Source organism: Ascaphus truei, chromosome 4, assembly GCF_040206685.1.
Source record: "Ascaphus truei isolate aAscTru1 chromosome 4, aAscTru1.hap1, whole genome shotgun sequence".
Classification (NCBI taxonomy): Eukaryota; Metazoa; Chordata; class Amphibia; order Anura; family Ascaphidae; genus Ascaphus; species Ascaphus truei.
In genome coordinates this window covers 384,929,934-385,002,022 of record NC_134486.1, presented here as the reverse complement: position 1 = coordinate 385,002,022, position 72,089 = coordinate 384,929,934, and the positions used below count along the sequence as shown (strand labels likewise).

At 43.5% G+C, this 72,089-nt stretch overlaps 1 protein-coding gene across 2 annotated transcripts; it reads right to left on the bottom strand.

Annotated features, from left to right (window-relative positions):
- Positions 1-20,062: 20,062 nt before the first annotated feature.
- On the bottom strand, positions 20,063-64,584 carry SPATS1 (spermatogenesis associated serine rich 1). 2 transcript variants are annotated; one of them, XM_075594853.1, is made up of 7 exons: positions 64,436-64,584; positions 57,597-57,747; positions 48,464-48,588; positions 46,559-46,717; positions 28,288-28,405; positions 25,870-25,932; positions 20,063-21,056 (listed from the first exon to the last, which is right to left on the bottom strand). In XM_075594853.1, exons 1-7 carry the CDS (start codon positions 64,485-64,487, stop codon positions 20,915-20,917), a joined length of 810 nt encoding a protein of 269 aa, XP_075450968.1. In that variant the 5' UTR covers positions 64,488-64,584; the 3' UTR covers positions 20,063-20,914. The 2 variants fall into 2 exon arrangements, with proteins under 2 accessions (XP_075450968.1, XP_075450969.1); XM_075594854.1 differs by lacking the exon at positions 46,559-46,717.
- Between the last annotated feature and the right edge of the window lie 7,505 nt (positions 64,585-72,089).

Sequence of the window (72,089 nt, the reverse complement as noted above, 5' to 3'; positions counted from 1 at the left end):
TTGCACTTTTTTAAGGGGTTATGATCCCTTGAGGGGTTAATTATATGGGTAGCTACAGTGTAACAGCCTCACACCTCATGGTGTGGAGTTGCTGGGCAGAAACCTAGCCACACCCACCTCCTATAAGGTGTCAAGTGATGCCATTAAATAATGTTATAAAGTAGAATGCCATACCCCTCCCCTAGTAGTCATAGTGATTAGTGATGTCACTGTGGGGTATATATAGTGGGGATGGAATATTCTAGTTCAGATCCCAGGAGGAGACAAAGATGCTGGATCGCAATGTAAATAATGTAAGTCTTGTGTGTCTGTAATTATGTGTGTTAGTATAAGGACCAACATTGTTATTTTCCAGTTTAGGGAAAGTGTTATTCATAATTACTAGGGCTCCTCTAAATGGCCCTGAGGCATGTTCCACCCACAATAGTGGATGGTCAGGTACTCTATAAGAGGCTCCTCAGTGAGGGCCTCAGACTATCACCCCAAAGTAGCTCTGCTAGGGTGATAGTGTTTGCATTCTCAAGCAAGTGGGCACCTTACCAGTGGATCCTACTGAAGAAAGGATCAATCATCAAACAGGCATTGAACTGCCACATACAGTTCAGTGACAACAAAGGGAAAGAATGTGCCTCTTCAGGGAACGCTGCCTGAGCACCCCTTGGAAGACGTTTATACAGTATATGTTCCTGCAAATAAATACTAAGAGACACTCCCGGTGCCCCCTATCATTTCTTATCTCATTGCCATACCAGCCCTGCACAAATGCTAGCACCTTCAGAACAAGATAAAAAGGCACTGAGCACCACCTGAACAGATATTTTAGGCCGCAGTCCCAGTCTGCACTGTAGCACGCGAGCCCAGCGGGGTGGCTGTGCATGCACGCGGGGAAACCACGATGTGAGGTTTTAGGTGAGATGCAGAGATTGCGACGGGTGGTTCACCCTCCCTGAATCACCGGGGGGCATGGCCACCCCTCTGTTGCAAGTTACAAATACAATTTTGTTGTATTTGGAAACACTCGTCGTAGAGCGTGGCTGCCAAATGCGCGCCAAGGTACCTAGTGGGTCCAGCCCCATTGAGGGGTGGTACTTGTTCATGCAGCACACGCCAAGGCATGCCCTGTAGAACATACTGGGGACATAGCCTTACACCTTGGTGTGGCACTCTTCTATTGGCCGGGGGAAGAGTTGTTACATAGATTTACACATTATCTCCATTTCAGTCTACTGTTAAATCAGGGAGTCTAACATACAGTAGGAAATCAGCTTTATTAACTAAACATTCATAAAACAAAAACATAAAGGCAAAAACTAAAAGATATGACGTGACTGACAAAATGAACAATGATTTGTGTAGTTTAAAAAAAAAAAATGGGAGCACCCATGTGGAAATACTACGTCACTTAAGGGCCCTAGAGGGTTTATTGTATGAGTAATACAAAAGATAATGCAAATAAATGCACAATAGCACAATAGTCGCGCACTGCCCAGGGACACATGTGTGAAAAAATGAAGAAAGATTTATTTATCTGTCAGACAGGACAAAACAAGGGGGTAAGTACCCTTGTCCATCTTCTATCCCCAATACGCAAAAAGCCATTTTTTTACACACGTTCGAAAACTTAGTTATCAGAGACTTACGACTTTTGGCGGAGGGATTCTCATTCCATTATCCACATGGGGACAATCTCAGTGTGAGCGAGAGACAAGCGATCAAAACATTACAAAACAATTCACATATAGTCATAAAAAATGCAGATAAGGGGGGAGCAGTGGTGGTCCAGAGTAGGGCTAGCTACCTCAAGGAGGCCTATCGCCAACTTGGGGATGCTACTACCTACTCTGGACTACCAAGTGACCCCACAGACACCTTTTACGCTGCCTTCCTAGACTTGTTTGAGATTGGTAAATCTACCCATGTTTTGAATCCAAAAGAGATTAAATTCTTGATTAATCCATGTCCTGTGATTCCTATTTATTACCATCTCCCAAAGATCCATAAGACATTGGTCGACCCCCCGGGGAGGCCAATTGTGGCGTCTATTGGATCTTTGGGAGATGGTTTATCTAAGTATGTGGACAGATACTTACAGTCCTATGTGAAGGATCTCCCATCATTTATTCTAGATTCTGGAGATCTCATCACCCAATTGAAACATATTAAATGGGGTCCACAATGTGTATGGGTATTCAATTATTTTGGGTATTTGTATTCAATTATTAAGCATGATCATGGCTTGACGGCTGTCAGCTATTTCATACAAGGTCCAGGTAGTAATATATTTCACACCACTTTTATCTGAGATGCAATTAAGTTTCTTCTTACTCACAATTATTTTTTGTTTGATCACAAATTTTATTTACAAACACAAGGCACAGTTATGGGCACCAGTTTTGCACCTTCTTATGCTAATTTATTTATGGGGTGGTGGGAATCTATGTTTATTTTTGGTGGCCCAAATCCTTATAGAAAACACATCACATTTTATAAACGCTTCATAGATGATTTGATTTTGATTTGGGATGGGGGCTTAGAAACACCACATGTTTTTTGATTACATTAATCAAAATATATATAATCTTAAATTCACTTTCAATATTCACCATCACAATATTTACTATCTGGACCTTGTATTGTATATTGATTTAAATAGGGACATCCAAACAGATATTTTTAGAAAAGTGAATTCTAGAAACACCTTACTGAAAGCTGACAGCTGTCACCCATGGTCAGTAATTAAGGGTATTCCAAAGGGTCAATTCCTCAGACTAAGGAGAAATTGTTCCACTTGGGACGATTTCGTCCGACGGTTTGAGGAATTGACCCAGCACTTTTTACAAAGGGGGTATAAATTAGAATTGTTGAATGTAGCCTTTAATGAAGTTTTCTTGTTGGATAGACAAACTTTATTCCAAACAAGAAAGGATACTCAAAATAAAAAACAAAAATGGAGAAAAAGATCCAAAACATCCCCAGTGTATGAAGGACACAATCAGGACCAAAAAACAGAAGACATGGAAACTAAGCCAATGTTTATTACACAATTTAACAAACATAGTCATCAAATTAAAAAAATTGAAGGAAACATTGGAATATACTACGCATGAATCATAGTCTGGAGGGGTTTGTTGAAAGGGGTCCTCGCTTTGTATATAGAAGGGCTAATACCCTAGCAACAGCAGTTTCCCCTAGTATCATTACAACCCGCTCGGTGACGAATCGAACATTTAATACAAGGGGTTCGTTTTGATGTGGAGGTTGTAAAATCTGTTCTGTGATGTTACCAGCAACTTGTTTTTCTGGCACTAATTCGACCAAAACATTCCCCATTAAATCCTACATCAACTGTAATAAACACTATGTCGTGTACTTACTGACTTGTGGTTGTGGGTTGAACTATGTTGGTCGAACTACTAGGGCCCTAAAGACGAGAATAATGGAACACTTAAGATTAATCAAAAAACGTGACTGTTCACACCCCGTATCTAAACATTTTACGGAATGTTTGCAGGGGAGTGTGGACAATTTGAAAGTAAGAGGTATTGAAAAAATAGTACTGAAGGAAAGAGGTGGGGACAAGCTCAATTTGTTAGACCGCAAGGAAGCATACTGGATCTTCATGTTAAGGACCCGTTATCCCTGCGGTCTAAATATTGAGTGGAATCTGAGTCCTTTTTTAAAATAGTATATAATGGAACTTATTTCCTTTGATTCCATTGGAATATTGTTTTTTTGACTACATCCTTTCCATCCAGTTACAAAATCTTATTTCCGTCTCTATGTATATTATTCCGTTTCCATCACCTTCCCTGCCCCCCTCCCCCCCTTCCCCCCTTCCCTTTTCTCTCTCCCTCCCTCCCCCCTCTTCCCCCCCCTTTCCTGATCGCGGTGGATGGGGACCGGAGTGTACTCTCAGTGCGCGCCGAGTCTCAGCTAGCCGGGAGGAAAGGGAGGCGTGTCTCCTCCACTGGTCGGTGGCCGGGGGAGTGATTTGTGGTGACGTCACCAAGGGGCGTGTTTAGGGAGGAGTATGCAGAGATCCGTTGACAGAGGTAACGGAGGTGTATTATAATTATGAAATGACGTAATTTAAAGGTGTTTTTGGTGCGAAATTGTAATTATTACTGCAGTGTATAAAAAGGTCCCCTAGTGTGTTGTTCCATACTCCTTGATAAAGCACCTTTGTGTGAAACGCAAGGAGGGTACTTACCCCTTTGTTTTGTCATGTCTGACAGATAAATAAATCTTTTTTCATTTTTTCACACCTGTGTCCCTGGGCAGTGCGCTGCTATTGTGCATTTATTTGCATTATCTTTTGGATTGCTCGTAACTCTACAAGCGGCTGGACACGCCACTAGGAACACCATAAGCTCTAGGAGTGGGTAAGATTCTCTGATAATCATCACTTTGGATCATCCTCTTTACTACGGATTGGGGTGAGTTCTGGATTTACTATATAAGCTATTTCCAATGAGGCGCAGTGGAGGGTGTATACACATGTCTTTTCTGTGACCTTCAGGATAATCATGCTATAGTTTGGAGATATTACTCACCCATTAGTTTACCCACTCCATGGTTGAGCTGTATGTCATAGTTCTATTGACAAGCCGTGAATGAAGACTGACCAGGCTACTGCTAGCCTGGTCGCGCTATGACGTCACCCGACACGTGTTTCGTTCCAGGGTGGAACTTCTTCGGGGGAACGAAACACGTGTCGGGTGACATCATAGCGCGACCAGGCTAGCAGTAGCCTGGTCAGTCTTCATTCACGGCTTGTCAGCTTTGCTCCAAGATCAGCTAATAAAGATGTGGGCCGTGCAGGAAGCTATCACAGCTTGCATGGGGGGCATTCTGGGATTTCAGTGCGGTGTGGGAGACTTTGCATGCTTGTGATACAGCTCCCAGCCACAGAACTCGGCAGTAAAAGTATCATACCCTTATTGTGGGTTACAGCCCTGCAAGGTAACATTTTGATACAAGAGTGTATCTATCTTGGCAGTATTTACCAGCACTAATGAAGTCACTTGAACCTGTCAATTAGTGTATACTTTGTATCTCCCCATCTGAGGAGAACACGTTCTGGCAGCTTATTTTGACTCAGTAGTGACTTATGCAGTGATTCTACATTTCCCTACCCACTGCCAGACCAAGACCCCTTCTATTTGTTGGGGATTTACCCATGGGCGTCCGCAGAAATTTTTTCAGGGGGGGGGGGCATAATTTATAACCGCAGCGCAATGGCGGTCCCGGCTGCGGCACAGATTGGTCCCGACTTGGGAGTGAGACGGCTTTCATTGGTAGGTAGTGTTACCAATGAGAGCCGCATCACTCCCGAGTGCTACCAATGACAGTGCTCTGCGCTTCCTCCTGCGTAGCAGCATAGGCTAGCCTACCACTAGCTGCCTGCCGCGGCGCCAGGGGCACCCACCCACCTCCGTCCCGGTCCACCCACCTCCGTCCCGGTCCACCCAGAGTCTGTTTTTGGCGTTTATAGTGCCGTTAACGTACTGTACGGCGCCATAAATGCCAAAAACAGCCCAGGACTGCGAGTGATCCAGGCAGAGCCGCCAACAGAAATCTTGGGGCCGAGGACAAATGAAAGGAGCAGCCCCCCCCGAACCCATAGCGCCCCCCCCCGAACCCATAGCGCACCTACCACGAAAAAATATCTTTTAGAGTGCAACTTTTACTTAACTGTTTTCTTATTGTGATACAGAATAAAACATTACAATGCAACCTGTTTATTTTTATATTTTCAACAAAAGACGTGTCTGCCTGCCTGGGTGGGTGAGTGGGTGAATGACAGTAGAATGACAGTGGGTCAGTGGGTGAGTGGGTGAATGACAGTGGGTGGGTGAATGATAGTGGGTGGGTGAATGACGGTGGGTCGGTGGGTGAATGACAGTGGGTGGGTGAATGACAGTGGGTGAATGACAGTGGGTGAATGACAGTGGGTGGGTGAATGTTGAATGTGGGTGGGTGAATGATGGTGGGTGGGTGAATGACGATGGGAGAGAGTGACTGGGTGACAGTGACTGGGTGGGTGGGTGACAGTGACAGGGTGGGTGGGAGACAGTGACTGGGTGGGTGGGAGACAGTTACTGGGTGGGTGGGAGACAGTTACTGGGTGACTGAGTGAGTGACAGTGACTGGTGCCCGGCCACGCAGGGGGCCCGGCCTGACCCACGGGGCCTGGGAAGCAGTACCCTTTGTCCCCCCTGTGCCCCCCCTGTTTGCGGCCATGGATCCAGGGGGGGGCAACGCCCCCCCCTTGCCTCTCCTGTGGACACCCATGGATTTACCCCACCTTATACCTTGGAGCAATACACTGTAATATACTTACCTGTTATGCAATAGGTCTTACAGTTTTTCTCTGCCTGTAGTGAGAATTTACTCACTGTTGTTTGATAGTACATGCGCTATTTTAGGTTTTAAATAGCTGATTTTTTCTGTTTTCTATGTGTTTATTAAACTTTATTATTTTTGATTTAGTGAGTGCATCATTAGGGATCTCTGCTTTCCTTAATTCATGTAGCCCTCTATCCCAGATAGCACCACTGTTAGCTTCTCCTCCCATAATTACTAGCTGAGCAGGGTTCACCCCTTCTCCTCCCCCCATCCCTGTATTTTATAAGCAGTGTGGCACACTCTTGCTGTATAAACCATTGTAATCAAAAAAATAAAACTTAACATGTTGCAAGTGATACTATGTGGTTGCCAGCCTTTGTCTATAGGTGTTTTTCTTAATTGCATGATGAATAATTCTACAGATAAAATACTGTACTGTAGATTAGACAACATAAAATAGACTTAATACATAAATAAATATCCTTGTAGAGTATTTTAGAAATTCTTGGCTCTCAAAATCCAGAGATACTATAAACATCTCATGATTCATATCTAGTACAATTGTACAGTTTAAAATCGATAAGATTGATAAAAATAATACTTGGTAAAATCCTAAATGAAAATATTTATAATATAAACAAGAAACCATTGTTAAGAAAAATATTCAAATGAATAATAAAATTGGATAACATATTTAAATAAATATTAAAATATTGGTATAAAATAAAATGAATTAAAATAAACAGAATAAAATCTACAGGATACAGATTTTGGGGGCTGTGTCTGGATTAATGCTTCAATTTCCGCATATTTTGTCCCTGTTGTCAGCTTTCCTCCCCTGCTTATTGGAAAACTGCTACTGTAGATCCAGTTCTTTATTCAGACCTCCTGGATGCAGGGTTTGAAGTTTAAAAATCCAATACGTCTCTTGTCTTCTTATATTTCCTAATCTACCCCCCCCCCCCCTCCCTTCATGTACCTTCTTTCATCTGGTCTATACCCATAATTTTTAGATCTGCTGGGTCTTTATTATGTTTGTTTGCAAAGTGATGTGAAACTCCGTGTCCTAGGAAACCTTTGAGTATATTCCTCCTGTGTTCCAGGAATCTTTCTTTCATTGTTCTCATTGTGCGGCCAATATACAGCAGGCCGCACTTACACCTGAGCATATATACCACATCATTTGTGTTACAATTTATATGCCCTTTGACTGCAAATATCTGATTAATTACTTTGGAGCTGAACATCTTTATTTTATCGATAACATGTAGACATGTCAAACACCTTCCATGACCACATCTATCGTTCCCAGTGACAATACTTGGAAGCCATGTGTCTGTGGTGTTTACATTATGTTTTGTTACTTCCTTTTTCCCTTTGCTCAGGGCACTTGGTGCCAGGATGCTTTTTATGTTCCTTGCTTTTTAAAAAAACAATATTTGGCTTTTCTGATACATTTTCCTTCAGAACTACATCATTTTTAAGAATATGTCAGGGTTTCCTAATGATCATCCCTATTTCTGGAGCTGCCCAGTTGTGTTTTGTAATGAACAGACACTTGTCAGCTGACACTTCATTCTTTTTCTTGTTGGGGTTAGTGCTTGAATGTTGATAGTCTTTCTGTCTTACGTACTTTTTCTGCTGCATCATCAATAATTTTTTGGTTATAACCGTTCTCCCTAAATTTCTTTGTTAAAACCATATCTTGTTCATTAAAATCTGCTTCTCTAGTGCAATTTCTCCTTAATCTTAAAAACAGGCTGTATGGAATATTGTTCTTCCATGTTTGCAGGTGATTACTGTGATAATTGAGGTTGCTGTTAGAATCCACTTTTTTTTTTAAATGTTGTTGTTCAAATCTTATTTTCCTCATGGAATAAAACAATGTCAAGGAAGTCTATAGTATTAGTATCAACCGTATGTGTGAATTTAAGATTTAAATTGTTTGTATTTAAAAAAGTGATAAATTCCTTAAGTGAGCTCTCGCTCCCATTCCAAATGAATATTAGATCGTCAATGAACCTCCTGTATACAACTATATTGTCTGTAAATGGGTTGTTATTTCAAATACAGTTCTTCTCCCAGAACCCCATGTACAGATTCGCAAAACTTGGAGCAAATGTTGTGCCCATGGCCGTTCCACATGTTTGTTGGTAAAATTTTCCTTCAAATAAAAAAATTAATTGTTTATTAGTATAAAATCAAAGTTTTCCAAAATAAAATGCTTCTGTGGCTCATTAAGCTGAGGATCTGTGTTGAGGAATGAAGCCGTTGCATTAATGCCTTTAGTATGTTCAATACTTGTATATAGTGCAGCAATGTCACAGGTCACCAAATACAATCTTCATTACACTTTTTTTGCATTAAAAATTTCTAAAAGATGTTTTGTGCCTGTGAGATAAGACCGCAAATTGCTCACATATGGTTGTAAAAAAAAGTCGACGTACTCTGACATGTTTGATGTGTTGGAATCAATACCTGAAATTATCGGCCTACCTGGTAGGTTTTCCAGTCATTTATGTATTTTTGGCAGGTGGTAAAAAATTGGTGTTATCGGCTAGGGGTTATCCAAAAATGTGCACACACACTTTAAGATGGTCGCGCCTTATGTGGTCGGGCTGCCGCGGAACTCCGGCATCCCGGTCGCCTTCCCCAACCGCCCGCAGGCTCCTGCATCTCACCCCACGCTCACCCCCCCCCCTCCGCCTCTGCTGCCAGTCACAGCTGCAGCAGGAGTTAGGGGACAACCGGGGGACTAGGGGGGTCCCAGGCTAGACCTAGAACAAGTCCCTGTATCTCCCTGTGCCTGTGCCTTCGGCTCCAAAATTAAAATGGAGCTCTATGGGACAGGAACTGGAGCCAACACAATTATATGTACAGCTCTGTGTACAATGTCAGCCCAGCATAACAAACCATTATTATTTACTAAATAATTCAATGCTTATGCTACATTATTAGGAATTAAATGGCAAGAATGTCCTTAAAATGTTTTATATACATTGATGGAATTAACCTTGAACAATGTGCTGTTGACTCCTTAAACTGGAAATCTTTTTCTATGGTTAATGAACCCTTAACAGTGTTTATGCCATGAACAAGAACAACTTCAGACACTGTACAATCCTCAAATCTATCAGGGAGCACTGAGTAATATTATTTTGCTTTAAGCACAGATACATTGAACATTTAACACTTTTTGAGCATTCAATTATTTACAGTTTTGACATTATAATGTTTGTGCTCATTATACCTAAGATGCAAAGAGACAGATCTGTTGCAGTGAAGTAAAAGCATTGCCTGATGCCTAAAGAGGTGCATTAACTTGTCATTGTAAAAGATTGTTCAGCTCCTGCAACATATGCATTGATAAGAAATGCCTCTATTGGTTCAAGCCAACTTCAAAACTTTGGGATAGGTTTACTGTACTTAACGGCTGTAAATCTACTGTAATTTAAAGCCGCCCCCCTTCCCCCCCATGCACCGCTCAGCTACGGCGTCAAATGACTCGTGGCGTAATTTGCCGCTGGGTTGCCATGGCGACGCGTCTCTGGAAAGTTATGGTAAGTAAAGTTACAGAGGCCTCGCACGATTCTTGGCATTTCATTTAAATGTCTTCGAAGAAGCACGGGGCCTCTGTAACCGCCACGCCACCCACAGAAGGAGGGGTGTGTGCGCCCCCCAGTTTGTGAACCCTGCTCTATACTGTAACCAAAAGCTGCATCACAGAGCAAATACATTAAGGGGCTCTGAATTGGAGAGAGAGAGGATGCATACTGTGCAATAGTCTCATCATCACACAAGCAAGCCAAATGTTAAAAAAAAGAGGAAAAAATATGCTTCAAAGATGAATGATGAAGCACTAATTACATAACCATGAGCAGTAAGAGTCCACTGCACACACACATAATAAAATGGATATTAAATAAATATTTGACAGCATTTTATTTAGCAAAAACAAGATACAGCACAACATTTCGGAGGGACAAACCCGTTATCATGTATAGTTCTAATGCTTTTTAGTTGTAGTATAGTTAGTTTTAGTTATAGTTCTAGGCTTACTATATATTTTGATTTAATTTTACTCTATTTTTATCATTTTTTTTGTACTTTTCTGTGTGTCCTTATTTACATTATATATATATAGACTCTATATACAGTTGTGTGAAAAAGAAAGTACACCCTCTTTGAATTCTATGGTTTTACCTATCAGGACATAATAACAATCATCTGTTCCTTAGCAGGTCTAAAAATTAGGTAAATACAACCTCAGATGAACAACAACACATGACATATTACACCGTGTCATGATTTATTTAACAAAAATAAAGCCAAAATGGAGAAGCTATGTGTGAAAAACTAAGTATACCTTATGATTCAATAGCTTATAGAACCAACTTTAGCAGCAATAACTTGAAGTAATCGTTTTCTGTGTGACTTTATCAGTCTCTCACATCGTTGTGGAGGAATTTTGGCCCACTCTTCTTTACAACGTTGCTTCAGTTCATTGAGGTTTGTGGGCATTTGTTTATGCACAGCTCTCTTAAGGTTCAGCCACAGCATTTCAATCGGGTGGAGGTCTAGACTTTGACTGGGCCATTGCAACACCTTGATTCTTTTCTTTTTCAGCCATTCTGTTGTAGATTTGCTGGTGTGCTTGGGATCATTGTCCTGTTGCATGACCCAATTTCGGCCAAGCTTTAGCTGTCGGACAGATGGCCTCACATTTGACTCTAGAATACTTTGGTAGACAGAGGAGTTCATGGTCGACTCAATGATTGCAAGGTTCCCAGGTCCTGTGGCTGCAAAACAAGCCCAAATCATCACCCCTCCACGACGTGCTTGACAGTAGGTATGAGGTGTTTGTGCTGATATGCTGTGTTTGGTTTTCGCCAAACGTAGCACTGTGCATTATGGCCAAACATCTCCACTTTGGTCTTGTCTGTCCAAAGGACATTGTTCCAGAAGTCTTGTGGTTTGTTAAGATGCATCTTTGCAAACCTAAGCCGTGCTGCCATGTTATTTTTAGAGAGAAGAGGCTTGCTCCTGACAACCCTTCTAAACAAACCATACTTGTTGAACTTATATATTTAACATGCTAACTGAGGCCTGTAGAGTCTGAGATGTAACTCTTGGGTATTTTGCAATTTCTCTGAGCATTGCACGGTCTGACCTTGGGGTGAATTTGCTTAGACGTCCACTCATGGGAAGATTAGCAACGGTCTTGAATGTTTTCCACTTTTAAATAATCTTCCTCACTGTAGAATGATGGACTTTAAATTGTTTGGAAATGGCCTTATAACCCTTCCCAGAATGATGGGTAGCAACAATAGCTTCTCTAAGATCATTGCTGATGTCTTTCCTCCTTGGCATTGTGTTAACACACACCTGAATGCTCCAGACCAGCAAACTGCTACAACTTTGGCTTTTATAGAGGTTGTCACACTTGCTGATGATCAATTAATCAAGGGCATTTGATTAGCAGCACCTATCTGCTACTTAGCATCTTAATTCCTATGGAAGCAGTAAGGGTGTACTTAGTTTTTCACACATAGCTTCTCCATTTTGGCTTAATAAATCATGACACAGTGTAATATGTCATGTGTTGTTGTTGATCTGAGGTTGTATTTACCTAATTTTAAGACCTGCTAAGGAACAGATGTTTGTTATTATGTCCTGATATGTAAAACCATAGAATTCAAAGAAGGTGTACTTTCTTTTTCACACCACTGTGTGTGTATATATGTATATATATATATATGTATATATGTATATATATATATATATATATATATATATATATATATATATATATATATATATATATATATATATATATATATATATATATATATATATATATATATAATAGAAGAAAAAAGCACTCAATCCTAGTACATTACTGTGCAAAAAAGTATTTCATTCCAAATAAAAGGCTCATAAAATGAACTCACAAACATAAAGGATAAAAAAGCATATTATGAGTTAATACTCATGCTCCAAAGGATCTGGAAGTGCCGCTGCTCTGCTACACTGCTCCGTGACTCCACCGCATCCGGTATAGCCCTCGTGTATCTCTGGCAGCAGGAACCCACGACGTCAGGCTCACCACAGTTTCCTTTCCCCGGGAACACACCTCCAGATGATCTAAGTTCCCACCGGGGACACTGTGTGCGGCAGAACGGACAGATGACGCCACACAGTGAACGGAGATGTCAAGCAGGAAGATGTCGAGCAGAACTTTGAAACGACGCTGAAAGGCTTTGAGAAAGCGTGAACCCGCGCGAAATGTGCCTCAGGTGATCACACGGCGTGATGTCACCATGCAGAGCGGCCGCGACTGACACACGCTCCAGAGTTCAGGCAACTTCGGCTGCTTGAATAACATCTTTGCTGTTTTGCCGCCGGAGTCCTCTGCTCTCCCCACCTCTTCAAGTTATACAATGTATCAGCGGAAACATCTGATACTAAGCTAAGTTCTCTGTTCTTAGCTTGCGGTGCATACATTATGTTGCGCTGCCCTAAGAGGGGGTTTACATATACAGATTTGTCTCCACGTTGGTATATGTCATACTAAGTGGCTGCCATATGTGGAGACGTTTGTATCAAGGTGCCTACGAGCCATGTGGTGTATATATGCAGTGTTACATTATTGATTTTATGTATTTCTCTATACATTAGTGCTCCACCATGTGGTTGTTACAAATTGAGATGCTGCCTATCCAACATATATGCAGTGTATCAGCACTGGTGGATTTCATCTTTGTACTTTGATTGCACACCACATGTACACACATCCTTAACGAGACTGACAATCAGTGGTTAAGTCACATGTAGGACACCTACTTAGTATTGATGTATTTCTGTACATTCTCTTTTTATACAAAAATGTATGTTAATGTTGAGTTCACATATAGGTTCTGCTAACGAGTCTATAACTGGATACGGTCTGTGAACCGTGCCTCAGGGCGTTACTAATGCACATTTCGTGCTAGCCCTTAATGACAGGACTATTTATTGCCATGCTAGGTGTTCTTACTCCACTGAACTATGTCAATCGTGGATTTATTAGTCTGCATTGGTTGTGTGATGATCACGCCGTTTTCTTATAGATCCGCATCAATATATTGATCTGCATCGTTATATCAGGGTTGGCATATTTATTAATTGAGTCAACCTGATTTGGCACTTCATGTGAGTGTCTGGGTATTCACGTCCTTCAGATTTAGTTTCAGCAGTCTCTTTAATAGAGACTGGTGATTTTTAGATATAAGTGCATCCCCATTGTGAGATTAGCACTTAATTCTGTTGGACCTGTATAAGATATATCCTGGCATCCATATCGATGTAATTTGATGCTGAGATCCCTTCAGCTACCTTCCATTTTTATATTATTTGGAAGTTTTTTGTTTGGTATGTCATCAGGGGGTGGCCTTGGATTTTTTGTACCATATCCCTCTATCCAAGTACTATTTTATTATTGATTAAAAGGATTTTAAACCTATCATTACTCACTGATCTACCCGAGTGCATTCAAGGGGGAATCTTTCTGTATGTTTGTCTCGACTATCCCTTGTCCCCTTTTGCACCGCTGTATGATCTGTATACCTTATCTACCTATTTATTTAATTTACTTACCTCACTCATCTCATTACCTTTTGCTAATGCGGGAGCCCTCCCCCCCCCCGCCCTTTCCCATTCCCCGTCTCTTCCCTTTCCCTGGTTTTTCGGGGCTACACTCTCCCTGAGGTGGAATCCAATGGTCCCCACTTGGACCTAACTTTAGCAGCACCATTCTGCAGGTGAACATCTGGGAAACAAACACATTGCAGGTTAGGATATGCATCAGACCATCCACCAGATGACATAAAACAACAGCACACGGTTACTCCCAACGTGGAGAACCAACTAATAATAGTGTCTCGGGTCAGGCTTCCGTACTTCCCGCCCATTATGATCTGTTACGGTGATGTAGTATGGCTGTACCGACCCAGCTTCCGGCCGCTACACCACACTGTGCATGTATATACATCTCCCCACACTCCAGGCCCGGACTACATCACTTATCTTGTCCTCATTGTGATAGCCTGCCTTCCCGAACCTCGTTCGCAAGTACTCCATCACTGCCTCCCTGAGCCAGCTATCTCTGTGCTTCTCTATTTCGCTCATTATCGGCTGAGGCACGTAAGGGAAATCATAGCCGTGCGATTGCCTATACCTAGCCACTATGGCCCTGTCTGCTCGGCTCAACTTTGTAAGTTTCCGGTTACCTGCCCTGCTTGGCAGTACCCAAAACTCAGGCTCATATCATCATATAAATAATTCTTTTCGGACTGGAATCAGTTGTATGACGGTTGTGGCACCTCCCCCAGAGCTCACGTCACCTCCCCCTCTTTAATTGTGGATCTTCTCATCTTGCTGCAGGTAAGGAATCTATTATGGTTCTTCCCCCTCATACAGCGTTATAGGGAACATAATGCCGTGTAGTGTAGGACTTACACTTATTATGGTTTACCTTGACGATTTGGTGTGCAGGCTTATGATGCTTTGGCCAAAATATCTAACTAAAAACCCCTATTTTATTATTATTAGTATTAGCATTATTATTAGTACTGAAGCATTATTTCTTGTAATTATTACCATGTATGTTTTGTCATTTGGATGTAGCACTGGGCACCCCCTGTTGTTTGCTATATATATATATATTTTGGGGAACTGTATCAATCTGTGGATTTTATCTTCGATTTGTCCTACTATTGAAAAAACTTCAGTTAAAAACGATAATGTCTGGTCAATTTGCTTCTAGCACTATTGTGTGGAATTATACAAGCCAATAAATAAGCTTAGTTTCCGCTAACAGTCGAGGCAAAAGTGTTGTTCAGAAACGCTGCTATTGTCTGTCACAGTTATCAGGCACTGTCTTGGAGTTAAAAAAAAATGTAAATACTGAATGCCACTTCAACTCTCACATTATTGCGACTTGAAATTTGGTTAGAATAATATCACAAACTGTGAAAAACACTTCCATGTAACAATCTTATTTGCAACAAACAGTCCAAAATTTGTAAAACAAAAAACAACACACAAAACATATTGTTCTCAAGAAGGAAATGCATCACATGGTATACCAACCAATCAGATTGATAGATATACCATGTGATGCCTTTCCTTTTGACGTCATCAAAAATGGAGAAAAGATAGCCAATCAGATAGCATGCCTCCCTCGCTTTTTGATGATGTCAAAAAGGAAAGGCAACACATGATACACCAACCAATCGGATTGGTATATATATACACTCTGTGATGGCTGCCATTTTTTTGTGATGGGATGAAGTGATGTCATCTTAAAGGGAGGGAAGCATATACTAACTGTCCCGTCTAATTTGAGCCCAATAAGATGTCGGGGCAACATCTCCGACCCCTTTTGGATTACACAGAAGGAAAGACAGAAGGAAAGAAGGAAGGAAAGAACTTACCAGAGACGTCTCTTCAATCAACAGATGATCGTGGACTTCTGCATTGTATTTATTTTTTATAGAATTGCACTGTAATGGTTTTTGGATGGGGGGAAAAGCTATTAGCCATCTTTGGCTAAAAGCACTTTTACCCATTCCGGTGTAGTGTTGTTAGTACAGGGGGGGGGAGGGTGAAGGTGGTAGTTGCCCCAGGGTGGATGTTTAGGCCTTGTGGGAGGGCAGCACGAGGGGTTAACCCCTTCATTACCTTAGCGGTTATAACCGCTAAGGTAATCAACGTGTTAACTTCTACTGCCACCCTCCCGCAAGGCCTAAACAACCACATTGGGGCAACTACAAGCTTCACTCACCCCCTGTACCAACAACAAAGCAGTGCCTGCTATTTAACCCCTTCATTGCCTTAGGAAATGGCCGCAAATGTAATGAAACTATCTGTAATTTTATTTTTATTACATACAGTAGAACTGAAATAAATATGCTGGTCAGCTTCAGAGCCCCAGAGAACCCCGGGGACACCCGTAGACCCCCCAGTATCAATCCTATGAAGTAAAAATAAAAGAAACTCCTTGATATGCAAATTGCAATTCTGATCTCGCCACCCTTTAGATTGCGAGAAAAGAATGCATGTTTTTGTAGTACTATATGTATATCGGAGTTTAGTGAATAGCAGTTGCTGGCAAAAAATGCGAGTTTGAGCATTTTTTCAACTACTGCACTGCTTGTTATAGCTAGAGTTTTTTTATAGCTGGTTAAAAAGAGGTTTTAGGGCGATATTGCCCTGTTATCAAAGCTTTGTGAATATCTGCACATGCAATATCGCTCTAAGAGAACATCTAAATTGCATTAATGCACTTATCAAAGTTTAGTGAATAAGCCACATGGAGTCTGATCGTGTATGTACATCTACATTGATGTACCTACTATATTCGAATGTACAGGCAGTCCTCGTTTTACAACGCTTCGCTTTACAACGATTGGCTTATCCAAAGCTATGCAATGAATACCTATATTCATTTATACAATGCCAATATGGCTAATCCAACGCTCTTACGACGCTTTGCAATGTTGTGTATGTGTGATTATATATACACATTCACATAAACAACGTTGCAAAGCGTCGTAAGAGCGTATATATATAATGAACAAACAATAATAAAGTCCCCAGCGCTAAAGTCCAAGATACCGTGATCTTTTAAGGCAGTCTCTGGTCTTTAAGATGGTAGTTGGGCTTTGGTATAGATGCTCCAGATGGGATAATGTCCTTGATGTAGATGGATACACCGTCTGGAATAACAGATAAAAGACACACCTGATTGCGCAGCGTATTTCAGCAATCAGAGCCCTATCTGAGACTGAGAAGAATCCTACTCACATAATAGACACCAATAAGTTCAGTTGAGAGGATCTGTGCTTGCTCCCCTTCTCCTCCGCTCCTCACACGAACCCCACGTGGAGACTGCTTACTGGAGGCGACCTCAATCCTCAATGGCGTCAGGGATGATCTCGTTGCGGCACCCCACCGATATGTGACAGGAATAGGCACAATATAGTGTAGTATGAAGTGACCTTTATTATCTAAAACACTACAAAGAGTATTAAAATACACTCACATGGTGCAATGGTGGATCGTATTGCTCAAAATGCCGTCCGCAGCTTGCAATTCCTCACGCCACGACGGAGAGGATCACTGCACAATGACACGCTGTCGACTAGGCGTGTGACGTCAGTGCTGCTGGAAACTCTCCCTGGAGCCGGACTACGGATGCTGGGATGGCTCAAAGGACTAAGCTCCTCCTCCCTACGCGTTTCGTGACACGTGGTCACTTCGTCAGGGGATGGTGGAGCTTAGTTCGTGATACCTTATATACAAACCCAAATGGAGAGATCCTCCTACTGGGGGTGGGGCTTAGCTGTAATGTTTAACCAAGGAGGGATCAGCTCAGATACTAACTGCATGATCAGGGTTGTTTCCTTGACATTGACATGCGCATGCACTCACATGATTTAAGGAAAAGGCAAGAGTTATATGATATGGGAGCAATACTTACAAGTAATGAAATAAAAACAAATAAAATGATAATACTCACATATAAACGGCCATGGGTTACCATGGTACAATATACATGATACATAGAAAATGCAATTCATAAATGCTTTACTAAAATATCCCACTACACTGGACTGGAATAAACTTAAGAGTCCCTCAAAAAGGCTGCAAGGTCAAATTCAATATTGAGGCCTAGGTGGGTCAAGGTCTTGAGTGTGTATATCCAATAACTTTCTCTTTTGGAGACTGTATTGAGCCTGTCCCCCCCCATGCCAGCTACTTTTTGGATTATCAATCCCTACACATATTAGCCCTTCTGGACTCTGGTGATGATGTTGTCTGAAATGATTTGAGACACTATGTGTCTCGAGGCCCCTCTTAATGTTGTAAATGTGTTCTGCGAACCGCCGTTTGAGGGGTCTCCCCGTGCGGCCCACATATTGTAGGCCGCACGGGCATTCCAGCAAATAGACGCAGAAGTTGGTTTTACAATTGATGAAAGTTTTGATGTTAAAACTTTTTCCTGTCACATTAGATTTAAAAGTCTTTGTTTTTTTGCTGTGTTTACATCCGATGCAGCTATGACATGTGTAGTAGCCTTTAAGATCATTTAACCATGTGACATGGTGATCTCTTAGGCCATCTAACGGACAGCTAGGTGATAAGGAGGATTTTAAATTCTTTGCTCTTTTAATCACTATTTTAGGTTTATCGGGTAGGATACTTTTGAGGATTGGATCTCTTTGGAGAATACCCCAATGTTTGATCAGCGTCTTGGATATAACTGGAGCTATACCACTATACTGTGTGATGAAAAACGGAAACTGGGCCGGACCATTCCCAGTCATCTGTCCCTTTCCACACAGCAAGGACGCTCTGTCGATTTCATTGACCTCTTTGATCGCAAGATCCAATTCCTGAGTTTTATACTCCCGTTCAATGAATTTAGTTTTCAACTCCCTAATTTGTTGTTGGTAAACAGAGCTTTCCGAACAGTTCCTCTTAATTCTAAGCGCTTGCCCCTTGGGAATGTTATGCAGCCAATTGGGGTGGTGATGGCTGGATGCCAATAGGTAAGTGTTGGCATCTACTTCCTTATGGAAGGTTTTGGTGTGAATGATGCCATTCACTACATACAGGGAGAGGTCGAGAAAGTTTATAGAAGTTCTATCCTGACTGAACGTGAACCTAAGATTCCGTGTATTGTCGTTCAAATATAATTTGAATTCCTCAAGTTGGTCCATTGACCCCTTCCAGACACACAGCACATCATCGATATATCTTTTCCAGAGCACCAAGTTTGCACCAAACGGGTTGGAGGACCTGATGTGATCCTCCTCCGAGATGGACATAAACAAGTTGGCATAGCTAGGTGCAAACTTGGTGCCCATGGCAGTGCCGCATGTCTGGAGGAAAAACTTGTGGTCATGACTGAAGAAATTATGCGTCAGAATGAATCTGATTCCATCCAGAATAAAATGTTTCAATTTCTCATCTACTCCAACTTATACTATATAATATTATATTATACTATATAATATATTATTTATTATGTTATATTATATGTATAATACAGTATATACACTATATAATTTATGTGTGTGCTGCATATCTTATTGCCTGCATAAAATATTTGGTGTATTTTAGTGTTAAAAATGCCTTCAGAAACGGAACCTTTCATTTAAACAGTGTTCCTATGGGAAAACGTGTTTCGCTTTACAACGTTTCGCTTTACAACGCCATTTTGAGTAACGCATTGTGTCGGATAACCGAGGACTGCCTGTACAGTGTTTATTACTGTGGTTACCAAATTAATTTTCATTTTTAAAATGTAATTTCTCTGAATTGGTTATAGCAAATTGTCTGAAAATGTAGTACAAGTTGCAAAATAATACATGTAATGTTTCGTATCAAGAATCCGGTCGTTGATGTTTTATTTTTATAGCTCTTCAAATATGCAACAAAAAAAAGGAATTCCAAGACAGTGGCTCACAGATTCTGTTGAAACTTCTAAGTTCGGATAGCAGAAAGGTTCCCACAAATATCATCAGAATCGGTCACAGCGTTTGGCCTGTGAAGACAGACCACACAAACAAAACACAACGAAAGAGGTCCCAAAGTCTAGTAGAAGTCTTCTCATTGCTCGCTCATCCAATAATGTAATAATTTAAATATTACGCAACCACATGCAAGTACAATATTATTTAATGTCATATTCCATTATTTTGTTAAACTAAACATGCATTTGCGCCTCACATTTTGCACATTCACTATACGAAATCACTGGAACAAAAAAAAATTCACAACAAAACCTAAGTCAATCCCAATGTGTTAATTTCAATGTAACTTTTAACATGTTTAGTAGATCCCTTACATTCCTTGAAGACTTACTTATTTAATAAGCACTTATGATTTTATTTACGTTAATGTACTGTGTTAAATGGGTCAATTTCTATTCCGTGTTACCTGCGCTGGGAGTATTAGCCATAACTACCGGGATGTAATATACAGCAAAAAGAAGAGAAAGATCCAGATACAGTAAGTCAGCACTCTTATACCCCCAATGGTAGTAGCAGTAGGTGAGTAGTAAATGAGTAGAAAATAAGAATGAGTAAATTCTCTTCTTTTTGCTAAAATTACAATTTATCGGAGGGAGCACCTACCCCTTATCAAAAATATACATAAATTATTCATATAAGCTAAGAAAGGGTTCCCCCCCCCCCCCCAATTCCTGGTGTCGGCTCCTTGTGACTTTGGGCAAGTCATTTTATCTCCCTGTGCCTCAGGCACCAAAAACATAGTTTGTAAGCTCCACGGTGCAGTGCCTGCAAAATGTCTCTGTAAAGCACTACGTAAATTAGCAGCGCTATACAAGAACACATGATTCTTATTATTATACAGTGTTATGTAAAATACAGTAATGAACAAGGTGCATCATGGGGTAATATTTTTTTTCCTTTTGTATGCATTTATATGCGCTGGGAAGAGTTAAACAAAAATGGAAAGGAATGGAGGACTTTTCACCCCCACACGTTTATCTTCTGTCTCATACTGTTTTGGTTTTCTGTGCATTACAAGGTATATCAAGTAGAAAGAGACGAGGAGAAGGTTTCCATTTACTTAACGCCCTGACTTCTTTCTTTTCATATTCCATACGTCGCTTTTGCTCCTTAATGGTATATGGGACACTGAGGGTATAAGCAGAAGAGGGCTCAGAGTTAGCAGTCAGTTTTACATCTTATTATTCTGACGTCAAGACTAGGGAGGTCGTGTATAAACATTTGATCTATTGTTTGAGAAACTCTCAAGTTGGGCCACAAAAATACCTACAGTACCAGGAGTGTTAAAAAAAATTAAACTTGACAGTAGCGGCAGAAATTAAAGTATATATACTGAGACTAAATAAAAGAACATTCTAAAATTTACAAATAGAAGAAAATATTTAAAAAAATCAGTTGTGGGCACATTCTGTCTGTCTCAGGCAGATCCATAAACCCGCCTTTCCCCATAGTCACGTAGCATACAATGCTTTCACTGCAGCCAGGGATTCTGGGTACTGACATGCAAATGAGCACGTACAGTGCATCACTTTTTGCTTCACATCCATACTAACATGGGACCCTTATAAGCTTATGCCTGCTGTTTTACACAGTTTTTACATTACATTTAAATTGTTTCAATCAGGTATTCTGCATTTAAAACAGCAAATTAAGAGTCATACAGCATATTTGAAGTCACATAATGACCATACACAGGATGCAGATGTAGCCAGACTACCGGCACCGTGCCGTTTGCGCCGCCGAAAACAGAAAGGATTAACTTTCCGGGAGAAGGGGTGGGAGGGGGGCTGGGTGTGTGTCCATACTTTGCTGGCTTCAGTACAATAACCCCCAGGGACTGGCCAGGATATTTAACACTGTCCAAACCCTTTGATGATGTAGATGACCGAATATGGTCCTACAGTATTCCCCCTCATCATGTAGCTGCCCATACTTGGTCATCTACGTCATGAGGGGGTTGGACAGCCTTGAAGCAGGGAGAATGTGCCAGCAACTGCTGTGAAGACAGCTCGTGGAGCACAGGAGCTCAGGTATGTGGAACCCCCAAACCTTCTGTCCGTTCACTCCAGGACCAACCAGAGATCAGGTATGGGGGTTATTGGACAAGCGGAGCATTAATGCTGCAGGGGGTTCCATTCAGAACCCCACCGCGTTAATCTTCCCAGACCACCATAGACACTGTCCCCAGCACCTCGGACTTTTGCTGTTTTTTTCACGGTGCCAGGGACAGTAAGTCTGGCTACATATCTATATGAAGCATTGTGGTAGAAATCCCTGGATTCCAGCGGTGCACAGCTTGGTAGATTCAAGAAATACCAAGCTGTGCACCGCTGGAATCCAGGGATTTCTACCACGAACTTTGAATATGGAGCGTTGATGCACGCAACCAAGGAAGCAGACCTCAGTGAGTATTGTTTTTCTCCCCAGGGAGAATTGATGACCGGTAACAGCGCTGCAGCTATAGTGACCTGCATGGCACTATTCCACACACCCATGGTATGTTATACCTTTATTACATCTCCTTATCAATACATATGGATCATCTCACTTGATTAGTGGATTTATCAGTGGTTGTGGTATTGCGCTGCTTACACATAGCACTGGGTCCAATATCTCACTGTATGGTTTAACTGGCTTCATACACATATGGACTGTCATTATACATATGACTGGAGTTTGGAATTGGATTGAGCACTGTTATTGGGACCTATGCCCCAAACCATCGATTATATGAAGCTTTGTTTTACTTTTTAGCACTAACATCTTGATTGACAAAAAAATAAATCAAGTATAATCTTAGTAAATAAGCTAAAAAATGTTTGTTCCCATATAAACATATTTGGATAAACCCAGTGTATAGCTGCAAAACCAATGCCTAATGTATGAAATAAACCCTTGTGAAAATAAATTGATTTTACTTTAATAATCCTAATGCTGTTTTCCTACTAGGTTTGTTGCTGGGGAATTAACTAGACATGCCCAATAGATAAGAATGGAGCTCCCTCGTAATAGTAGCTCTCAACTTCAACATGGAAACATAATGTTGTGTATTTGTTACATCTTATATCATTGTACAGTACTTTGTTACAAATGGATTCCGAAGTTCATAACAAATATTTGGTAAGTAGGAGGCAAATCCAGTGAATGCATTAAATATGTAGGGAGAAGAATTTGCCTGGTTGTAATAGCTCAGTTTTTGAATTACTGTATGAGAGCAGAGGATATATTGATTTACATTGTTAAAATCTCTGCTATTTAAATATATATATATATATAGTGACAGTCACTGACTCAGTAAGCTGGAATGTAGGATGTGTGTACTTTCCAGCACTAGACCAGTTAACCTACAGTTGGAGAACTGCATACACCTGCAGCCTAATTAAGCAGGATGCCTGAGAGACTGCAGGTTTAAAAAGCAGGAAGTGGCTCACACAATGTGAGCTTGTTTTTCCCCAAGAGGGTGGAACCCCTAGCTGTTGCTCTGGTCCCCCAGTCCTGCGAGGAGCTTTGCTGCTGGGACCCCAACCCAGGATAAAGATAAAGATTGCTGCGAGCTGGACACAGCCTGCTCCCCGGAACCAGCATTCCTGTATGCTATTGGAGCTACAATACAGATAAGACTTTATTGTTAGACTTTATTGTTATATTTTGTGGAGCACATGTTTTGGGCATAACCAGATTAGCTGGCTGCCCTGTTACTAAGGGCTCAAGAAGTTGAGTTAGTTTCCCTAACGGGAATAGGTTTTATTTTCTATCATTTGGTTTCTTAAAGGGACAGTGCACCTGTAATTTATTTGGTTGTGGCTAAAAAAACACTACAGTTTAAAGTTTCCCATCGTGTCTAGCGTCTTACTGACCCCTCCGCGAGGACATCATGCCACAATATATATATATATATATATAACACAATGTAATTGCAAAGGCAATACGTCAATTTAGAAAAAAAGTATATGTAAAATGTCCAAAATAGCGAGACGTGAATGCCCAAAATGTACCAAATTTGAAAACTTGTGTGTTTCCCCCTACCTGCTGATTGGCATAGAAGGGTAGCTGGCTTAGAGGCCAATTCTACAGTAAATGAGCTGAAGCAGACGATCGGGTTGTTATTGAACAAAACTGCACATCGATGTCAATGGGGAATTTCGGTCAAAAAACGGCCCGATCGCCACATACAGAATGAGCACCTTAGTATTCAGAGGCTGTACTTCACTACTTCATTAGCAGCAAATATTTTATACCCTTTATGGAAAAACCTAAAGTATTCTGAACCTTTTTTGTATAGCGTTACCCCCTGGTTAATATTTGAAAAATGGGACACACATGCTACAAGTTTGAATCCATGTTCCTTTATGCCACAATTATTTAAATTTGTCTTCCTACATATTTCTGTTTCTTTCTTATTAAAATCACATCAAATGATAAATATTTGTTAATTTCTTTAGCTTTAGGTTTTAATTCTCGTCGTCCTTTTTTTTTGTTTCTGAATTAATGAACGCTTGTGACAACATTAAGTAAATATACTTAGTATATGAATAAGATTAGTTGTGTGTTGTTTAAAGATATGAACACCTCTCAATTAAAAGAAAGTCAGAACTAAGTTTTATGACAATTTAAAGACGTGCTTAAAAAAATTACAACAAATATTAAGTTCCCTTTTTACTATGTAATGTCATTCCGTAAGAGGGTTTCGTGCGCCGGAAGACAACCAGAAGGTGTCTTATAGCAGAGTAACGATTAGTAAATATGCCCCAAATAATTTTTATGTGTTTTTAATCTATTCTAAGTGATATTATGTTTGGTACAGCTCTAGTTGTCCTATATGAAGCCCCCAAAAAAGCTGTTAACTTCATGACAATGAAAGCCGATGACCACTTACTTTATGGAAATATTCCATGCCAATTCACTGTAATGTATCATCATCTCCAACAAAGGTTCAGCTCATTTAAGGACCAATTTGGCATTAAAAACCATTGCAATACCAAAAATCATTTTGGTGAAAGATAAAAGTCGAATGTTTATTTGGAACATGCACTCACCAGAAGACTTAGTTGTCTGTTGGTGCCCAGGTCCCGCACCCCTACTGTTGGGCACAGAAAAGATCTACAGAAGTGTGTTGGACAGGCACTCAAAAAAGTTAAATCAACAAGTACATTTATGCAAAACTGATTCATTTTATATATTTCCAATAATAACAAAAAAAACAGCATCATCAAAAAAATAGTGAATTGATACAAAATTCCTACAGTCAATAGCATACAATATCAACGTTGGCATTTCAGGGTCCCTGACCCTTTCTTCAGTTTTCTGAAGAAAGCTTCTTTTTTGAGTGCCTGTCCAACACACTTCTTCTGAAAGATAATAGTTGGCCACTGCAAAATGATAGATGAAAATAAGAAAAGATCATCCCAGACGGGGAATGCAAAGAAAAGGTTAAGTAAAGTCAAGTTTCTGATCTTGATTTTGCGGAACACTTACATTAGTCATGAAAATGAAAGGGAAAGCAGCCCATTACATTTAATTGACCTGGCATATGTGCAGTCCATTAGTACTAGCAGGTATGCATAGAACAATTGAGGAAGAATAGTAATGAAGTTAAAAAAAATCTATTGTTTAGGTAAGGAATTTATAATGTGTTTTAAAATAACATCAATAGTACAATAGTACAAAATAGTTAAAAAATGCAAGCATAATGATAAACTATTGCAAACTTGGCAATACCTTACATACCTTAGTTAATCCATCTACACCAGGAGTGGGCAACTGGTCAGGGTTTCAAGATATCCCTGCATCAGCACAGGTTGCTTAATCAGTCCTTGCTTCAGCACAGGAGGCTCAATCAGTGTCTTTGACTGAGCCATCTGTGCTGAAGCAGGGATATCCAGATCTACACTAATACCTAGTATATCCAAATATATCAATAAATGCTAAACATCATACATACCAAGGTGTTTTGGGCAATTTCTGAAGAGGAATAAATGTATCGGCTTTTGCTTCATATGGTTTCCTGTATGAGAAGACCAAATATCCTAGTTTACAGACAAAGAGGCAATGCCTTATTTATTTCAGTAAAAGAAAAACAATATATATAATTAAATTAAAGAAAAATGTTTGGAACATCAAACGTCTGCTTAGTTGTAAACTAGCCAGATTGTTTCTCACATAAAACTTTTGCAATGTTAGCATTTCCATAATATTGCTCCTTCTATTCACCTAATACAAAGTCCTTATCATGCTGAGGTGTTCACAACAACACACGTTTAGTGCTGATACCGGTACAATAACTAGCATTTTATTTACTGTGGGAAAATTCAGTAGCAGTTCCATGTTATATTTAAGTAGCATAGCTGGACCAGTTTGTTCTTCATGGAAGTACAGTACTGTATGAGAAAACAGCATGTGGATGGCATGTTGGTTTAAACATTTTAATCTGATTGCCATTATTTGGACTCCTGGAAGGAATGTATTTTTCCCCTTATGAGACATCATTGGGTGATATTTCAGTGGGGTTTTTTGTTTGCCTTCCACTGGATCAAAATACTGTAAATACAAATATAGGATAAGTATGTCGTCTTCATTTTAGCATAGGTTGAACTTAATGGACATTTGTCCTTTCTCAACCGCATCTACTCTTTAACGATGCAGATTATTAAATATATTAATACTCTAGTAATTCTAGTACTCCACATTCAAAATACTAAAGTAGTTTTCAGCTACAGGAATTGTGTACTTTTATGTACTGAAATGTGCATGCCCTGTGTCATTTATGTTTTGTGCCCCTAAAAATGTATTACTTGAACATAATCAATCCTGCACTGGTTTTTTCAGCATTTTATGTACTCTTTATGGTATCCCATAGAATAACAATCAAAAATGTTCTTTACTATATGACTGAGCATCATATTTCATGCCCTCTTTACGTGCAATAATAAAGCCTAATCTATTTACAAATTGTACGCCCAGACAAATAATAATATGGTTGATGCAACACATTGTCATTAGAATAAACAGGCTAAACAAGCAGTCCTATTTACCTATGGATGTTTTTACATCATTTGAATTGGGGGAGTCCTCAGAGCTGAATCCCCCACCTCCCCTCCTGATTCCCATGACACAGTAGTTACCAGTATTGTTGCTAATGTTCCTTCCTGGATTTTAAAAAGTGGCGCCTACGCTCATCCAATAGAAAACTGCTACATCCCCCCTCCAATGACGTTGCGTCTTCCTATTGGCCCGCAAGAACCAAGGTATTTGGAGGCGGTTTTGTTTTTCCTAGTGGGAGCAGAAACACTGGCAAGTGAACTGGTAATTATATCAGGGACCGAGGGTTACTCAAAGCTGCGAATAGTGCATTGGAGCTGCAGAGAAGCCCCTAGATTGAATGATGTAAAAAAATCTTTAATAAAAAAAAAACAATAAGGTGGGATTGCTGCTTTAAGCTTATGTTCTTTAAATTAAAAAAAACATAACCCAAAGATTAAAATTTTTATTGTCTTAATTAAAACATAATTACATTTACTCTTTTCTATCTGTTCTAAATAACAAGTGTGTTTTGGGCTATTTCTTACTTCTACCCATATGTAATGAGTTAAAGAGCTCAATGCACTATTAATGTTAGTAGCTTCTTACTGTCTAATATAATGCAGTATGTCATTGCAAGGAATGTGTATGTGTGTATGTGTATGTGTAGGACCTGTATACACTAGCACTTCTACCATAGCTTCTTGCTGTACTATATGTAATAGTGATTTTCACATTATTTACCTATTAGTACAAAACTATACCATAGTATAAAATAGAAGTACAAGTACAATATAGTATATGCCTTCAATGCCACTGGACCAAGCAACCTTGTGTTATGTGTTATGTGTGCTGCCGAGGGATTAATAGGGATGTTTGAAGGCTATTCTCATATATCGAAGTATGAAGAGAGGTCTCTATAATATAGTGGCGTACTGAATAGTCTTTTGAAAGCACAATTAGTTATGTGTTTCAAAGCAATCTTAGGCATTGTGGTGCCTATTTATCAAATTCTCCAAGCTGCATCACTAGAGCACATTTTCAGATTAACTGTGCACATTTTCAGATTCTTCTTTGATAAATCTGATGCAATTACTTTGCGCAGGAATCCATTAACGTGCACTATTTTATCATAACAAATAATGCACAAACATCGCTATCTGCGAATCCCAATTTTGGCATGCAGTTTCAGTGTACACTATTAATCTGGCCCATACATTAATCCATTGTGTACTGTACCTATACATACTAATCAGATCTTTTGACATCCAAGCATCATCTTTTCTCTAAAAGAAATGGCATGGTTTATGGTTTCTATTAATCCAAATTACATTATACCCACCAGAAAGTCACCACTGGCCTTGTAGATCCGAATTTGTGAAAGTTGAGGCTGTATTCTGGCGTGCGGAATGAATTGTCACCGGGCGTGGCTGCTGGTATTCCATTTCTAGGATCGTAGACTACAACAGAGGCAGTAATGGGTAAATCATGAAATCTGCAGGCATTTCTGTGCTACAGATGACATGTCATGAATTACCGTAGGTGTCATCGGTGATATGTATCACTGCAGCAATACTGAAACAAGCAAGTTAATTTATGGAGAGTCCATGCAGTTTCTATTTGAGTTCTCCCAGGAAGCTTGGTACATGAATAATTGATATTGACATACAGTACTGTACATAACAAGATCTCATATATATGGAAAGACTAAAATATCCTCTATGTTTCTTAGTAAGAAATAGATGCTTTGGTTCAGTACATTTTAACGGCAGAAGCCGTTTAAGGAGAAATTCCAGCCGCTCATTTATTTTACACATTGTTCTTTTTACAAGGTGGGAAGGGCACTATTTTCAGCTCAGAGGACTCCATGGTTACCAAGATACATACCGGTAAAGGTACTGGCATTTCGGTAAGTATCTCGGTGACCAGATGATCCGTTGGAGCTGAAAATGACACATTTCAGCTCCGGAGCCTCCCTGGTTCCCATCTCGTAAGGCAAAGGGTGCGCAAACTTTTTTTCCTGCGCTCCCCTGCTGTCTCGCGCTCCCTCTCCTTACATTGGCCCCGGCGTTCTGACATCATGTGACCCGCGGCATTGTCTCCATAAGCCGTCTGACCCAACGTAAGTGAAGTTTACAGGGGCCTTCGCTGCTCCCCCTGCATTTAATTTACATGCCTTTCGGGAAGCGCGCAGTGCCTCTGTAAACCCTGCGTCCCCGCCGCAGAGAAGCTCACACACCCCAGTATGCGCACCCCTGCCCAAAGGGGAGTTTGCTGCTTTATGAACATCTTTACTTACTGAAAATCATTCTGACAACATAGAAACAAGATGGATGTTAAAACAAAATTGTTATATGTAGTTCTCTTTTTCAGCTGGACAGTTGAATCTCCTTTCCCAACAAACCTGACATCGGGATAAATGAGAAATTCAATCTGAGAGAACAGATAAGACATTGCACAGGCAAGTGGAGGCTGGTAAAATTATTTTTAAAGAAGAAAGTTCCAAACTAATATCTATACTTTCAAAGGGTCCTCACAGGTATCTTCCACCCACACTTCTACAGAACAAACAGGAATAATAATAATAATAATAAAACTAGTATTTTTTCTGTATGCTGTTTGGAAAGTATAAAGGGCATTAAAGATTAATAGGGAGCAGTAGTATGGGCATTCACCTGCACAGACAGCTCATAAAATGACCGTGAGAAAATATATACTGTATATAGTTGAACTGTAATGTGTATAGGCATAGGTTAAGCTGAGCCATAAGAATTGTAAACCTGGAGCAAGTCATAAAATAAGAAATACAGCAAGAAATATTGGCCCATGTTTAATAAGTGGTGCTAGTCCTCCTTCTTGCGCAGCTTGGGCCATATTTATTCAACAATCTTCTGCCATATGGCACCTTCCTGAGCAGGAAGACACCTTGTAGCCCATTCACCTGAAGGTGTCTTATGGAATAGCACAACTTAGTAAATAGAACGGAATCACCTTATACCAGGAGGGAAGATGAGTCAGCGGGCACTACGGTGCAGGAAAAACTCGAAGAGGCTGGACTGTACTGCAAAAAAATCCTTTATTCAAACATGGTTAAAAATTGAGAGGAGGGAAGAGAACCCCTGCGCCTCTAACGCGTTTCACTCGCAATCGAGCTTTTTCAAAGAGTGACAATACCTGAGCGCCAGACACTGAAATACCGGATATCCACCGGACGTGACGTCACTCAGCCAATGAGATGTCCGTAACTCACAGGTGGCATTGTGGGAACAAGACACTCATGATTGTAGTGCGCACGCGCGGTGTATCCAAGCATCACTGTCATGCGCAGTAATAGCTAGAGTTAAAAACAAAAAAATATAAAGTTAAGCAAGCCGTTGTTACCATACATTGAGTTGCAATTAGTCATTATACAGGCCCTAGGCCAAATATATCATATAAGTATATACAATAAATAATCACTAACTCATTTGTTTGAGTGATTGTGTATCGCTAACATGTTCTTGCAAATGAAAATTTAATGAAAACGACTATTAAAAACAAGTAAAGGCAGGGGTTATTCATGACTATTTTCCAATACATTACAGTATATCGTGTTAAATTCAATCTGTAGTGTGCATATCACAGAAGTGCAATAAAGACATATTCAATTCCAATCAGGGGATATATTTGTGGCAGTAATAGTATTCTTCTATTATTCCCTATATATCATTGAAATCCCAAGTGTTCTAATGTGTGATTAGAATCTAATTGTCCTAAAAGGGTATATATAAGGATGTAGAAAGGTAAGAAGTACTTTAATTTCGTACCATGAAAGAGAAGAGTGTGTCATAGAACAAATGGTATTTTTGGGGCTCTACCCCAATATTTTCAACTTAGTAAATACATAGTCCAAAAAGGTTACCATATTTGAAGCTGCCGAGTAAAAATATGCCATGTGTACAGCGTTTGATGTACTATAATTGCTTTGTTGCAATTGTTTGAATTAGAATCTATGCATAGAACATACTCTATCCCTAAGCTGCTATATAAAAACTGTTGACGTTAAGGAGCACAGTAATGTTGAGATGTAGCCTGACTGATGGTCTCCGGCCGCCTTGGTAAGCTGCGCGAACGTGACCGCAGCTGCCCCCGGCACCAGGGGAATAATGCTGCAGGGGTCGGATCCGGGAGCATGCACCCTCCGCCGCGATGTTGCGACAGGCACTGTCCCTGCTTGAAAGAGCGATGTAGCCAATGACAAGTTGCTAATGTTACTTTAATCACTTCCTGTGTAGGACAAAGACAGGGTGTAGAAAGGAAGGGGAAGGAGTCATCAGGAAGTATCCAACTCAAGAGGACCTGTCTGTTCTGTCTGTAACTTGATAATTGCAACTGCAAGAATGGGATACAGCATTATATCATGTAACAAAGTGGGATAGTTATACATTTTGTGGCCACAAGGTTTTGACTTGAGAATATTTTTGCCAATCATACTAAGCTCAGCTATCCTTTCCTTTTGCAGTCGCCAATGTATGCAGCTTACATATTGCATGGAAAGTGTTTTTAAGCCATTTCATTGTTATATTCTTTTACCGTTTGAATTTGAAATAATAAAACTGTTACTTTCGATTTAAATAGTGTGGCTACTAAGGTCGTCGGACGATAACAATATTTTTATTATTGCGGATTTCCTCCCTGTAGCACCACTAAGTCACCATCAGAATTAAGGAAAACACCAAACTTTGGGCCTCTTATTTCCTACAAGAAGAGCTACAGTACATACTGATGATATATTTATCAATATACTCCAATACTACAGACCCTCCAATACTCCAATACTACAGACCCATTGGGGCATCTTTACAGATCAGTGTATGTTTGCGTAACGCCCTGTTTGTGACGTGTATAAAATAATTAGCATGTGAGGTCCCTTAGTGTGAAGAAAGGCTCATTTTGGGTTAGGTGTGCTCCAGAGTAGGAGAATAGTCATGTCTCCATGAAATAAGAGGGGTCCTTGAATGGTGATGGTAAGAGAAGAAGCAACGGGGTATCTCCAGGAACATGGACATACATTCCCTTCTTCACATTAATGTTTCAGGGGTAATATAAATGTTATCAGAGGAAGCATGGGTCCCACACGATATACTGTACCAATAGACTAGCCTGTGTGTACTACGGAGACCAAGACCATAGTCTAGATAATCTACAACACCTCCACTAAAGTAACGAGGAACAAGCTTTCTTTAGTAGTGGACAGCTTATGCCTGGAGGTTGTGCTGAGGGTTATTTTTAAGCATTGTTTCCCACTGTAACCTGTTACATAATCCATAATCCTTCTTGTCTAGGAATAAAGCTGTGAACTTTAACCAATAACAAAGCCTGAGTGCACTCATTGCCTCCCGTCAGAACAGCTCGGGGTCATATTGGTAAGAGTTTCCACATTGAAAACGAACCCTCCTGAGGCTAGATTTACACAACGAAGCAGCCGTGGGGATTCAAAAAATGGCTGAAAGAAATAAACTATGTGAAACCCTTGAATAGAAAGACTACTAAAAGTACTATTCATTAAAGTATTTGAAACTGGTTATAATAGTTTGTGCTATTTACTGTATACTTTATAGTATTACTTTAATGTAGTATAGCCTGGGTTCCCCTGGTCCCCCGTTTCTTCCCTACCTCTGGCTGCACCTGCGTCTGTCAGCGGAGGCTGGGGGGACCGTGGCGAGAGTACTGTGGCGGCCGTTGGAAGCAGGGAGGTTGCGGCAGGCGACACTGTCGCCAGAGGCTACCGGCCTCCCGCCATCTTGGATGCGATCACGCATGCGCAGTGTTAGGTGCGCGAAGCGGCCATTGCAGGGAAGGTACTCCGCGGGGACTACAAGCCCCAGCAGCCCCTGGGGCTGCAGCTCACATGGTGCGAACAAGCCAATAGGGCTGTAGCATCCCCTGCTCAACAGATAGATACTTTTCACGCGCTGGGGAGCCCGCCAGTCACAGCTGGGACAAGAAGAGGGTAGGGTATGTGTGCACGGCGTCTGTGACCCCTGCACTAGGCCAGAGATCCCCTTAGGCCCAAGCTAGGCTCCAACTCCCTGTTTAGCTTGTGGCTGCTGCAGGGAACATCCCAGTAGATAGGGACACTGCCCCTGTAGCATAAGCATGAGGGACACAGTCAGGACGCGGCTGCACCCTGGCATCAGGTGGTCTGGGACCAGATCACCACGCTCAGAGAGAGACTATAACGGTGGGACACTCCTGCTGGATACCACCCAACGTGGAGGCGGACTCGTTGCTGACGACGATGGCATGGGACCGGATGGCTCCCTGTCTACAATCGGCGCTACCGGGTGCTGGAGCACCCGGCAGGTATCATCAAGTGGACCAACTTTACACAAGTTAGTTGTGGGCAGCGCTGTCGCACACACTTGGGGTGGGAGTGCCTATTGTAGGCCGGACACTAGGACATTGGTGCCCCTGCACCCATGCACTGTGGGAAGACTGTGTGGGACTATTGCTATACGTACTATACGGTGTGGTTGTGTAATATATGTGTGTTATCAGTTGTGCTTAGTAAATATCGTTATACCATATCCTGGTGTGTGCGTACTGGGTACATTGTCCTGGACGCGGTTATCCAACACAGTTAGGATCCTGCGCAGGTGGAGGCGCTGTCATCAGACGAATCAGGTACACTCCAGACTCCCAGCAGCAGAGGCTCAGGCCTCCTGTGAGCCACAGGTAATGCACCACACACACAGTAGCCACCACATCTCCCAGGGTGTGGGGGAAAGTGCATTACAGTAGTAAACCATATTTAGATGTGGCAGTTCTGTGGTAATATCTAGTCCAGGTTGTGTATGGCCATCTCTGTTATGCAAAGTATGTAGCAGCCACTATATGGCAAAGATAGCTGTAGTACCAGCCTGGGGTAAGTGATTAAAAGTGGCAGCATTATGTGGTTCTAGTCTGATATGGCCAGTCATTGGACGTTAGTGAACACCATATGAAAGTGTAATTTTTAAATAATTATGCAGAAACGTGCATACAGTATTTGCATGCCGCAAAATAAATATATCACCAACAAATAGTTGCGGTTAAAAGTTTCTTTCAACAGCCTTACAACTGAAGATACAGGTATATCTTCAGTGAATTCCTCAGGTCACGTGATATCATGTGATTTTCCCAATATCAACATTTAGTCCATTTAGCCCTATTGTATGGTTGGGTTCCCCTTAAGGTGATAGTAGTCCTGTAAGAGGTTGATTGGAAGCATGCTTATTGTGACCTATCCATTAAAATCAACAACCCCTGATTCATGGAGAAGTTAAATGCTAACGAGGTATCTTGGACATCAAACTGGCTGCATCATTACTGTTGGACTAGACCAGGGGTGGTCAACTCCAGTCCTCATGGGCCACCAACAGGTCAGTTTGTAAAGATATCCAAGGTTCAGCAGAGGTGACTCAGTCAATGACTGAGCCACTGATTGAGTCCCCTGTGCTGAAGCAGTGATATCCTTAAAACCTGACCTGTTAGTGGCCCTAGAGGATTGGCGTTGGTCACCCCTGGACTTAACGATGAGAATGATGGTATCTGGCTCAAAGTAATGCCCCCCCCCCCTTTGTTAGCCCCCAGAATGTTCCCTGTGCATATACCATCGATAGGGGAACTGCAGTAATAAGAAAAAAACAGTGGCTCTACTTCACAGGGCCCCTGATCCATGAATGATCATTCACCGAAAATGTGTCAGGGAATTGCTGCTTTGTGCCTCTTTTTGTTTATTTAAAGGCGATCCCTTCTTGTACAGTGTATTAGTTTGATGACTGTGGTATTTGTTGTATGTGCAGGTTATTTTCCTTTGCTTTTTCTTTTTGCTGATGCATTCAATCTTAGGACTATAATATGGGCCCTTAAATATTTACTGCAGGAACCCTGCAGATACCTGTAAAGAAGGGTTGCTAGATGTTCTTGCGAAGAAGCAGTTTTAATTTATTAGTCCAGGTATTGATCTTGCTCAACGTTTTGTGCAAAGGCTCCCTCTGCTGGACAACTAAGCATTAGCTCCCCTTGCATAATCAGCAGCGGTGACTTTCCACATCACATAAACCATTACAAGTAACATCGTTAATCCCTTATATAAACAAAAACTGTATTTTTACATTTTTAATACTATAATGTAAGGTAATATGTTCTTGATAACATATTTGTTTATACTCTTACTTACACATGTATCTTTATATTCTATATGCTATCTTACACATATCTGTGAAACTAATTTACTTAGAGGGCTTCAATAATTCAGTTTTTCAGTGTATAACATTATTTACTCTACACACAGCCATTCAATTATATGCAATACTGATTGAATACAATTAAAACTTACAGACAAGCAAATAGCTAGAGAATAGTGTATATACACATACACATATAAAACGGAAATAGCAGTGTTAGTCCAGTTGCGACAGTGCAGAATAAATGAGTTCTTTAGTATTAGGTGATACCTTTTTTTATTTGGACTAACAATCTATGTCATAGGACAAGCTTCTGAGAGTTCTCCTCTATTCCTCAGGTCAGCAATACTGGTTTACAAAGAAACCTATAGCTAAAACCAAAAAGGAAACCAACAGACAGATGCAGTTACCTCCACAACTCCAGCTTCCATCCCACTCATACAAAACAAGGTATCATACACAGCCAGGCTATGAGATACCACTGCATATGCTCTGACACTGAAGACAGAAACAGATGTAGCCCCCTGTAAACAGCACAGGCTATACCTATCTTCCTTCTACTGTGGTAAGTCCTGTTAAGATCAGGCACCAGTAATCATCCTGGGTTTTCCCCCCTTCATAGCCCTATCCTGAGTGGTAGACGCAGGCCTGGACTCTGCTGCAGGCGTGAGCAAGAGGGGAGGCTCTGCTGACATCACGAGGGGCGGGGCTAGCTTTATATTTAGCAGCCAACTCCGGTGAGTACAGTGAGAGTTGATAGTGATATCAAGAGTCTGGAGTTGCCGGTTAGTTATGCCGGGAGTATGCAGTTCAGTTAGTATGCCATGAGGCCAAGAATCCTGCGGATCGGTCCGAGGAGTTGGAGGAGACTACGGTCTCCCCTGTGCAGAGTGCAGGAGCAGAGAGAGAGAGAGGAGCGGAAAGATTCAGCGTCCTTTAGTAGAGTTGATAGAATTATAGACTTGGTGGACCAATGCCCTCACCCCACTGCCAGGGGTGATGGGGAGAATCCAAGACCCACCGCGAGGATAACCTCGGGGGTGGGCCATGGGGTATTGAAGCCCTAGCCCAGACCATCCTGCCGGAGGAGAGACTTGGAGGGAAGGAGAGGAGGAATTATCTGGGTGGAAGGCGAGCAGCGTAATAACCCGTTTTGGCTATTGTTGTTGCGGCTGCTGGAAGCCACTATCGTTGGGAGATTGCTGCTCTGTCAATAAAAGAGACTATTCGTTATTATAAATGACTGTGTGTGACTTGGAAAGTACTACCCTGGGACTCAAGGGGTTCTTCTATACCGGTCCTGTCCCATATTCCTGGGAGTATAGAAGATGGAGGCGCTGCACCACTAAGAGATCATGGAGGCTACCACCCCAGAAGCCCGGTCCTGGCTCCCCCACAACATCGCGGGAAGCTCAGGCCCTCCTGTTTCTCACAGGTACGCACCACACTGCATGTAATCTGCCCTCATGCACCCTAGACACCACCGTAGAGTCTGGGGGAAGGGGGGAAGCAGGGTTACACAGACATCTCACAACCCTGACCGAATCGTTTAGACAGAAGGGATACAAGCCAAAGACTATTCCTTTTTCTGCTTTCCAAATCTCTGTTTTAGCCATAGATTTCTTTGTAAACCAGTATTGCTGACCTGACGAAGAGAGGAGAACTCTTGAAAGCTTGTCCTATGTCATAAATTTTTAGTCCAAATAAAAAAGGTATCACCTAATACTGAAGTGTGTGTGTGTGTGTGTGTATATATATATATATATATATATATATATATATATATATATATATATATATATATATATATATATATATATATATATATATATAATATAGCTGTATGCTCATCTGCATGTCTTAGGCAGGTCTGCAACCCCACCTTTCCCCATTATCACCCAGCATACAGCACTTCCACTGCAGCAAGGGATTCTGGGAAATGACATGCAAATGAGCACACAGTGTCACTTTTTGCCTCAATAATTTATATATATATATATATATATATATATAGTGACAGAGTCACTGACTCAGTAGGCTGGAACAGTGAATTTAGAGATGCTGCAGCCAGTACACAGAGCGTTAATCTCCTTAGAGAGAGAGAAAACAGCAGCTGAAGACTGATTAATCAGGGGCTGGCCTCCACAGCGAAGCAAGGAAGAGCTTTAAAAGACAAAGGATGCTGCTGCACAGAGACTGCTTTACTCCACAGAGAGGGGGGAAGTGAAAAGTCTCCCAGCCAAGGAGAGTCTGGCTGTATTGGACCCTGGGACTGAAGGAGCAGGCCTGCGGGGTCCAGCTGGGAACCACACCCAGGATAAAGATAAAGACAAAGACTGACAGATAAGAAGGTTTTCTTAAAGGGGCAGTAGCCCAATGCTTTGATTGCTGTTTGGTGGCTAATAAACCACTACAGTTTAAAGTTTCATATCGTGTCTAGCATCTTACTGACCCTGCCGCAAGGCCGTCCTGCCACAATATATATATATATATATATATATATATATATATATATATATATATAACTATAAAAATACTAAGTGCGCAAATTAAAATGTTAAACAATAAAATATAGTCACAATTGCTGCCTAGGTGTTACACTATACACAATAGCAATATATATGGGGGAAGGGGGAAAGGGGAAAACACAGGCGCAAATTAACTAAGCAATTAAAATATGAGCATTGGTGGACTGGGGATAATCTTAGAGTCCTTGACTTCTCTGAAATAAAGAGTGAAAAAGAGACAAAATATGGTGAGATTACAGCCGCAGCATCGGGAGAAATGTCCAAGAGATGCAAGGATATTTGGAGGGGGTAATACTAAATAAGTATTAGGATAGGGGAAGCTAAGTAAATAATTAAAGGCCTCCACCCTTTAAACGCGTAGGGTGGAGGCCTTTAATTATTTCCTTAGCTTCCCTATCCTAATACTTATTTAGTATTACCCCCTCCAAATATCCTTGCATGTCTTGGACATTTCTCCCGATGCTACGGCTGTAATCTCGGCTGAGTCACGTCATCGCTGCAGTCTCGCGGCATCAGAGTAGGAACCAGGGAGCTCAGGAGGGCAGCTGCAGACGGAGGAAACCTACCACAGAGGATCTCGGCGTTCCACGTGAGGAGGAAGCAGAATACAACTCCAGACAGCAGGACGGAGAGGATTTTACATCCTATATGCTCTAAAACCTCTGCTACTTTGTAAGTAGCGATCTACTTTTGCGCAGTAACAAATACAAAAACGTACTTCACCATATTTTGTCTCTTTTTCACTCTTTATTTCAGAGAAGTCAAGGACTCTAAGATTATCCCCAGTCCAACAATGCTCATATTTTAATTGCTTAGTTAACAATTTGCGCCTGTGTTTTCCTCTTTCCTCTTTCCTATATATATATATATATATATATACACATACATACCTACAAAACACAGGATATATTAAAATTGGACTGCACCTCCAATTGTTCAGCAATATGGTAAATTATAAATTCCCCTTGCAAGAATACATGTGTAGGGATGTGGTAGGAACCTCATATGTGTGTTCAGTGAGTGTTCAGTTGGTATTTTGACTCTATTCAGGAGAGCCATTTGGAGGTCTGCAACAGTGTTGCAGAGGCCGATGCAATAGCTGTGAGTCTGTGCATCTCAAGGCAGAGAGGCTGTCAACAGCCTCAGCCTGAACAGCCTGATCAGTATACCCTCCCACGCATCGAGGACCTCTTGAACGCCCTGAAGGGAAGTATATGGTTCAGTGTACTAGATTTGAGGTCGGGGTATTATCAAGTACCCATGGCAGAGAGGCTCCGTTGAGGAACTACAACTCCCATGAGCTCCTGGGCAGTCACCTGACTTGAGGAGCCAATCGGAAGGCTAGAATTACGGGAGGAGGAAAGGGAAGCGTGGGGGAGAGGCCACGCTAGTCAGAGGGGATCTGGAAGGTAAAGGAGGAGGGTGTATGCGTGCAGAGGGTCCGTGACCCACCTGCATAGGCTAGCTTTACCCCGCAGGCCCCTAGGAGAAACCCCTGAGTCACAGTAGGCTGCTGTGCTGCAGGGACGGCCATAGTGCTAGCGATCAGTCACCTTACTGTGTACACAGTTAGGGACAAGCAGGGTTGCTGGTGAGCTGATTGGGACCAGACAGCTGCACTGCGGACATCCAAGACAAGCAAGGATTCGGCTGATCCTTTTCGAAGTATTACCGGTCACCGCCGTGACCGGAAGGTAGTAGATACGTCAAGTGCACCAATACCGGTCAACAGGCGCTGATCCCGCCTTAGGCATAACTATTTGGAGACACTAGCGAGTGACCAAGGCTTAAGTACACGCCGCTATCGTTCTATTCTATTACACGGACATGGTGTGTGGGGCACGTGGTGACGGGATAGAGACATACTCATAAGAGCGTGGCTGAGCCACTATTGTATAGGACAATATTCCCTAGGGGTGTGGCTGAGCCACTGACGTTAGAAGGACATTATCAGTTAGCGGTGTTAGGGTATGATAGAGTATAAGTATAGTGTTATAAGATAAGTGTATGCATATTGGGTTATTGCCACAGTTCATATAGAGTATAAGTTTATTATTGCACATAGTAAAGTTGGTTGCACGCATTGTATCGGTGTGTTTCTTGCCCAGGGGAATCTCACATGACGGGGATCCTGGGTAAGTGGTGGTGCTGCGCTAATAAGTGTTACCCCAGGCTCCCAGCTAGCGGAGGCTCAGATCTCCTGGAGCCACAGGTGCGCAGTTACCCGTAGTCGCTTAGAGTGTCAGAAAAAGGGCTACACCTGTTATGAATAAGGACAATATATATCTGGTTTAAATGGTCTCAATTGCAGAAATAGTACACATATATAAATGCACATGGACAACTGGAAAATAACCAGCAAATTAATATGATTGGATGAAAACGAAGAAAAATGTAGTGCTTCTAATACAGTATGCTTAATCAAGTGTGTGAATAAAAAAATATATATATATGACAAAATAAAATGTCCAAGAATAAATAAAAAACCATGAAAAAATGTGTCCGATGTCACTGGGATACTGGACGCCTTCTTCACAGGTACAACTACTTTCCTTCACATGACCTAAACAGAAAAAAAAAAGAAGAAAAAGCGCCCGATCCTAGTGTAATATCGTTGATAAATTGTAATGGTCTTGAACATAAACAATCCCCTTATGAATTCAGCTTGACTGAGGAAACGTATAGGGCTGTGTGCTGCTGAGAAGCGATGTGATTTACAAGTCAAAATCAGGAGTGTATATTCTACCCTGAGAATTGGGAGTTCTCCTGACCGCAATGTTGATTGGGAGTTCCCCTGACCAGAACTCTGCGTGCCTGCTTCAGGGTTGCTGGAGGACTCTCTAGGAGACAACATCTATTGGGAGGACTCGTGAGGAGGTTACCTTGTGACCATTTGAGCAAAGGGGGACAAGCGGAGCAGCTTCCTGGTTCATGTTGGGGCATGAGTATTCTCATAACATGCACTAAAACTACCTAAATGCTGTACTACCTGATGGAGACAGCTACTACCTAGCAGAAAAAATAAACAAGGTCAACTCATATATAGTCCAGGAAATGAATGAACAAAAGTAACTAATGTGAAAAATAAGTATCACAAAATAATCAGCAGAATATGCAGAGGGAGAGTAATGTGAAAAAAATAACTCCCAGGGTGCCAAAGCTAAGTGTAACAGTAGTAGGCAAAGGCAAACATGAGTTGTAGCCATGAGGTTCTGTGGTGTATGATACTGTCCTGATACTTGCTATAAAGCTGCTAGTAGCTTGTAGGGGAAGGGGGAGGTCCAGGATAGATGCCGATGTGAGGCAGTGCAGACTCCCAGCGCTCCGATCTCAGATGGTGGAGTATCCATACCACCCGCATCCTTTGGGCCCGCTGTAGCTCCGTTTTGACTGCTGCCCCAGCTGTATCTTGATTGCTGGCTCCACTGTGTCCTGGTTTCTTCATTGCTGCCTGCTCTATTCTGGGGACAAGGGGGGGGCAGGAACATGGCAGCCAGCCACGGGGACTGGGGGGTGGGAAGGAACACCCCCCACTACCACCTGCATGGGCAGCGGAGCGCCAGGGACCAGGGGGGGGAGGAACATGGCAGCCAGCCACGGGGACTGGAGGGGTGGGAAGGAACACCCCCCGCTACCACCGCCCGCCCCGCATGGGCAGCCAGCCACTGGGGGCAGGAGGGGGGGACACCGTCCGAGCAGGAGGAGCAGGAGGAACAGCAACACACACCCATATAACTTACCCGTGCAGGTTTGAAGTCCTTGCAGCTCCATCCTGCGTCTCGACTGGGTCAGTACACTTGGACATGAAATCCCGGGCAATGCCGGGTATATAAGCTAGTATATATATATAAAACTGTGTTTTCCCCCTCCCCTTCTCTGGGAGATTTCACCATTACACAGTGTGGTTCATACCTGATGGCTTACAGTAGATCTGAGTCTCCTGCGGTGGGGTAGTAACTGATTCTTTCTCATGGTGACAGCGCCTCCATCTCTTGCAGGCCCCAGGGATGTGGGGACAATCCCTGCAGGAGAACTTTCTTCCCCTCCCCCTGATAGATTGTAATCTCAGGTAGGAAGATATATTTGAACAGGATCACTTTATTTAGTACACTGGCAGATGTTACAGCATACACAGCATATTTCACTTCATGGCACTTCACCCTCAGGATGTACCCTGGACCTCCACTCCAGGCCAAGGGCACCTGAAGAAGTCATTGCTCTTCCCTTACTACCTAGTGAGTAAAGGGTATAGTCTCCCCCTCCACTCCCCTAGGGGAGGGAGTACAAACTGGCAGAGCCCTGCACAGTTGTTAGGCTAGACCAGCCTCTCTCAAGGAGGTAAAGGCACTGCCTAAATGAGCAGTGAAGCTCCTTAAGTACAAGGGAAGTAGGTACCAGGTCTGGACACACACAGGCCTAGTCCCACCACCTCCCCTGTCCCTCAAGAAGCTACTGTGAGTGGGGAAAATCCATGATAACTCATTTTACCAGGGCTTACTGCCAGGAGGGGGCAGACATAGTAGCCAAGGAAACCAGCATGGCTACATATATATATATACATACATATATCAAACATGAAAATAACCTGCTACAGACCTAAAATAATAAGTACCAAAGTCAGATAATCCAATGTATGTAGTACAACACTGCTAATGGTGCTGGGGATAAGGAATGTATGAAAACGAAACAAGAAAAGTATCCCAACTAAAGCACTATGGTATACAAAAGTATCACATTTATTAATAACATCCCATGAAACAATTACAATATTAAAACAATCCGCAGTGTCCCCTGCATAAGAGAAAATAAAGCTATCGCCTCAAAAATCCACCAACATCAGCCTATAAGAATCACCTGAGTGGACAATACACATGAACTGAGTAACCCAGAGGTGTGGGGGGGCATGTAATTAGCTTCTCATCACTCAGACCGGACGGTCTCACAAGCACTCCTGATATAATAATGAACCTCCCTTAATGAGGCAGTATGTTAACTCATAACGGATCCACACTGCTAACATGCACAGATTGAAACAGGCTATAATCCTAATGATGAACTAAAGGACTAATAACTCTAGCCAGATATGCTCAATCCTATACTCCAAAATTGGTAGAGGGCATGTAATGAAACAGTATATAGCATAGTTAACAATATCAATTCCATAGTGAGTGGATAAAGAGTATGAGCTATCAGATAAAATACTCAGCCGTAGCCAAGCTTGTGAGTCCGGAAACCGGAGGATAACTCAGAGAAATGTAGCTTCAAATGAGGCTCCCAAGGCTGCTGGCACTCCATCGTGACTTCTCATAGGTGCGACATATATTTTCACAGCCGGCGAAGTGTACTGCACCGACACACTTTATTCGAGCAAATACCCAGTATGTACCTGGCAGATACCTGGAATGCGCCGCTCCTCACCTCTGACAAGCCCCGTTGCGTTTGCCTTCCCAGCCTGGGTTCATGCCTGGCTGACGGGCGGCTGATCTGTTAAATGATAATGATTAGGATTTAATAGGCTGCAATGCTTCGCGTGTCTACCAGATGGCATAAATTCATGAATTGTAATGCAGTATATATATATATACTGTGCAGTATTGCAGCCAGAGGGAATAAAATGCTTCAATCCCTGCTTGGAAAATACCTCAATGCACTCGGGCAGAAAACAGTCACAAACCTCAATACACCCGGGTATACCCGAATTCGTGGGACTAGCCGAGCTCGAATAAAGTGTGTCGCCAGTGTAGCAAGCTCGGGGACACAGCAGAGTAAAAACAGGAATGAGCCCCTACGCGCACGTTTCGCCACCTGCTTTATCCGGGCAGGTCGGCAACCCTGCCTTTTCACCATTATCACCTAGCATAAAGTGCTTCCACTGTTGCAAGGCATTCTGGGAAATATGGGTACACAGCTTTCAAGCACAGCATGGGATTAGATGAAAAGCCAGTCAAACCACTCACAGACAGCCGTATCAACCTTTTAGGTCTCATCAGTGTGAGGTTGGTTGTATTGGCTTTGCAATTTTCAAGGCTGGGTAGGTTTACCATACACATTTTAAGTTATGGTGGCTGACAAAGGGGACAAAAAACCTCCACCGTTAGCATTGGCTATATATGTATAAAACAAAGAAATTGATTATTAAAACACAAATGTTCCCAGCACTCAAACGGAAAGAACAGATAGTAAATGGATCAGCCAAAAGTAAGTATTTAATGGTACGCGAGTGATGCAAAAAATGGTCAAACAAAGACCAAAAAAGAAAGCACTATGTGCTAAGGCAGGGACAAGGACAGGGAAGGGGAAACCAAAGCTGGATCCAATACAGCCAAAATATTGGAAACAACATTAGACGTGGGATTAATAGGACTAATGCGATAGTTAGTGGTAACAGATAATTGACGTAGGATCTCATCTCTGTAAGCAACCTTGTCCATAACTACAATTGCACCACCCTTATCCGCTGGCTTAATAATGACGTCTTTATCACGTTCTAAATCTAAGATAATAGCCTGGGCCTTTTTTGTGAAATTGGATTTAGAGCCCTGCTGTTTTTTGGACTTTAAAAGCTCAATGTCCCTCTTAATCAATAAAATATAGGTCTCAATAGTATGGTTAAGGGGTGGGGGATTAAACCGACTTTTGGATTTACAATCTCTCGTCAAGAGGTGAAATGGAGTATCGTCATTGATTTCCCATATTGGTCTTTGTTTGACCATTTTTTGCATCATTCGTGTACCATTAAATACTTACTTTTGGCTGATCCATTTACTATCTGTTCTTTCCGTTTGAGTGCTGGGAACATTTGTGTTTTATTGATTATTTGGGAGGAATCGGGGTCCTCCTTGTTCCCGTCTTGCACCTATTATTTCACTTTACACAGAGTTTTGTGTGCTGTCTAATACTGTTTGTTAAAGAAATTGATTATGAACCATTTGCTCCACCTGTCCATTTTTCTCTATGTCCAGTAAAAATATAAACCCTTTTTCTCCCTTATACCTTTTTTTAGGAAGACATATTCTAGGAAGACACATTTTCTCTACATATCCATCAAGTTGTGATCCACCTACAAAGGTCTCCTCCTTACCTTCAAGGCTCTCCACTCGTTTGCTTCTCCCTACATATTAGCTTTAATCTTGCGTTATGTCCCTGCTCATCTCCTGCGCCTTGCTCATAACTGTCCCCTTTCCCACCTTGCTGCCCCTTACCTGTGGAACCATCACACTCAGTATACGACAAGGACATTCTGTCCCCCATATATAAGTCAAACCCCAAAACACACCTTTCAAATGAATAATAAATAGTCTGGACTGAAGGCTACTGACCCACAGCTACAGACGCTCCTATCAACCACCATTGCCAACCACTGTCATCTACTGCACTTACTCCCTCAACTGCTGTCTCTTTAGGTCTCCCAACATTCCACTTAGGTTATAAACTCTTAGAGGCTGGACGTTCCTTTCCTGTTGTCTAATTTTGCTTGCTGAACTTATTGTATTTTAATTCTCTGTATTGTCTCTTTATTAAATGTGCTGAGTATACTGTGGGTGCTATATAAATAAAGATATACAAACACACACGCACACACACCTGTATCACATCCATGCTTTCACTCATAAGCATCCAATGAGGGCTGAATAAATTTTGATCAGCACTGCCACAAATGAAATAAACACACAGATACCCAGCAAGCTCTAAGAAACCACCCAAAATTACCACAAAATATATGTATAAGTGTCAAAAGGAGTGCTACTGGGCATGGCTAAATGTATACAATAAGAAACAAAGAAGTGCAGAGCAACATCCAATGTAACAAAAATACACAGTGAAATATCTATATATCTCTTTAAAAAGGGTCATTTAGTTAACCCTTTGGGCAAAGTGTGAAAGCCTGTGAGCCACATCAAGACATGACCATAATATCGCAGGTCCTAACAGCTCCTGAAGAAACCCCAAGGGGTGAAACACGTAGAGTGAAGGTGATTCACAGCCAGCTCGTCAACCGGAACTTCCCTGGCCTTGCTGACGTCACATCCGCCCTGCTGGAACGCAGTCGTGAGACGCACGCTGAGAGGAAGGAAAAACAGCCCAAAGACACCGGAGGCGAGATCCATTGCGTATCTAAATGCTTTTAAATAGCATACATCATGTGAGTGTATTGTAATATTTTTACCACTTGAATACAGTTTTATTCAGATCGCACTATGTTGGCTTTTCTGTGTTTAACCATTTAAGGAACACACTTCCACATCAAGGCTCAAGTCAATTCATCCTCACTGTAGAGATATATCCAAAGATACCTTTATGCACACAGCATCATCCTCACACTTGTGAGTATACTACTATTAGACCTAAAGAAGAGTACATATCTGTCACAATACTGCACCATCAGTTTTATCTTTTATCTCCACATGTTTGCGCTTCCCTTTGATCACCACGTCGTCATACTCACCTGGGATTGAGAGGGCAGTCCTGCACTGGTTCACAGCAGCATTCAAAGGATTTGTTTGTATCACCTCAATTTATTCAATTTATGGTTTATATATTAATATTAGATTAATCCGTGTTTAGAATTTATATTAGAGCCCCACTATTGATATATCACGTTTTGCACGTGACCATAATATCGCAGGTCCTAACACTAACTGATTAAAATCCTTATTGACCTCTATAATTAGAGGAAGACTGGTCCTAGCATTGAACCTGTCTCAACCAGCCACAAATGAATCAATAAAGACCAAAAACAAAAGTTGCTAAAAATTGTCATGTCAAAAGGCATCCAGTGTCCATTATTAGCAGTCTCATCCTTCGGTGCATCAGTACTATGTAGCAAAGGCCATTAGTGAACAGTGGAACGTTATATCTGTGATAACAAGATTACCTTTTTTTTTCCTTTCCATGCATGTTGTCCTTTCATTTACTGATTCCCGGTTACTCAAGTGGATACCTCCAAACCTAGTGCGCTTCCCAATATGATATGTGAAGGGAAATCCAAAGTTGGGATAAAAACTCCACTCAGCACCCACACCTTGACTGCCTCCTGAAACATGCCATACGTCAAAAGTATATTTCATGGATGGCTGATAATCAAACACATGTGCAATGTTGAACAATGAATAAGCCTTTGTTCAACACGGTTGTTGACATGTTTAAATAGTGAGAGTCATCACAGCTTAGATTAATGCTAAAAACATCCTTACACAAATAGCACTCTAATACTTGTGTTAAATTGATAGACCCTTGTTTGTTGTTTCTATTGTCACACAATGCTGCTTCTGTATTCAGAGCGTTAGAAAATAAGATATTGTATAGAAAGTTGAACAGTAAAAGCTATAAATGACAACAATTTGGGGGAGGAATCCTATCCCTGGAGGTATTACAATCCAAATTTCAGAACCACAAAACTTGAGCCAAGTAGGTATGGTGCTTTAAAAGGAGATTACATTTTACAACGTAGCCATTGCAACACAGCCCTGTAAGCTTAACATCATTGGTGGAAATACTACTTGACTGTTTACTAAGGTAGGGGTGAGCAAACTAGGGGGCGCAAGATTTTTTTGTTTGGGGTGCGGCAGTTAAAGAGGCCCCTCGCTCTTCCCCAAAGCATTTAAATTAAATGCCGAGGGGACCGCGGGAGGCCTCTGTAACTCACTTACCGTGACTCAGACGGCTTCGGGGGGGGTGCGAGCAGTGGGGGGGAGCAGGCAGGGGGGCGCAGGGCAAAAAGTTTGCGCACCCTTGTTATATTAAGGAAAGACCTTTTGAAAATTAAATGAATTAGTAATAATCAGCATGGCTTATTATGAGGGGGTATGTGACATCAGTATGTTATGAAGACAAGGGTTAAACAGCAGATAATTGTGCTATAATATGGTAAATAGAAATATCACTTGTGGGTACATTTGCATGCCTCAAACAGGTCTGCAACCTTTTCATTCCCCATTATCGCATTGGAAACATTGCTTCCACTGCCGCCAGGGATTCTGGGTAATGACATACAAAGGAGCACAGTGAGTCACTCTTTACTTCTCATCCATTTTAACATGGACCCCTACGAGCTTTTGCTTGCCATATTACACAGCTTTTCAGCACAGCACAGTTTTGGATCTTCTTGGGCAAAGTTGGTTGATCGCTTTGGTTATGACAAAAACCCTTCACAGGTCTACAACCCTGTCTTTCCCCTGTATCGCTTACAGCGGTGCGCAAACTGGGGGGGTGGGGGGACGCGAGATTATCTGCGGTGGGCGGGTGGTTTACAGAAGGCACTTATATTAAATGGCAAAGGCCTCTGTAAACTTCACTTACCTTGGTTCAGACGGCTTCTGGAGAAGCTTCACCATTGCAACGCGGCGTCAAATTACGCCATGGGGTCATGTGACGTCGCATTGCTATAGCAATGTGACGTCATGACGACCAGAACGCTGTTACCTTGGTAAGTGGGGGGGGGGATGTGGCGCGTAGAGAGGGGGACAGTCTGCAGGAGAAAAAGATTGCACTCCCTGGCTTAGCAAACAGTGCTTGCACTGCAGCTACTGTGCAATATAGAAAGCCATTTATTTCCACCACTAGAAGGAGCCTGTTAGATAAAGGAACTGCTGGGACCTGAGAATCAGAAATCCTGCAGTAAAGACACTTGTAGCAGAGCTCAGGGATCTCCTTCGAGTAAGGACCTGGTATCAATGCAGCTACGGCCAGTGAAATTATATATTTTCTAACACCTCCCATTCTCTGTGCCGTTAGATCAGCATAAACACATCTTGTTCATGTTGCTAAATGTGTTACTCACCTGGGCTAGATCGGAGAAGCCTGATTCCATCAGGAAATTTATTGTCTTTTATATGAGGAAATGGAGCATCAGAGTATTGAGGAGAAGGCAACCACCGGGAAGTGGGTTTCCAATCCAGATCACAGCTGTGTGAATAATGAGTTAACTAACATTATTACATACATACCACATGGAGCATTTGGTACATTGAGCTATTTTCCTCCTAGTTCATAACCGGTAAAGAATTTGGTTAGCATATTGAAAGCATGCATTTATTGTACAACATTATTCAGCGGAGCAGGGGAATTTGCTCTCAGAGATAACATTTGGGTAGGGTGACCAGATTTTCAAAAGTAAAAACCGGGATACATTAAAAAAATATATTTATAACAGAGGCGGATGGGACCTGGGGTCTCTTCTTGAGGGGCAGTTGGCGAGGAGGCTGACCTGCACCCTTTCTCCCCCACCCCCTCCCCATCCGCCCCCCTCCCCCCCCCCTTCCGTCCCTTTCCCTTATTTTACTTTATTCCACTCTCAGACGCTCTAATTACTGTGAGTAGAATATTACCCACCAGTTTACGAAACAATTGTTAACTATGTTACCTGATGTATATTGATACAAGGCTGATTCGATATACAGTAGCGACATTATTTATTCTTACACTTCCCGCACGGCAGGATGCGTGCGGGAAGCGTGGAGACGCGGCGTGTTGCGGCGCACTGTGACGTCACAGTCACGTGCGCGGCCGGCTTCCCCGGGCTTCCCCGACACCCCTGGAGTTTAAAGTGAGGTAAGCGGGGGTGCGGGGAAGCAGAGGGGCAGAGCAGGAGCCGGGTTCGGGGTCGGGAAGGGGGGATAAAATGTGCGCGAAGTGGAGGGGGGGTGCGTGTAGGAAACGCGGCGGCGCGCGGTCTTGACTGGCGGCAGCCGGAGTAGATCCTGGCATGCCGCCGGCATTGGTAAGAATAAGTATGCCGCTACTGTATGATATATGAATTGTCAATTTTTGTTTTTAAACAAAACCAATAAAATTGAAGTTATAAAAAAGTAATTTATAAAACAAATGACATCAACTACGCCCCGTCTCCTTTATGTCTCTCCGCCCCCCCCCCCCTCTCTGTCTCTCTCTCTCTCACACACACACACCCCATTCTCATTCTCATTCTCTCTCTCCTCCCCCCCCATTCTCTGTGTCTGGCAGCAGACACCTCACTTCCGGCTCTCACTGCTGGGGCTCCGCTGAACCTAACCCTGCCCCTACCCTCGGCAGCTCAGACCCGGCCTCTGCTCTCTTCTCTGCCAGCATTTTCTGCTCTCTGCTGCCCCCCCCCCCCTTCTCTGATGGTTAAAACCAGGACACACAAAAAAATGGACATTTTAAAGAATGTCGGCCAGCCGGGACAGACCTTAAAAAAAACGTGACTGTCCCGGCTAAACCCAGGACATCTGGTTAACCTATATTTGAGAAAAACACTCTTCAATCATTTATCTCTATATTGACCCCTTCATTGACCTATTTTGATCAGGTAATTGTATATCAGTATGTGTCATTCTTCCAGACTGGGTACTCTGGCTTAAACATTACATTCTAAAAAGCACTTGTAGTATATTCCCTCCTTCTAGTTTGTAAGCTCCGTGGGACAGGGACTTTCTTGCTGTCTCAGTCTGTCCTTACATATATGTACGCTTTTGTCACACAATGTTATTCCTCCCTCCCACATCGTACTGCGCTATGGAATATGCTGCCGCCATATAAATAGAAGAGTAATAATAGAAATTGACTCCTGTTGGAGGAATTGGAATGTAAGGATTTGTATGGAGGAAAAGAGATGATAAAGAGTGGGCGAATTAAATTAAATATTTTCATATCAAGGTCCACCCCGTCCCCCAAAAAAAATCTGTATAGAATTATTTGAAACCTTTTTTTTTTTAACTCCCGCCCTGCAAGACGTAGCACCTATGCATTTCTCTGCAATGAGTTGTAGATATCGCTGGCAAGGGAGTGGTTGAAGAAAGGTTTTAAACAATTCAAAATGGGATTTTTGGGGGCAGGGGGAACTTTTACATGATGTTGTATTTTATTTTTTTTACATTGAGTAAATACCATCTACATCTCCTCTGGCATGTAACGCTTCTCTGTTTGGGTCCTATTTACAAAGCCCTACATTATTATTATGGGGGCTGGGGGAAATAATTAGAAAGTAAATACAAATGGGATCTTGAAAATCTTACAGTTTTAACATTGAGAAATATATGATCACTATAAGGGTGGTGAACAGAGGAGGAAAACAATTATAAACATGCCTGGAATATAGAACAGGATATACACTATTTATATTTTATATATCTTCTTAAATGATTAACATGTTATTTTAATTGTATTCAAAATTAAAAACGAGGGAAAAAAGGAACCAGCTAATTAAGTCAAAATCACTAAAACATTAAAAATAAATGCAACCCTTTTGTTTCAGTTGCATATTAGTTCAAAGGGAATACTGTGAGACTGTTACTTCAATGCTAATGCTCCTATCAAAATAAGGATTAAAAGCAGAATTGCTAGGAGGAATATACTGTAAACTTCGTGGCATTGACAGCCTATGCATTTTAGACACGGATGGGCATGAATTGGTTGCCCTAACTACCCTGAATCAATAAAAGGTCACATCCCATGTGGTTTCCACCCCCCTCATAGATGCTTGCATGGACAAAACACACATGACGTCCCCATACGTGCAACCCGCTCCTATCCGTATTCCCATTCCCTCTCCACGCTGTCTCATTGCCTCCATAGTGTGTCTAAGGATGGGCAAAACTCTAAATTACTTTCCCGAAATTCAATCAATATCTGAGAGCGCGAGGAGCACACCTGGGAGATATGCTAATGGCTATGCAAAGTATATTTAAATAAGTCCTGTCCCACACTTCCTGAAAGGATTTCCATACCAACTATATAGAGTTATATAAAGAGTTATATAGAGCTTTATATTAGATCAATTAGAAAGGTCTCTCTCTCTCTCTCTCGTCAAAAATTAGTCTGAGAACGGCTTGTTCTTTGCTTGTGAAAGAAATAGAAATCCACAATTTCTAATTTTTCTTTTGGAGAGTGATCCTGCTGCTGAAAGGAACCACCCAATCTGAGGTGGATCCAAATCCCTCCCCCCCCCACCCAAAATAAGCCCATCTCTAGCTGTGGGGTCTGTTCACTCCAGAAGGGACAGCGAATAGGGGCGAATAGGGGTCCACCTCTAAATCCCTTATATCGAAAGTCAGGGGGTCTCCTCTGTCATCTTACCCTGTGACGTACATTTACTAAAACTCCAGATTGATGTGTTAATAATGTGCATCATAACAAAATTGGATTGCAGGGACGTATTTACGAAGTAAAAATAGCAGTGTTTGTCTAACTGCGGTAGTGCAGAGTAAATGAATTCTTAAGTATTATGTGATTTTTTAATTTTTTTTAATAACAATTGATATTATAGGACGAGGTTCCGAGAGAACACTCTTCCTCAGGTCATCAATACTGATTTACAAACTATTCTATGAGTTTAACGCAGATGTGAGAAAAAAAAACACACAAGATAAACATTTAAGACAGGAGAAGTGGAGAATTCATGGCAGAGGAGATGGTAAATAAACAGACCGGGCAATAAATGGAGGAAAGGGATAGTGACAAATGTGGAGACTGGAGCATGAAGAAGAACCATATATCCATCAGCAGTGTGAAGAGGGTGTACAGGGGGGGGGGGATGGTTTGAAATTAAAATGAACATCTGTATATAAGGACGGTACATCACATCTTTCAAAACTAAAGCGGTCTCACATTTCAATCTGGTCTGTAACTGTTACATATGCCTATAATATATATTATCTCTTACTGTGCATGCAATGTCTTGTATATAATGTACTGTATAACCCTTTTCACTTAATGGAACTATGTATTTGTAACCATGTATTTGTCATTGTACAGTGGCGACACTGTTTATTCTAATTCGGCTAGAGCCGCAAGCCGCGAGGTGTCCCGGCTTTTGCAGTGAATTCCCTCGGCATGCTGCGCGTCACCGATGCGCGGTCACGCTTCATCGGGAGCGTGCGCGCATGGCGCGCGTGCCCAGGGCTCCCCGAGGGTGCCCTGGCTTGCTCCTAATGTGGGGGATGGCGGTGGGGGGTTCCGGGGGACCCGGCAGACCCGGAGATGGCAGGGGGAAGCCCCAATCGGAGGACCGATCCTCCGAGGCTCCGGCGCGCGCCCGGGACACCTCGGCGCACGCCCGGTATCTGTCGCGGCCGAGACCGGGTAAAGGTGAGAATAAACTCGGCCGCGACAGTAACTCTGTGCCCAGGACATACTTGAAAACAAGAGGTAACTCTCAATGTATTACTTCCTGGTAAAACATTTTATAAATAAATACATATAACCAATGTGTAATCTTCCTTCCGTGTAGCCTGTTCTACAATACTAAGACCTGTATCGTGACATATTTACGAAGAATTATGTATTTATAAGTTAGTTGCGTTTACATACACCAAAAAAGCGGTAACTCACCGATTAAATCCCGCTAGTGATACAAATACAAATCTGCGTTAATCAGCACTAACAATGCAGGTGTGTGTGTGTGTGTGTGTGTGTGTGTGTGTGTGTGTGTGTGTGTGTGTGTGTGTGTGTGTGTGTGTGTGTGTGTGTGTGTGTGTGTGTGTGTGTGTGTGTGGTGTGTGTGTGGTTTGGCGCTATCATACTTTTCAATCATAGGGTTATGTAATAGGCCTTTAACACAACCCTATGGTTACAAAAAAAAAAAAAATACGTTCAACATTGTTAATGGTATGTATTTTTCTCAATCATTCTCAGTTGGCTAGTTTTATATTGCCTACTGTATATCCATGGTGACATATACATATACGAGATCGACCCAACTCCAGTCTAGGATAAGTGCTAAAAATTGGTGATATTTTTTTTGTCAGTAGTAAAATATCGCCTGGTTATCGGAGTTTAATGAGCAGGGTTTGAATAGGTCATTTTTCATTTGTATCCTGATTTGAGACACTTGCTAAATGTAACACTCTAGCATATGTAATTGGGCGATGTCTACTCCTTTGCGTGTTAATTTACGAACATGCGGTTAAATTTAGCCCGCACGTTTCACTGCGATAAAAGGAGAGCCCTCGCTGCATTATGTAAGTGTTAAACTTTTAGTAAATGCAGGAGTAAAAATAACTCTTTTTTTTATTTTATTTTACCATTAACCGGTAATGATATAAAAATTGAAGTTTAGTACATCTAGGCCTGTGAGGTCCCACTCTCTGCACTGCAGAGCTAGCCTGTGTTAAATATCGATTCATTCGCTACTAGGAAGACTGATTATTTAGATACCGTTTAGAAGAGAGCTACAGTATTCTACAGGCAGATATCTGTCTGTCAATATATAACATGATTCTGTAGACAGAGATGTTACTATTTATTAGGGACAGTGCTGAGGTGGGTATATATTCCTGTAGATTCTATATTTTCTTTATACTGTTTACCACCTCTTATTTGCTCTTAACATGATTGCCAACCCTGCAACTCTCGGTGGATATACACTGTTATGAAAACTGTAACGGTTAAGGCAGATACCCTTATTAAATAAACCCTGTTCAAAAACATCACCGAGTTAATAATTGCTCAAACAACAGAAAACACAAAAAACAGATTTACCGGAAGGCAGTAGGAAGCTCTATAGAGATGTAGCCAGACTTAGGCTGAGCTCAGACAGAAGGCGATGCGGCTTGCACGCGCTAACGTGCGCGCGCACGTCCTTCGCAAATTTGGGTTGTGCGGTGGGAGTTTTCAAACTGAAAACTCCACCGGCGGCAAAGTGCAGCGTTGTTACTGCGACATTTTGCTGGCACCACCCAAATTGAACTTTTGGGCTACAGTCGCGTGACGCAAGCTGGTTCTGCCAATCAAGGCGAACCAGCTCCGTGACGCGTTCGTTACACGCCCCCGCCACGCCCCCAAATGCCGCGATCTGGCTCCTGCTGTTTGAGCACAGATCGCTGTGCTGCAGGAGTACGCGGCGGGGGCGCGAACGCTAGCAAGCTGCCGTAGCGGCCTGTCTGAGCGAGCCCTTACTGTTTTTGTTACCGTGACCAGGTGTGAGATTACAGCCGCGTGAACAGTTAGTTCACAACATATTGTCCGCGGGCCGGCTACGGACAGCCAGCAGAATTATTTGTGGGATTTATTTACGTAAATGTATGTGACTGGCATATGGCGCACTCCGTATCTTTTTCCAACAGCACATGTTTCTATGTAACAACGTCACTAGAAATGTCTAGAAACCCATTACTATCAAGATGGCAGCCAGATGTCGAGGGCGCACTACCGAGCCTGCCGGAGCCTGGCTGTACTATAAACTACTGACGGGAGTCTAATGGATGTTATAGAAACTTAATATAATGTGTATTCATCACAACTCAAAAATTGACAGGTTACTGTATTAAAGGGAGGGAGAGAGTTGCACCTATTTTTTCATTATTTTATAAATGGACCTGTAATTATCTGGTTCCTTTCTAACCTTGTTTTTATGTTTGAGTTAAATAACGGTCATTTTTTTTGTTACAGTACTGTATGTCTTACTGGGTTTAGTGAGCAGAGATAATAAGAAGGTTCTATTTTGTTCTATATTTCAGACATGAAAAATAGAATTCCCAAAGCTATCTAAACCTACAGTATAAAATGTTTATCAAATCTTTCTACATTGTCTTTTTACACAAACACACAGGATTATTACAGTATGTACTGAACACTGAAGCACCAGATGTAGCAGACTTTATTGCACCAGTTATTGTGCGCTAAGGCAGGGGTGAGCAAACTTTTTATGCCAAGCCCACCTTTTCATCCATGAAATTTCTCGGGCCCCCCCTGCCTGATGTAATCAAAATCACATGACGTCAGCGCACGTGAGCTGGTTCAGCCATTGAGGGCGAACCAGATTTGTAACGTCCCCGCCACGCGTCTACAAAAAAAAGTATTTAGAACACAAATTACATAACTTAAAAATAAATATTATGATATTTGTCTAATAGCGTCCCCATTTCTGCTGTATTTTTAATCTCTCTCTTCCCGCCACATTAGAGCCTTTCAGGACCTCTCTCCCCTCTTCCAGTCTAAACACTCCTCTCCCAGTCACTCCCTCTCCCTGTATTTCTCACTCCCCATCCAGTCCCTCTCTATTCCTCCCCTCAGTGTCTCCCCCTCCCTCCCCCCACTCTCTCTTTCCCTCCCCCCAGTGTGTGTCTCTTTCTCCATCCCCCATTGTCTCTCACTCTCTCCCCTCTTCCAGTCTCACACTCCTCTCCCAGTCTCTCCCTCTCCCTGTATTTCTCACTCCCCCTCCAGTCCCTCTCTATCCCTCCCCTCACTCTCTTTCCCTCCCCCTGTGTGTCTCTCTCTCTCTTTCTCCCTCCCCTAGTGTCTCTCTCCCTCACCCCCATTGTCTCTCACTCTCCCTCCAGCCATTGTCTCTCACTCTCCCTCCAGCCATTGTCACTCCCTCCCCCAGTGTCTCTCTCACACTCTCCCTCCAGCCATTGTGTGTCTCTCTCCCTCCTGCCAGTGTCTCCCTCCCTCCCACCAGTGTCTGTCTCATCCCCATGTCTCTCTCTCACCCCCCTCCCCATGTAGCTCTTTCACCCCCCCTCCCCATGTCACACTCACTCTCACCCCCCTCCCCATCTCACACTCTCACCCCCCTCCCCATCTCACACTCTCACCCCCCTCATGTCACTCACACCCGTCCCCAAGTCCCAGTCTCACACTCCCTCCCCATGTCCCAGTCTCACTCTCACCCCCCCATGTCCAAGTCTCACCTCCCCCATGACCCAGTCTCACCCCCCCATGTCCCAGTCTCACCCCCCACACGTCCCAGTCTCACCCCCCCCCCACGTCCCAGTCTCACCCCCCCCCATGTCCCAGTCTCACTCCCCCCCATGTCCCAGTCTCACTCCCCCCATGTCCCAGTCTCACTCCCCCCATGTCCCAGTCTCACTCCCCCCATGTCCCAGTCTCACTCCCCCATGTCCCAGTCTCACTCCCCCATGTCCCAGTCTCACTCCCCCATGTGCCAGTCTCACTCACCCCCTCTCCCCATGTCACACACGCTGATGCAGGAAGCAAGGAGATGCTGCTGTGTAGCACAGCGGCACCTAATGGCCAAAAGAAAAATTGCCGCTGCAGACGGCTTTTTTTCCTCTGCTCCTGGCAAAATCGCCGCTGCTTTCTGCACCCCCCCTAAACAATCTTGCGCCCCCCCAGTTTGCGCACCGCTGCGCTAATGCACTAATTGGCACCTTGCGATTAGGAAATCACACGATTAGGAAACTCATGGCTCCATTGCATTGTATTGTATTGTATGTCTTTATTTATATAGCGCCATTAATGTACATAGCGCTTCACAGTAGTAATACACGTGGTAATGAAATAAATAACAGATAATATAAATAACAGATCATGAGAATAAGTGCTTTAGACATAAAAGTAACATTAAGGAATAGGAGTCCCTGCCCCGAGGAGCTTACAGTCTAATTGGTAGGTAGGGAGAAAGTACAGAGACAGTAGGAGGGAGTTCTGGTAAGTGCGTCTGCAGGGGGCCAAGCTTTATGTATCATGTGTTCAGAATATCCACAGTGCTATTCATATGCTTCTTTAAGCAAGTGTGTCTTAAGGTGGGTCTTAAAGGTGGATAGAGAGGGTGCTAGTCGGGTACTGAGGGGAAGGGCATTCCAGAGGTGCGGGGCAGAAAGTGAAAAAGGTTTAAGGCGGGAGAGGGCTTTAGATACAAAGGGGGTAGAAAGAAGACATCCTTGAGAAGAACGCAAGAGTCGGGATGGTGCATAACGAGAAATTAGGGCTGAGATGTAAGGAGGGGCAGAAGAGTGTAAAGCTTTAAAAGTGAGGAGAAGAATGGAGTGTGAGATGGCGGATTTGATCGGAAGCCAGGAGAGGGATTTCATGAGGGGAGATGCTGAGACAGATCTCGGAAAGAGTAGAGTGATTCTGGCAGCAGCGTTTGTATTGCAAATCGCCCGGTAAGACTTGCGATTACGGTAAAGTGAAATCGCACGATCATGGGTGCATTAGCGTCTGCTAGATCTGTACAAGGTACAACTTACTTGGGATAGGAGGGCATGGTGCACTGAATAGGTGGTAGGTAGCTTTCTTCTTCACATTCCCATTGGGGAGTATAGTGCCAGCCATTAGACTTCATGGAGGATCTAGAGCCCCAATCGTGCTGCAGAAGCACTTTACAATCCTGGTCGACAGCTGCAAAACATTTAAACACTTTCATTTACTATTAGATGGTAATGAACAGAAGCAAATAACCTCAGTGGTTTATACTGTAGCTGTAGCTTGAGACAAAAACATGACCAGGGAGGCGCGAGAATCCCCCCTTTCCCCTTTTACCTTTACCCACACAAAACATACAAATAACGACAGACACAATCTGGAGGTATAAAAGGCCGCGGCTTTGTTTATTTAAATGAAGATAGCGTAACTGCTAGTCCCTGCCAGAATGCTTGGTTAATAGGTTAGTAAAGGGTCAGCCGGGCCTTGACCTGCTGACCCCCGTCAACCACCGTCATGCCCCCTTGGGACGGCATTGCGAGAGGGCTCCCGGAAGTTGCGTCCCGGTGACTCACCCCCTCGCCTCTACCCCCAGCTTTCAGGCAAGGACAAGCCTTTACCCCCAACTGCCACCGCGACAAAGGCAACTTGGTCAACTTCAGGAACTTCTGTCCTTGTTTGCAACAGTATTTCGGGATTTACCCTGAAACCAGAAAGGAAAGTTAACAATATTGCCCAAAACATATTGCCCACTCACCCTATACAATTCTCGCCTTGTTCACAGAACACCCCAGAACCTGGTTCCGCGCTAACCTTCTAAAATTGAGGGATGGGTGGGAAACTGCTGCAACCAGGAGCAAGTGCACGCACTCGCTCCCGGCTGCTGACCTAATACCATAAGCCCCTCCTCGCCTACGCCCGCCACAGCGGCCAATCAGGTGACCGAGGGGCCACGCCCCCGGGTCATGGCAATCTATCACCTATGCAGACTAGACAGGTTGCTTACTGTACACTACAAACACACTCAAGTCAAACAAATCCATTGACGTTATTCTGCATGGATGTTTTTACTCCTATCAGATTTTCTGCTGAAATACTGGCATTCTGTTGTAGATGGTTTACTTATCTGGCAGATAGCAATATTTTTGGGTTGTGTACTGGTGCAAAAAGGATGACGTATGAAAGAAATATGAAAACAACGGGATTCTAGACTCCCATTGTGTTTCTTCTTCTGGCTAGGCTTCCTTCTGCAATCTATGTAATCCAGGGGGATTCAAAGGTGTTTCCAATTAAATGGATGCTAAGAAAAGCAATTTAAATATAAGTCAATGTATTGAGCTGCTGTGCATTGGTTGTTCCGGCTTTTGCCTTGTGTACATTTGTAAGCAATTTTGAGAGGAATAGAAGTAAGGGAAGGAGTTGCTTTACACAGTATTTTAATGGGATTTGCTTGCGGCATGAATCTGGTTAACAATTGCCTGGTCTGAGGTCATGTCATACAATACACCCAATGCTAAAGAAAGCAAATACATGTATATACAGTGGCATCCAACATTATTGCACTGCGTCAAAGCTGGTGCATCATTTGGATCAAGATTTGACGGAGCGCCATTGAAACAACTGTTGACATGTGGAAAATGATGCGTCGCTGGGGTCATTTAATGCAAGTTTTTAACAACATTAATACATTAAAAGGTGCAATAAGACTGAATACATGTACAGTATATATTATTTTGTAGTTTTTTTGGCTAATGCATCCAGATAAATATGCTGGGAACTTATCCCTTATTAGAGGGTCATCTTATGGATATGAAGCTTTTTTTGCATGAATCGAACGCTGATAATAAATATTATTTAAATCTTTTAGTTATAAAATGTACACCTGCTATCTCCTCTCCTCATCCTCTTTCATCACCCCCATAAAATCACGCCTCGTCTCACCGAGAAACATAGTAGTGTAGTAATGTACTTTCAGAGCATGACTATTTAAGCATCAGTCTCTTTGCTAGCTCCCACTGTTTAGGCCATATAAAAGTAAATGAGGGGGAAAGGGGGAGAGAGATGGGGAGGGAGAGGAGGGAGAGGGAGAAAAGGGGAGGGGTATGGGGAAGGGGGAGGGGGAGAGGAAGGGGGAGAGGAAGGGGGAGGGGAAGGGGGAAGGGAGAGGTGAAGGGGGAAGGGGAGAGAGAGAGATATCTCAGGTGTGTTCATTTTCTGCACCGTTACCTCCCACATATTGCATAAAGGTGTGTTTGGGGAGGTATATAAGTCACTTTGGACTCTAGCAAAATAGACCCTGTCCCTTCTCTATTTAAAACCCATATTCCAGGGTGTAGATATGAGTAACGCCACCTTTAGAATAAGACAAGCGTAACGTAACTTATACAGGCGTATCGTTAAGCGTATGCTAAGGAGATTTACAATGGCCGTTGTTTTTGCATATAATTTGCTTTGTGGCTATGTGTTAACCTGAGGGGAAATAACCATTGTTAGCACTGAGTTAACGGACCTCTGTGGATATGGGTCTTTATTCACCAAAGTTGCTGCAAGAATAAAAAAAAACTGTGCTTTTGCATTTATAAATGGCAGAAGAAGGTCTATTTTTCTCATCCCAGTGGACAGTACCATAGGCCACCAATATAACAACTAATAGCATCTCTCACATAGAGCTGAAGCAGTTTTTTGGCAATATTTTTAGAAAAACAATTGCTTCAAAGTGCCGGTCTCCTCTAGGACAGAGATACAAAGTAGAGCGTTACTCACAAGATCATAATGAAGTTCTCCATTTAATGTGACAGCCAAGAACAGTGGGAAGACAACGTTGCTGGTCCCATACGGACCTTTCATCAGGTCCAATATTTTTAGGACATTTAGCAGGCAATATTTTTTTTAGCAAATCTGCAATTTGCATGATATTTGGGAACCGTGTCAGCAAATTAAAGTGTGTCCATATGAGAGCATTATAAAGTTAATGTTCATTTGAACATAAATGAATCATGTACATCTGATTGTGTAAACAACTTGGAAAAATATTAGTTTATAATCACACTAGCAATTCATTTAAACCAAAAATTAAATGCTAACCAAATATATACTATATAGTAAATTACTGTAGCAATAAATGAATGTACTCTAGCTACGTTCCTGATTTTTTAGGATGAGTACTTATGGTTGACTGCTAATATTGCTCAAAAACACCATAATTATATTTTTATGTTTCTGTCATACAAAGGTGATTCATAACTCTTTCTTGGTTTACTGGAGCACTTTATATATGTAGCCATGTGCCCTGGCTATATGCTCTCTGGTTCTAACACCATAAGGGGGCGGCCCCAGTCACTTCTACAGCGCACGCCTCGGCGTGCGCTGTGCTATCAAGCCCCACCCTCCCAGTCCGGCCGGTCCCAGTCCCTACCGCTGGGGAAAGGTGCGCGACAGGTTTTCAGGGAGGCAGGGGAATTTGAAATTACCATCTGCGACGGAGGCATGGCCACGCCCCCGCCAGGAGTTCAGCCAATAAGGGCGAACCAGCCACGGGACATCATGGCCACGCCCCTGCAAACCCACAGCCACGACGCAAATCCCGTCGCAAACCTTCCCTTTCCCCTCAGACCGCCTATCGTGGTGCAGCGCTGTGCACGCGCCGCCCCCCCGCCGGGCGCGCGTGCCACAGTGAAGACTGGGGACTCAGCCTAAGGCCGAGTCCATGGCCCCTGTTGGCGTGCTGAGGCGCGCTGAGGCGCAGGGAAAGCGGGTGCTTTCCCTGGCCTTGCGGTTGCTTACCGCAAGCGCTCTCAGCAGCCGTCAGGGGGCGGTCCGGGGGCGGTCCGAGGGCGGGCGCATCACTGACCGGGGGCGGGCCAGTGATGTCACGGAGCAGGTTCGCCCTCATTGGGCGAACCGCTCACGTGACCGGCCTGTCTCGCCTGCAAGCGGGGGAATTTTAAATTCCCCCAAGACCTGCGCTTCGGCAAGCGCGCGGAAGCGCAGGTGAGCCCCTACTAAAGCCGCTCTAATTGCGGCTGTAGGGGCTCAGTGCTGAGCGGGAGCGCGCGTCAGCACGCTTCCGCAAGCACGCAGCAAACATGTCCGGGTCCTAAGTCCTGGTAAGGAGAAGGCAGTGTTAGGGTTAAATTCCTTTCACATGGGCCAGCATGTGTCTCCTCACTGGCGTGTCAATTTGTATCGGTCTCCAGGTGCAGGCTGGGGACCGTTGGAGCATGTGCCAGAAGGGGGGGGTGGCTCACCGGAGGAGTGCTGCCCCTTTTACCGGAGCTAAGGAGTGAGACCCTCCCCTGGTATAAAAGATGGCTCCCTTCAAATTTAGTGTGGGTTCACCCAGTGCAGCCTGCTCCTTAGGGTGGGATCTGGTTCTGGTAGGAAAATAAGGCAGTGCACTGCCAGAGGTAACAGAAGGAAGCTCCCGGTTTGTAGCAAAAAAAGTTAGTTCCTGCTGCTTTCCTGGGAGATTGCACGCCTAAGAAAATTCTAATGTTGGTTACTCCAGGAGAAACTGAGTGAGTGCACTTTATGGGTCGCTGTACCCTTTCTTTCTCCTTTGATTAATGGGATTTTGGTCTGTACTACTTATTTATGGTGCCGCTGGCATTAAGTACTAGTCCCCTAACCCTCTTAGGGCTACGTTATGCTATACAGTATGCTTATATGCAAGGAGTTCATCCCAACTACAGTTTATTATTCCAAACAGGACTTGTTTTTTCTGATGCACTGGTTTTCTACACAATGGGATCTGATTCTACCCTGCCCCATCAGGGGTTTGGTAGGTAAAGGACTAACCTCAGGGGCCACAAGCCTCTGAGGCCTAGTTCAGGGAAGAAGTATGCAAGATGGGAGGGATGTGTTCTGTGAACATCTGAAGAGTAGTATCTATCTTGCATGAAGGCTGAAGGAATGCATGAGCTGATCCAACAATAAAATCTGGTTGTACTGTTCCTGATACGCTCACATGTATTAAGCTACCTTAGCATAAAACACAATCCTATTTTTAAAAGGAACTGAAATGTGAATACCACTTTAATCAGCCAAACATGTAACACTGAACAATGTACTGTATTTGTTTGTATTACAGGATTGAAGCAGGGAGTCTCTGCAGCTGAATTGTGTAAATTTCAGCTCCGGAGACGCTCAAGCTTCCAAAGATACTTACCGCTACAGAAGATGCAAGTATCTCTGCAGCCAGGGTGCTTGTGCGCCTAACAAAATGGCGGCTTAAATGTTCCGCATTACATGGTCCAATAGCAAGTTGTGACATCATCCTTTATGGCCAGCGTGACCTGGACATTTAAACTCCACATAAATACTGACACTGCTATGGAGGTAAGTATCTCTTGAAACAGGGGGTCTGCAGAGCTGAAATTAACACAATTCAGCTCCTGAGACCCCTTGCTCCAATACTGTTGTAACCCATATTCCCCCCCCCAATCGCAGATATGGTGTATGTAGGGGGATCTATATGCATTACCCAGCGTGGTGCTTCTACCTGTTAGGCTCACAGGGGGCCTAAGCCTCCGCCACGGAGAGCCTGGGGTACGTATGACAATATGTATAACCTGTTACTTGGTGCAGCGCCTCCACCTGCGATGGCTCCCACCAGAGGGGGAGTGGTTCCCTCGCAGGAAATATATATATCACTCCACACAACGTGTAAAACAACCAGAGACTTTACTGGCATGAATAACCTTGAGCATATACACTTATACCAACAGGTGTCCCTCCCTAGAGGAGACACTAACTCCGGCGTCGCGCAGGACGCTACCTTCACCTCCACCTCCACCGGATGATTCCACCCAGTGTCCAGCAACCCCACACAGTATTAGCCCACCCTCAAGTGAGATGTATATGTGTGACTGCGCAGCCACTATGTCCCTTGTGAATATGATAGTAATCGTTGGTGCACTTGTAGGTTTCCTGCCGGGCACTTCGGTGCCCGGACCTGCCAAGGAACTTCACAAAGGATCCCGACGTCGACTGTACACCGGAACTACCGTCCGGGGCGATCCCACCCGGATGGCTGATGCAGCAACAGCAAGGGTCTGAGCCCAAACCTCTGCACAGACGCGCAGCTTCTGCTGTGTCCCTATCTGGCTCTAGACAGTAAGTGGCAGGGTCCCTAACCTGGGGGCTGTCCCTGACACAACTCACACTACAGGGTGGCTCAGGGCTAGCTGGGGCCTTGGGGGCTGCTGGCCTAGTGCAGGGAGTCACTGACTCCTGCACCCTACCTCCTTCCCTTAGCATCTCCTGGCTCCAACTGACTAACGTGCCCCAAGCCCGCCAAATTTATCTCTTTTCTCCTGCAGGGCCATCCTCCAGCCCTATTGGCTCCGTGGCGTCACGTGGGGCGCTGCAGAGGCTCATGGGACTTGTAGTCCCTTCCAAGAGCCTTCCCTGGTAGGCTAGGGTTCGCGCGCTACTCACTGCGTATGCGCGACTTGTCTGTGAGCCTCCCGGTACCTCTGTCTCCTGCGTATGCGCAACGCAACCCGCAATGGCGGCTTCCTTGACCGCGAGCCGCCGGGACCCTCGTGACGCGACCACGGCCTTAGCAACGGCCCGCTCGCGTCCCCGGCAACCAGCCGCATCTCTAAGGTAGCGCGCTGCTCGCGCACCTGCCCCCTCACCTCCTCGCAAGCGGCGGCTGTGAGCCAGAGAAGGAGGGGGGTCAGCTCTGCAAAGGGGAACCTGGCTACACTGTAATAAAAATTGTAAACAGAATTGTGCAGTGCCACATGTTTTGCTGCTTTAATGCAGAAAATAGAATAAGATAAATTATAAGATTGATATATCTATATATTCTTCACTTGCTTTATCAGCTGAAACACTATTCCGGTTGTATCAATTACTGTGTGCAGAATTGTATCTTTACCTTTCTGCAGTGGACGTTTGTCGAGCTCTGCCATGACATCACTGGAAACCATATTTTGAAAACTTCCAGCATATGTAGGGGCTCACTGTTTAGTTTTTCATACTTCTGATCACAGACATATCTGCATGGTGCTGTAAACAGACGTGTCCTTTAGCCCTGACAACAATTCTGCCCATGAGAACAATAGAGCAGCATCTCCTAGGAAACGGGCAGGACAAACTCCAGTAGCTTAAGTAACAGCTCAACTTTAGCCCAGCCTTGCTATTTCTTTTTACAGCAACTGGTACACAGTCACCATAAGGGCCCACGTCGAGTAACCTGGCTTCAGTCAAAAACTGTGGGCACAAATATTCATGTGGGGCGTGCAAGTCAATTTGTAAACCCTCCCAAACAATTCTATAATTGGAATAAAACCAAAAATTACACCATCAGGAAGTTTATCAACTGTAAAATTGAGAGAGAGAGAGAGCGCCTGGGGACTCAAACACCTAGAGGGTTAAATGAGGGCTTTGCTTACACAGTGTTCTTGTAAATATCACAATTTCTGAGACATTAGGCCACTGAATCATCTATTACCCCCCTAACTTCGCCACCATGAGATCACGGTCAACTTCTGGTTCTATGTAAACAATAAGGGGAAATAATTAGGCGCTCCTACAGTACACATTCAAATCGTGACGTGTTATATTCAAGTTACAATATTATATTACAGTGTTATTTGTGTATAATTTGTGACTTTATCAAATAAATCATGTGACAAGCGGACAGTGAAAAAATAAATATATGATTGCAACTCCCCGCTCAAACCCCACTGGTAGGGACTGTCCTCGTAGGTCCCTGGGAGATTCAAGATTTCTTTAAAAATCCGGGGGGAGCGTGGGAGAAATGTAAAAAAAGAGAAAAAAAAACACAAATAAGTGCAGATGCTTTAAATCCAGTGAAATAATATATTATCTTGGCTCCAATGTGGTGCCTAATCACAAGCTGCCAGGTTATTTAGGGCACGTCACAATGGTGGCAATCTGTTCTTTGGAGTATCACAGAGTTGTACCTCAGTAAAAAGAAAAAGAGACCAGCGCGCAGATCGAAAATATGTATTTTATAAATTAAAAAGAATAATACGTGCGCTCACATTGTGTGCAATGTTCAATTACCCTCGTTCTAATAGGCCTTGTGGTTTTACCCACAGTGATGGGAGGGGGTGACCAGGCTATACAATAAAGGTTAAGCCCACCTGGTTACCCCTTAAACCGTGGGGTCCCTGGCAGCTACCTAGCACCATAAACCTGGGACCAGGGATAATACATGTGAAAAATAAACTGACCCCTGCTTTTCCTGTTTACATGTTCCCTTTGCCATAGAGACGTGAAACTTCTTGTGTGTAAGTTTTATGTGGGATATTTGGGTCAAAATGCAATTACTTTGTTTGCAGGAGTTTGGAGGCCAAGGCTACCGGTAGTCCCCTAATTCTCCCCGATGTGCAGGCCCTATTTGCCGGTACGCTAGTGGAATTACTACAGTAGTACCAGGAATGTAAACCAGCATGTTGATATTTTTTCAACTTTAATCTAGCAAATTGTACAGTCTATGTAAAACCGTTAGGTTCCACATGAGGGAGACAAATGTTACAGTATTTCTGTTCTACAACATTACTTATATTTTAGGGATTCTTTGGTAGAGTGGGGAATGGAAATGTAGTAACAGAACAATGGGGGGAAACGAAAGATGCCATACTACAAGCCACAGACTGATAGTTCTCAAAGAGGTGGTAGGTATACTATAGTAAGGGAAAAAAACAGCTTTCAGGGTAAGGGCAGACACAAACGGAGGAAGACAGCAAACTACAGTATTTAAGCACTCAGATGTGCAAATACCCTGGTAAAAGAGAAAGTAACCCATTCAATAGAGTAGGGGGACAAACTCTTTGAGGTATATAAGTGAAAGGAGATAAATAGTAGTAGCACAGAAGAGGGTATCATAGAAAATCAAATGTGTATGAGCTATGCTACATTATTATTTATGCAAATAGTAAAGGTGAGGGCCACAATTAAGGAATGAGAATATAAATGAAAAGGGAAGTTATAATGGAACTCTCAAAACTAAAATTAGACCTATTCACACTTTTAACAGGTGTTGTTGCCAAGGTCTGACTGGTCCACCAGGGGAGAAAATGCACTATGTGGTTGGCCCATATCCCGCTCTCCCTCTCTTCCAGGTGCAGAGTGAGCAGGAACATTGCCCAGGACATACCTGAAAACGAGTGGAAGCTCTCAATGTATTACTTCCAGGTAAACCTGAAGTGAGATTCTCCTCACTCCCTCCAGTCATCTGTTTAATGACAGTGCACTGATAAACAGTGTCCTGCTCTTCTCCTGTGCTAATCACTAGCTCTGAGTGTAAGAAAAAGAGTAGTCATCAGCAGAATGGCATTAAGTTCTGATCCGCGGCTGCAGCGTCCCTAATGTTTGTGCACCAGGAAGTGAAAGCCAAAAGGTATATCCTGTCCCTTGTCACTCTCTCTCCCTTATAACACTATTTCCGCTCTCATGTCAATTTCCCCACATGTAACTCCTTCCCTTACGTCACCCACTACCACCCACAGGGCTGCAGCCAGGGCGGGGGCAGCCAGTACTACTGTCCAAGGCCTGGTGGGTTTAGGGGTCTGACCCCTTCCCATTGAACTGCAGGACGCAGACATAGGGGGAAATCCCTTCTCTGCTGAGTACTGAGGATAATAGATGTAGCCCTGGGTAGTTTTTGGGCTATAGTTCTTTCTCCTCCTGTGCAGTAATCCCTGGTAAGGGCAGGTTTCCCAGGAGTAATCATGGGTTTTCCCCACACACCTATGCTGTGCAGTGAGGCAGTGAAGATAGTGTCATCAGGCTCTGTGTCCAATCACAGTGACACAGGGATGGTGCCTATTGGAACTACTTATTGCATAGCATTTCCTGAATTTAGAGTTCCTCTCCACCCTTGAGAGAGGATAGTCTATCCCAGCAAGCTGCCAGGGCTCTGTCAGGCTTTGTGGCCCTCCCTCTGGGAGAGGTGGGAGACTATTACTTTTACTCCACCAGGGAGTAAGAGAAGAGCAAGAACAGCTTCTAGGGCCCTGACTAAGAGTGTTGTCCAGGGACTTCCTTCGGGTGACAACCCTATGCTGAGCAGCTGAGTGACTGGGCTGCATGATGGGCAGTCTGCCTGTGGAGGAAATAAAGTATATCCTTGCTATAGAAACCATCTCGCCTGAGCTTGGAATAATTCAGGAAGAAGTTACACAAAGAGGTTCTCCTTCAGAGATTCCTCCCAACCACGCTGGGGATCTGTTGGAGATGGAGGCACTGTACCACCAGTGAGTATGACTCAGCTATACCTCGAACGCCAGTCGTGATATCATCCCCCATACCACCGCGGGAGACTCAGGACCCCTGTTGCCAGCAGGTTTGCACCATCTTAGATACAGTAACCAGGACACCATTTCCCCTAGGGTACCCGACATGAGATTGGGGGGGGGGCAGGGTTACATTTGGATGTGCTGCTGAGCTGTGTGTAAGATCAACAGGACAGGCTTTCAGCGAAGCAAAGCTGATAGAGACATGTATACTTCCAGGGCAAGTGCTGAGGAAGGAAGGGAGTCTATGGGTAGTCAGGAGCATGCACACTCGCAAAGTACACCCTAGATGCCCCTTAAGAGTGAGATAGATCTGGAGACAAGGGCTATAGCTGTTCTGAGTCACCTTGAGGCAGATGGCTGTATGATGCCTAAGGTGGTAGCCTGGTTAACTTGGGTCAGGAACTTCTGGTAGGGTCTACGCTGTGTGTAGCCAACAGTAGGTGACGTTCTAAGTGCGTCAAGGCAGATCCTAAGTGCTTCTAGCCAGTAACCAGACTATACACCACAGAGCACTTGTATTGGACTGCAATAGTTTGCAGTATGCTGCATAGAGAGAGTTTTGCCTAGCCTGAGGTACATTGTAGTTACACCATGGCAGAGGTAAATACACTGCAGATAAATTAACAGAGTGTGCCCTTACCCCATCAGAAGGGCAGAGCAAGCAGGAATACTTTATTTCACCAAGCTGGTAACTGTCCAGCTAGGGAGCACCATGCGTGAAAGAAGCAAAATTAAGATGGCGGCAATGTTTGATGTTGCACCGCGTTGTGTGGAGAATCCAAAATGGCGGTTCGCACCAAGCCTGAGAAGCGCACGTGCTGTGTGTCCAACGGAGGTACAAAATGCAGAGTTGCCCTTTGCAAGTAGGCTATGGAATGGCACGAAATCCATAGCCACGCCCTCTTTGTCCTGCATGGATCTTCTGGGTTCACCAGAGGGAGAAGACAGAGAGGACATTGTGTTTACGTGTGAGACTGCGAATGAGGTGCCTGATTACCAGATGGTGATAACTACTGTACACAAGTCGAACCTGTAGTGAGCATGGACTGCAGTGTGGTCCAAAATGGCGGTTCCCGCCGATCTGGGAGACCGCATGGACTGTTTGCAAGAAAAGTATTTGTATGAACTTGGCCGGGTCTGGCGCAAAAGTCAGAACACCGCCCTGGCATGGGAAGTGGCGCGAAAGCTGTGGCCGCAACTCCCTGTACTGTGACTGGCTCAGTGGTGAGCCTGAGTTCTGACGTGCAGCCGAGTGACCCTCCTCCAATCTCCACCAGAGGGAGGGGTCACTGCGAGAGCCAACCAGTGCACGCTACCCTGAGTGAAGGAGGAGCCGGGTGTGAGCTTCCCCACCTTCAGTTGCACAGAGCTGGCGAGCAAGAAATACTGAATTCTTGAGTTCCCATGCTGACACACGCAACTACTGAGAGCAATATGGCTGACTTTCATATATACCCCTATATACCAGGTCTCCTGGTCGTAGAGGTGGGGGGTAGAGAAGCTTTCCAGTGCCTGTGTCTCCAATGCAGACTACTGGGAGGAGAGATCAGCACTACTGCCAGATGTCCGCAGTGCGGAATCCATTAACTGTGGCCTGTGAAGCCATTTCTACCTGTCGCTGCCCTGTCGGCTGACCCTACATCGATGTTGACTGCGGTAGACCATATTCAGACGTCTGCGGTCTTAAGCCCGTGTGTATCACCAAGTGACCCGGTTCCAGGGTTGGATTCCGGAGCAGGCCCGGTGAGGCTGGAGATTAAATTGGAGAAGGTGACTGACCCAGGAGAGTGGGGATCACTGTTGATAGTGGTGCCAGAGAGGGACCGAGTCGCGGTCTCTGCCTCCAGCGAGAACCTGGAGCCCCGCTGTCGCTCCCCTGTGGAAATACTCTTGCTGGTTTCGTCGGACGACGAGCATGGTAGCAGTTCATCGGTGGTGAGACGCCTACCAGCGGACCACTACAGTGGTGCTACAAAGAAAGAGGAACTACTTACCGGTGACATTGAGCCGCTGAGCATCGAGATTCCCCGACAGCAAGCACTGGTGCGGCCTGAACCGCGGAAGATTCCCACAGCCGTGGTGACTCCCAGTGTGTGGGAGGTGCGACCCGATACGGTGCCAGAGGACGAGAAGGCCATCGCAAGCAAGCGAAGCGGTGAGATACCTCTTTACTCCAGGCTACGATGGAGGAAGCTGTAGATGAGGCCCAGACCGAGGCCTATGTCCAGCAGAGAGACGCCGCTGAACTACCGGTGCAGCGTTTAGTGGAGGAGGAACTTCCGGTGTGGGACCTGGAGCTGTACGACACAACATCGCGAGATGATGACATCACTTCCGGTTCCAAAAGCCGAGCGGACCGGAAGCAGCCGCCCCTCACCCAGATGAGTGCCCGTCCGTCCAGAGAAGACAGGGACCGGCACCTGAAGGCATTAGTAGGCCGGGGCCAGAGAAGGCTGGGTGAGTCGGACACACCCAAAACCCCTACCGGTCGTGGCATAGTCCAACTCAGAAACTTCTACAAGGACAGTGACACTTCTCTGCCCCCACTGCCCAATGCCAAGGCCCTTGCCCCTGCCCTTGCCCTTGCCCCTGTCCCGTCTCCATCGGGGTCCCGTGCGAGCCATGGGGGGTCTGGGAATTCCCGGGGTACATCTTATTGCATAGCATTTCCTGAATTTAGAGTTCCTATCCACCCTTGAGAGAGGATAGTCTATCCCAGCAAGCTGCCAGGTCTCTGGCAGGCTTTGTGGCCCTCGCTCTGGGAGAGGTGGGAGACTATTCCTTTTACTCCACCAGGGAGTAAGAGAAGAGCAAGGACAGCTTCTAGGGCCCTGACTAGGAGTGTTGTCCAGGGACTTCCTTCGGGTGACAACCCTATGCTGAGCGGCTGAATGACTGGGCTGCATGATGGGTAGTCTGCCTGTGGAGGAAATAAAGTATATCCTTGCTATAGAAGCCCTCTCGCCTGAGCCTGGAATCATTCAGGGTGAAGTTGCACAAAGAGGTTCTCCTTCAGAGATTCCTCCCTACCACGCTGGGGATCTAGCAACAAAGAAAAGGTTAGAAGCGCAGTCAGTATAGGGTTGAGGTCAAACTATATAACTTTATTAAAACATCTAGTCCCAGGGCAGAACCTCTAGGACAACAACAGCATAAGAATTAATGCATATAATATTATTAAAAAAAGAAAAAACTATGTGGTTGAAGCTGTATGTGCAATTGCACTTGATGGGTCTCCAAGGGGTTAAAAACGGGAGTAGCCTGATGATAAATCTCAGTCCTGCAATCTGTGCACTGCCCGGGCAGATTTGGGAAAAAAGGAGGGGGTACCCCAGGGCTGAGGCAATGCTAAAAATGCTCACCCTTAATCCACTTTGATATGTTGGTGTCCCGTAATCCTCCTTGCTCCTGAAATTTGCTCCGTAGCAAGCTGTTCAGATGCGCTGATTGCGCTTGGTAGCAGACAGCCCTCCGGGTGTCCGGGTCTGATGTCACTTCCGGCTGTGACGCACAGACCCTTCCCGGTAGTCTCTGGGCTTCGTCTGTCAGCTCTCCTCCTCCTTCAAGTTGCCGATCACCAGGCAAACAGGGTGCGATCAGCTGGAGCCCAACGTGTGATGTCAGCAACAACTCCACTGTACTGAATGGTAGCAACACCCTATTGCTCCTCCTCCTACGCGTTTCACCAAAGGGCTTCGTCAGGGATATCCTTGCACCAGTACCTTCTTAATTTATAGCCATGTTGATTACATTGACACAATATAATGTGATAAAAGGCTTACATAATGATTCAATAAAGCCATTAGGATATCCCTGACGAAGCCCTTTGGTGAAACGCGTAGGAGGAGGAGCAATAGGGTGTTGCTACCATTCAGTACAGTGGAGTTGTTGCTGACATCACACGTTGGGCTCCAGCTGATCGCAACCTGTTTGCCTGGTGATCGGCAACTTGAAGGAGGAGGAGAGCTGACAGACGAAGCCCAGAGACTACCGGGAAGGGTCTGTGCGTCACAGCCGGAAGTGACATCAGACCCGGACACCCGGAGGGCTGTCTGCTACCAAGCGCAATCAGCGCATCTGAACAGCTTGCTACGGAGCAAATTTCAGGAGCAAGGAGGATTACGGGACACCAACATATCAAAGTGGATTAAGGGTGAGCATTTTTAGCATTGCCTCAGCCCTGGGGTACCCCCTCCTTTTTTCCCAAATCTGCCCGGGCAGTGCACAGATTGCAGGACTGAGATTTATCATCAGGCTACTCCC

Bases quoted from the DNA above. Each gene is read 5' to 3' on its own strand.
- SPATS1 (XM_075594853.1), bottom strand. From the start codon at position 64,487: ATGGTTTCCAGTGATGTCATGGCAGAGCTCGACAAACGTCCACTGCAG. The intron at 57,748-64,435 runs GTAAAGATACAA...AATGTTTTGCAG, and splicing joins CAAACGTCCACTGCAGAAAG to CTGTCGACCAGGATTGTAAA. The intron at 28,406-46,558 runs GTAATCTTGTTA...CCTCTGTTGTAG, and splicing joins CATGGAAAGGAAAAAAAAAG to TCTACGATCCTAGAAATGGA.